Consider the following 72089-nt stretch of genomic DNA (forward strand, 5'->3'; position numbering starts at 1 on the left):
TAGAATTGGAGAAATGCATGGGTGCATTAATTGTATGGGTATATATTTATGCTTTTTGTATGAACGTTTTATTATTTTTATTGTTGTTGTTGTTGTTGTATTATAATTAATATTTTTGTCTAATGATTATGACTTGTCTGATGTTCTCAAGTGAATAATTATGATTGTGTATTAACTTAATGAAGACTGAATGAACATAATAACGTCTAAAAACGTTATTTGTTGTCTACTCCAGAATGCTCAGGTGTTGTTGTGGTATGGAGGAGAGCTATTGCATGTTATTTCTTCACATTGTTGTTGTTATTTTTACGTCAACACATGGGAATGCATAATGCCATACGGGAAGCTTGTTGGACGTGCCTCAATAACATCTTTTATGCATCAGTCCCATGACAAAAAAAAACCTCACAGACAAATAACAGAGGACAGGTGGCAGTTAACACCCCACCCTCCTTGGGCTCCTCCTCCATACTCTGAGGAAGTCGCCAGTCACTCTGCTGCTGCTCCAGTGTGCATTAGGTGTGCGGAGCAGCGACAACATGGCGTCGGCGTGTTTTCAGGAGGAAAAGTCCTTTACTTGTCCGGTGTGTCTGGACCTGTTGAGAGATCCAGTGGCGATACCCTGTGGACATAATTTCTGTATGAGGTGTATTAATGGCTGCTGGGATCAAGAGGATTTGAAAGGAAAATATAGCTGCCCTGTGTGCAAGCACAATTTCTGTCCTAGACCAATGCTGCACAGAAACCCACTGATTACTGAAATGGTGGACAAGTTCAAAAGCACCCGTCTCCAAGCTTCTGATCACTGTTATGCTGGACCTGAGCACGTGGATTGTGATGTTTGCCCAAGGAGGAAACTCAAAGCTGTCAAGTCCTGTCTGGATTGCCTCAAGTCATACTGTGAAATGCATTTAAAGTCTCACAATGAACATGTTAAAAGACCTCACACCATGATTGATCCCACAGCCCAGCTACAAGAGAGGATTTGCCCTCGTCATAACAAGGTTTTGGACATATTCTGTCGCACCGACCAAAGTTGCATCTGCTATTTTTGCGTGATGGAAGATCATAAAGGCCATGATACAGTCATAGCTGCAGCAGAGTGGAGCCTTAAAAAGGTAAGTTGGGCTTGTATAAATATATTTCAATTTCATGTTGGTAATTTATGCTATAAGATCTTTTGTGTCATTATTTTTTTAAGATGCACAAAATGTAGGCAACCGTGTGAAATATTAGTTGAGTCTGTGTAGGCAACCACTGTTTCCCAAAGGCTAGGCTAAAGCCACTTTTATTCATCTTTTTCATTTTTCTATGTGTTAAGATAGAATCCACTAGGCCTATTCTTTTCAACAAGTCAGAGATTGTGGCATTCAATTCTCTTTTTTCTGGTTTTACTTTTGGTAATGATGCACTAAGAATTTTCAAGAAAATCATTGAATTCAAGATACGGTTTGTGGATTTGATTTTGGAGTGTTTTTGAGAGTTTGATGAGTGTGAAGTTAAAGCTTCAATTGAAACAATAGGAAATCTATAGGCTCTTATCCACTGCCATTCTTTTTGCCCGATTATCATCGACTTTGAAATTTCGCACCGAGATATTGTAGCCTGATAAACCAGCCTAAATGTGAGACTGGATGTGTAATTTAGTCTGGCCCCGATGAACGATACATCCGAAGATTGTTGATGAGAACAAGCTGTTGTTTTTCAACCCGTGCCTGTGCCTATAGGCCATAGCTCTGACCAATCAGCGATCTTTCTCGTTGATGTGCTTTCCCATCGTTGCAAGCTTCATCATCACTCCCTCAAAACCCGCCCGCTTTGATTCAAAACAAATCTCTGTGTTGTGATTGGTTTTGCCCGACTCAGGGCACAGTGTTCAAAATTTTGACCGATGCGAGGCTAGACGACCACTCACAGCCGAAAAATGTCGGCGTCCAGCGGGTGGCGCTGGTTTACTAGGCTAGAGATATTGGTCTGACCAAGAAGATAACGAATAACGTTTCCCAAACAGCCTGGTTAACCCTTTAGCTACCAGAAATTTTATAGAATGGGCCAAAATTCAAACAAGAATTCTAAGGAAAAATTGAAATTTTGGTCATATTTTAAATAATGTCAAATAACTTGAAAAGAAATGAAAAGTGTCAATTACAAGTTACTTTCATATTAAAGTAGAGAAAACACTTTCAAATGGCATATCATTTATGGATAATTAATTGTTCAGTATTCCCATAGAGTGCCTTTGATGTGGATTAAATGATAAAAATGTGATAAAATCCAATATTATCTATCTATCTATCTATCTATCTATCTATCTATCTATCTATCTATCTATCTATCTATCTATCTATCTATCTATCTATCTATCTATCTATCTATCTATCTATCTATCCTTCCGCATCCATCCATCCAGGGTCAAAGTTGAACAATGAACATGTGACAACAACAAATGTCGTTCACCCAGAAGTTATGTTTTCAAGCGGTATGGATTATATGCGATAACTGTAATGGACTAGCTAATAATGTTTGAACTAAACCATGCCAAAGACGTGTAAGGATAACCGTAGAAGTGTCCGTGATAGCAGACAGGACATGAATGGAGCTCTAAGGAAGTTTCCCCCCCAATTTGGCACAGGTAAGACGCGCCAGGCATCACCTAATACGGAATTGAAGTGCTACAAACACCACGTTGGTAGGCTATTATTGAAAGTTAGCATTCAACTCAACGTCTTCACGCAGATTTTTTATGAAGGACAACGCGGAGTAGTAACAGTCCTTGACTGCTTTGCCAAAGCTGACACGCAAAATGAGAAGGCCTATTGTTGCATGCTGCGCTTCCTTCACACGATGCGCCTGTTGCGCAGAGCTGTCGCTGTTCGTTGTTTCAGGAAACTAAGATAGTTGGATACCAACATATGGTTTGACTCTGAAAACACACCGAAGACAGTTTACATTTTTAATATGTAGCGTGTAGACATCGGCTGGACAGTTGTGTTTGCTATTTAGGACCATGGCAGAACCCATCACAGTTGAACACCATGATCTAAAAATAGCCTAAATAGTCATAAACATGTGCTGTTGACCATGAAAATAGATCGAAGAGGGTTGGAAGTTTTCATATTTAGTGTATATTGGTTGTAGAAACAGAATGGTTGTGTTTGTAGCCATCCAATCTCGGACGGCCGTCATTTGAATTGACGGCAGATTGCCAAGTCGCATAAAGCGGTGCATCTTGTAATAAAATCTAAAATACTGAAAAATAAAATAATATTAACATATAGTTTTTATACTGAAAATATATCGAGGAGGGTCTGTAATATTGAGCTAAAGTGTTTGAAAGCTGGAAAAGCTGCATGATGACGGCCGTTCAGCTATGAAAATATTCCGGCCGGCCGCGGCCGTTATGGTAGAGAGGCAGCCGGGCGTTCGCGGCCGTTTAGGTTGCCAGAGGGTTAACCCTCCTCCCTCGGTTTGCTAACGGTCAAGGCCGAAAAAGGCTGTGCATTTTCTTAGTTACAATAGAACGTCTCTGCTTAGACCACGTCAGTGCCTTGAAAACGCCTCTACCCAGGTCCGTTGGAACTGCTCGAAGATTGCTTCCCAACAGAGTGGGTGGAGTTTTCCCAATTTCTCCGGAGCTCAGAAACAATGTGCTCCTGGCCTGACTTGAAGCAATGCTGAAGGTATTGCGTCCCTAGGAGGAGGTGGCCTGGCTACCTATTTTCTACCCAGTACAGCTCGACACAGCACAACTTGGCTACCATTGTTTCCATTTTGATTAGTCAGGTAGGCCTACAGCACGACCGAGATGAGCAGGTCTTTCACTGCCTATACCCAGAATCCTGTGCGTCAACTCATCCTCACCAGTGAATCAAAACAGATCTGCTCTCTTGGAGTGCTATTAAGTTTGACACTGTATTACTATGATCTTAAACTCGAAGGCAGAAATGAACATTGTAGTATCCAAATATGATGTCGTTGATTATCTGTCGGCCTTTCGTTAAGTCAACTAGCCTACGTAAAGTAATGCTACATGACAACGGGAAAAGCGTAACTCCAACCATACTGCGGCTAACGCGGTTTGAAATGGATACCCAAACCAGGCCGGTTTAATAGCACCAGCTTAACACGACACGGCACGGCAAAGGACAGTCAACAGTGATTCAGGCAGTGGTTCATTGCTAACAATTCACATAAAATATGGACACTTCTATCAAGTCAATCCTTCTAGGTTTGGATTATGTCACCACTAAAGGTAACACCTTACCACCTTATTTTTATATCAACGTGAGTCTGTTGGGGTTGCAGATTCTCCACTAGCATTGTAATAACTTTTAGCCCATCAATCCAGAATATCACAAGCATCTTCACAGCATGATGCAACGTCATCACCACAATAAACCCGCCCTCATCACCTTAGACTCCAGCTATAGAATCCAGTCTGCTCACTGTTGTCCGCATCAGTACCCCTCATCATCATAATCACCATGGTGAAGCCCCCATCACAACTCCCATCTGCATCACCATCACCAGAATAGATAAAACTAGACTATTGATAAATTGTAATTAGGGCTGGGACATTAACGCGTTAATTAGATTAATTAATCACGAGATTTGATTAATTAATTTACGCGATTTAAAAAAAAATAATTACAGTATAATATAGCTACATAGTTCAGCATTAGACCAGTGGAGGGCAGTATTACGCCTGATGGTGAACAGCCTGCTGAAATTGAGAAGAGTTCTCTCTTCTTTTAAAAATACATAATATTTTTAGATGAAGCTTATTTGTTGTAATTATTCAAATATCATGTGATTTTTTTCCTCACTGTTCTTAAGTCATATATTTAAATGCAATTAAAATGCGATTAATTCGATTCATTAATTCCTAAGCCTATGGATTAATTCTATGACAAATTTTAATCAAGTCCCAGCCCTAATTGTAATCAAACTAAATTGCTTCATCCTATTCAAGTAAAAGTAAAAGCACCCATTTAAAATTCTCCTGGAGTAAAAGTTATATAGTAAAACTATATAGTAACTTTCAGTAAGCTTGGCCATCCTCCAATGTACACTACTCTCCAAAAGAGTTGTCGCCTATCCATCTGTTTGGAATAACAGCTAATAACCTGACTTTTCAATTAATCACTTGGCTTCAGAAGTCACTCATATGAAAGCTACAATCCTCCCGAATTAAAATGTATGTACAAAAATAAAGGTCATGCACCAAAGAAAGATTGACCCTTTATTGAACACAGACAGGGCAGATTTTCACAAGACAAAAGTTTTGTCGCCTATCGAACATAATGTGAAAATGAGCAGGTAAGTCACTTCAAAACACTTCAAACACGCAGATCAGGTGTCATACTTAATCACTGATTCACTCACACCTCTCCAGAAAATCAACTTTGGCCTTAGGTGTATGTTTAGGGTCATTGTAATCATGGAAAGCAACACAGTGAAAATCAATGGAGTTCAATGAGAGATGGTGACATATTCGCTATTCGTAGAGCAATACATGTTTAACTTCATGATTTAATCAATGATAAAAGCCCTCAAACACCTGCAGCATGCATGCAGCTCCTCATAAGAGCTGTATCTGTACCATGTTTCACTTTATGCACCATTTCTCTTTTTTCATATTTTTCATCTCCAACACCATATAGTTTTGATGCTGCAGTTGGTTGATCTTGGGATCTTGACTTATGAGTATGAGTCCCATTAGCCTTCATTTTTGTCAGAATTAGGCCTGACATACTCTTGACTGGCTTTTTTGAGACAGGACAGTGGGAGAAACTTCTTCACTTTGGTGTTATAGGTGAAGAATTTAGGTGCCTAAAGTCAAACATGGTACGGATACAGCTCTTATGTGGAGCTGCATGCATGCTCCTGGTGTGTGAGGGCTTTTATCATTGATTGCATCATGAAGTTAAAAATGTATTGCTCTACGAATAGCAAATATGTCACCATCTCTCATTGAACTCCATTGATTTTCATTGTGTTGCTTTCCATGATTACAATAACCCTAAACATACACCTAAGGCCAAAGTTGATTTTCTGGAGAGGTGTGAGTGAATCAGTGATTAAGTATGACACCCGATCTGCATGTTTGAAGTGTTTTGAAGTGACTTATCTGCTCATTTTCACATTATGTTCGATAGGCGACAAAACTTTTGTCTTGTCAAAATCTGCCCTGTCTGTGTTCAATAAAGGGTCAATCTTTCTTTGGTGCATGAAATTTATTTTTGTACATACATTTTCATTCGGGAGGGTTGTAGCTTTCATATGAGTGACTTCTGAAGCCAAGTGATTAATTGAAAGTCAGGTTATTAGCTGTTATTCCAAACAGATGGATAGGCGACAACTCTTTTGGAGAGTAGTGTATTTATTCAAGATACTTGATCTACTGTAACTTACATGATGCTATTACTCATCAGGAAATAGAACGAGGGCAAGTAGGAAAAGGCACCAGAGAAGACAGAGGAAAACTAAAGGAAAGAAAAACACCCAGTCAGTTCCTTGTTATCATAAAACCTGATAAGGTGCACACCTAAGTTTGACTCCTTGGTTTCCTTTGACCAGTTAAGGGTTTTAATATCAAACCTACCTACATGTTTTCCACAGCATCCTCTAACCTTTCATGTGTTCGACTGATTTTAATGTCATGTGTGATGTGCGTGTTGTATGGGTATTTTATACTGTTATGTATGAAGTGAATCTACGTATAGGCTAGTATGTGCAGTATATGCATGTGTTTGACCTTTTTGAGGTAATTGTTCAGACCACACATATCCTTAACTGGCTCATACCATGTTATATTGTCTCTCAGTTTCAACCCGTTAAGACACAGAGTTATAAATTAGTTACCATGATGGCAATGACCTAGTCGTAGTGCATTACTAAAGACCGCTATGTCAGAGTAGTGTAGTGGTTCACTTTTCAATAACTATTACCGCGTTCCACTGGTGGAACAGTGTGAATTATTTTGGGGCTACAGTACAGATGGTTGGACCCTCAATGAATCCCTGAGAATGTTAAATAAAGGCATGAGTCAAGTCAAGCAAGTCATTCCAGGCATTGATGCTTTCACCTGCGACTGAGTGTGTGTTTGGGAGGAGTCTCTCTCTCTCTCTCTCTCTCTCTCTCTCTCTCTCTCTCTCTCTCTCTCTCTCTCTCTCTCTCTCTCTCTCTCTCTCTCTCTCCTCTCTCTCTCTCCTCTCTCTCTCTCTCTCTCTCTCTCTCTCTCTCTCTCTCTCTCTCTCTCTCTCTCTCTCTTTTGTGCCATGTTGCAGCCGGGAACGTGAACAGGTCAAACCTGCCCAATCACATAACATTGGTTTTGGCCTTGGAGATTTTATCAGGATTCTTGTTTTCTTTATTTCTTTACTTTTATTTTTGTGAAGCACATTGAACTGTTTCTGTGTATGAAATGCGCTATGCAAGTTTAATGTCCTGCTTTGCCTAGAAACAGCACATCAAAACACAGCTTGAATGTGACAGTGTTCACCCTGTGTGATATTGTGTCACTATTCATATCCTAGGTTTTATGAAATTCAATGTACATTTCACTTGTTTTCTTCCAGTTTAATTGTACTTTCTCATGTGTATCCTATTAAAGCATGTGACAAACAGCTTAACTGTTTCATGGCATTAAAAAGCACTAAGACATTTCTGAGCTGCAAGTTGTGAAGTTAACAACTTCCATAGAAGCAGGAATGAGGGAAAAAAAGAAAGTAAGGCCCTCGATAAGCATGCCGTGAGCCTTAAATTACGCACGCCACCACGAGCGACCAACTGCATATGCTTTAAAAGCAGTCAACCAACATGCACAATACTGGTGGCATCACCCAAACGGCAGAGAGAGAGAGCAGCATTACGATATAGAAATTGGAAACACAGACTGTAAGGAAAACAAAGAAAAAGACGGACGAGAAGACAATAGGCCTACTGCTACTGCTTCTACATTTGCACGCTCCTTTCAGTGTGATGGGGAAGTATGATCTCACAATTTCGGTAATGTCGGACAAGCTCAATGAGACGCTCTTGGAAAGTTGCCGCCATTGCTGTTTTCACTAGAAACACTCACGTGCAACTGTGCAGTCTTTCTTACGATTGCCCTCTGCGATTTTGAAGATATCGCACGGAGCGCATGCGTATGGACTCAGTATCTAACTTCCACAAAAATGACATGAAATACGCATGTTAACGCGTTCATGCAAGAATCCTGCCAGCACACGCATATCCTGCAGATAGGTTATTGAGGGCCTTACAAACATTGGCCCTTTGCCAGTGCTTCTTTCATGTACTAATCAGATCTTAACATGAAATGAAATATGAAAGATGGATATGAACAGTTACATTTTACAGACAATGCCCAATTCAAATGTTACTGTTCAATCTGACAGTTTGCTGCTTTGATTTGTGTTGGTAAAGGAGGGGTTGGCGCAGAAACAACACAGATGCCATCAGATAATCCAGTTGAAGGAGAAGGAGCTACTGGACCTGAGGAAGGCTGTGGAGACTCTCAAGGTGAGGACTGACCAGATTGACCAGAGACAAACATAGCTTTTCACTTACATTTAGTTGAACGAAAACCTCCTTTGAAGAACCGCCTGTCTCATGTATATGTGTTTTCCTGTTGGGTTCCCCACCCAGACGGCAGAAGAGGACAGTGACAAGTTGCTTGCTGAGATAGAGCAGGAGATTGCTGAGCTGAAGAGGACAGATGCTGAGATGAAACAGCTTGCAATGACTCAGGATCCCATCTATTTCCTTAAGGTACTGTAGACCACATAGATAGATTTAATAGTTTTCAGTATTTGAATTAATTTTGTTCAGTGTATTTTGTTTCATATGTGCTATATTAAAGAGCCAAATCAAATATGTAACATATGGGCTTAAAATCCCCAATAAATTCAATATTTTATTTAAATTGATGGTAACACGTTTGTCTTCCAACAATGGTCTCTGCAGAACATTGTGTCCATTCCAGATGACACATACAACACTGTGTGGACCAGCAAAACCTTCAGATTCTTTCAACCTATGCAGAAATCTGTCTCTGCACTGAACAGACAGCTGGAGGAGAAATTAGATTTGATTGTCAAGCAGGAAGAAGGTAAGATATCTGCAGCAGGTTGGGTAAACTTTGTTGAAAAACCTTCAAAATGTTATCTATTTCTTATGACTCACTAAATAGGCCTATGTTAAAGTAATACACAGATACATAGAATGTCAGTCGTTAACACATGCTTCTGTGGAAGGTTGTTGACCACAGAGCCAAAATGGCAGAGCCTACTGTGAATGTCTGTGTCTGTATTGGTCTACAGATCATGATCCCCCAGTCAAAAAAGCAGATAGTAAGGACTGGCTGCCACCAAAGAGTAAGTAATTACAGAGGACCTCTTACAGCTTTTACTTTCATTCAGACACCATTGAGATTTGTAGTATCACTTTAACATGATTATAAGCTCAGTGCTCATGAGAAACTTTAACTCAGGTGTTATACCACACACGCATTGTACCCTGGGGTCATTTCACGTGAAATCAGACACTTTGGGACCCGACCGACACCGATTTCAATCATACTTGCTGTGCCTGTTCAGTAGCAAGGCACCCCAGAACTAGCCTGGTTCCTACCAGACCTCCGTGTGTGTGCTCTGGAGCCCCCTGGTGGCACTCCAAACACACACATCGGTCTGGGAGCATGTGGCAGGATTCAATTTCTGGACTCAAAAAATAATGCAGAGCATTTATCACTTCAATATCACTGCCAGCTCACATTGAGGAGTCACAGGTCATATTGACGCTTTAGAGATCAACAGCAAATGGTTTTGAAAGAATGTGTTGATATTGAAGCAATAAATGCTGTGATTATTTTTTTGACTGTAGAAATGGAATCCTGCTACATGCTCCCAGACCTAGTAGTGGAGCTCACAAAGCTGTGCGGAACTACAGGTCGGGCAAGAGCCAGGCAACCCCAGAACTGCATTTGTGTGAATCTGACACCAATATTAAGGGAGAAACAGACTAGGAAAGGTTTACATATGAGGGTAGGACACTATACATTCAGCATTGATTATATCAGTCAGTGTAAGTCACAAAAAGATGTCTGTGGCAGTGTTCGAATTATCCACCGGGCTTCGGGGGGGTCGGACTTTTTGCGGACCAAATGATGACGTCACCCCCCCCCCCCCCCCCCAAAAAAAAAAAAACAGATACCTTTTTTCTTGGAGTGGTAATATAGGCCTGCTGTACAGAATGTAATACAACAACAGAACGTGATGTGACGTGATGTGCAAAACAACAACAACTATTTGCAAACTGCCCGCTAGAGCTCATCATATGAATCAAGTGACCACGTTTGCGGGAAGATCACATCAAAGCACCCGTCTCAGTAGCCTAGGTGTTTCCAGATTGAGCTGTTTTGGATGAACATCTGCGAGTAAAAGTGGATATTGGACAGGGTTTTCATGTAGATTTGTGGCCATAGAAATAGGCCTAAGTAGAAAATAGTTTAGACTGGCTTGGTTTAGATGTAATGCCACCAAGCAGAGTTTGAGCATGTTTGGAGTGGAAATCATCTGTCACTGCAGTACACTGCCTATGTGCTGCGCGCAGTGAACTCTATTCGGCAACACCGTCAGGTTCAACAATCCAGAGCGAGCACGACACCGGAGAAAACTGATGCTCTGATTCAACCACCTAGTAGCCAAAGTTTCTCTCATACACACGGGTTGCTGCAACAAAAACGTATCCAATTTACAGTTGGCAACAACAAGCACAGACGCACAACCAACTATGCTGAACAAAAAAACCCGAGCCAACTTCAAAACAGCTATAGGTGGCTTTCCAAAAGCAAACTAGCAACTAACATTATGTAGGCCTAGTGAGTGACCACGGAAACACAACCAAGAACTTCGTGTCAAACAGAAAAGTGAACCCAATGACATACAGAATCAAGCTGTAAATTATCAGAATTACAACTCCCAAATTCCACATAGAGCTAGCTTGTAGCCCAATGTGTGCGCTTTACTTGAGATTGAAAAGTGTTATCAGATGCTAGCCTAGTCATGGAAAATACTGCTAGATGCTACATGACATGGCCTCTAACACAGTCAAAATAATAATTACTCCTATATTTGTCACGGCGGACAAAATGTAAAAATCCCATTTTCCTACCTTTCTGCTGCTATCCATTTGCCTCGCTAGACAGCTTGCTTGCTATCCATTTGCCTCGCTAGACAGCTTGCTTGACACAGCTATCCTTCTTGGTTTGTGGAGTCTCACTATCCATTTGCGCCTTCTTACTTAGTAAAATTATAATATTCCAATTATGCTTTAAATACATGATGAGCCTCGTCCTTTATTTTCTGTCATCAAGTACGCTACGTGTAGATTATTAGAGCAGTCCACCTCTTTCACTGAGACCCCTTGTGCATGTTGACTTTGATGGAATTCTGATGTGGGCTATCGTTTTTTTTCTCTCGTGGGGGAAAGGGAATTGGCGGTCACCTGTGTTGAGTGTTAGTAAGTTCAGTTCTTTAAAGTTGAAATCATATTAGTTTCATGTATATTTTTTTCACAAATCACGGGGATCCTTCACCTTGACTCCCCTCGCTCGCAGCTGTAACACATGTAACACACCGCGCATCAGAACCAACCCTGCCCATCAGTGGGTGCTGCCGAATGTTTTGGAAACTCTCAAACTGCGAGGATGTGAAACGTCCGCTGGTGGTACAGTCCATTGAAGGGGTGTTCCAAAAACTCATGTTATTTTGTTATTCATAGTACACATTCAAAATTACAAGTAACAAGACATTTTTAACATCTGATTTTTAACAATACCTCAATGTTTCCAGTACCCCCCAAAAGTGTAATTTAGTCCCATTTGGGGGGTATCGAGTCCCAATCGGGAGGGTCAAACCCCCCCGGTACCCCCCGTAATTCGAACACTGGTCTGTGGTGTTATTTGAAAGGTCTTTTCTGGCTCGACAAATTACACAACAGTATGGAATATAACAACCCTCAGAATATGAATTATGATAAATTGAAATATTTAAAATTGAATATCAAAAAAATATATTTTGAAAATGGCCAGTTCCTTGTCTAAACCTAGCCTGCAATGTCATGAACAACACCTAAAATGCTGGTGTTTGGTTCTTTATTCATTTCAAAGATAATGGGACTCAAAAATATGGCATCATACAGATCACCTACTAATAATATGGTAATCCCATAGTAATATCACACGACAGCATGTCTATCGGAATATGTGAAGGATGGAGATGGTCCATGAGGATGCAGGAAGTTCAGTTTCACCTCTCCAATGCTCGGTATACATTCCTCAACACATGCTAGCCACTAGTTGACATCATATATAGCTACAACATACCTTTTGATGCTTTCAACACTGCCTTCTCTGAATACTAAAAATGGTTTAGCTTCCACTGTGTCCATTGACAATGGGCAGAAGCTGTGTAGTTTTTGAGTACCTGGAATTGGGACCGATGAGGGTGCAGGGCTCACCAGGAAAATGCCCTTATGCCAGATGGCCTGTCAAGTCCTGTCCTTGACACTACTCTATTACTTCATTACAACTAATTTCAACCTTTATGTCCCATTGTCTCTGAAATGAATAAAGAACTAAACACCCCATTTTCAGGTGTTGTTTATAACCTTACAGGCTATTTTTAGACAAGAAACCGGCCATTTAAAAATACAAGTTCTTTTGATATTCAAATTTTAATATTTCAGTGTATCATAATTCATATTCTGAAGGTTGTTGTATTCCATGCGCTTGTGTAATTTGTAGAGCCAGAAAAGAGCTTTCAAACAACACCTCAGACATCTTTTTGTGACTTACACTGACTGATATAATCAAGGCTGAATGTATAGTGTCCTACCCTAAAATGTAAACCTTTGCTAGTCTGTTTCTCCCTTAATATTGGTGTCAGATTCACACAAATGCAGTTCTGGGGTGCTGCCTTGCTACTGAACAGGCTCAGCAAGTATGATTGAAATCGGTGACTGGTGACTCGTGTAACTGTTTGATCTCCACAGTATTCATTTAACATGCAGCATATTGTGGTGTTCATGTTCTTATTTAGGCCAATGTGATGTTAATGTTTCAGTGTCTGATGGCGAGGGTCATATTGCCGAACCAGTGACCAGAGACTTGTTGCACAGTAAGTTTGGCATTTGACAGTCACACAGAAATACACTTAAATGTGCACCAATAAAGGAAACACATGTTTTTTTCTTCTTTAAAGGGCAACACTTTTTTTTTTCTATCGCATCCTTATTAATAGTGTAATAGAATAGTGTTCTGCCCATGGTAGTTTTTTTGTCATTTGTAACACCGCAAAAATATTGGGTTTGAAACATCCGGCTATGTGGAGAACATGTGGGAAGTTTTGGAGAGTTTCTTGAAAGCCGGTACATCAGTCCACGAGAGTGCTCTTCCAGTTCGCTGGCTTAGTTAACCACACAATACTGATTTTCCTCACATACCCCTGAAACATTCACTACACCTTATTATAGCTGCTGTATCATACTTAATATATTAAAAATAATGTATCAAGTGCCGGCATTTACTTGCCTGTACACTCAATCACCCACTATCACCAAACCTGTTGCAATGTAAGTTTGATATTTGACACTCACACCGACATACACATAAATATGCACCAATATGTGGGTAAAACACATTTTTCTCTTTTTATTTATTTCTTTAAGTAGACAGTGACTGAATACTTTATACTGGCAATTGAATGTCTCAAGTTGAATCTTTGGCATTTGACACTTAGGCCTATACTAACTTACCCTTAATTATCTGCCTACACAATGGAATTATCTTTTCTGATTAGCTGATGGGGTGGCCATTAATCCCTTAGGACCGGTCAGGCATCAAGCGTACGACTAAAGCCGGGCATACACTGTGCGATATTTTCGCTCGTGGGTATTAAACTCCTGCTCACACTGCACGATGGAATTTCACTATTTAAAAGTTCACGTCTCACGACTCACGTCCTCAAACTATACGAGCCGACAGTCGGATGCGAGCCAAATGCTTCCACTGCGCGACGCAACAGGCATGTTTCCCCGGTCTGCAGAGGAGGGAACATGCGCACCTGAGGTGGAGATGAGGTCGCGCTCAACAGCAAATCGCACGGCTCTATTAATTTGTGCATGTGAAGTGTCAAATCGGGTCTTAGCACTGCTTTAACTGTGCGATCTACGCTCGAGCCACGACCAGGATTTCAAACAGTTTTGATTTTCTTGCGACCCTGCGATTGCGCAATCGTGAGGCGAAATCGCTTGTCATTACCCCATGTACACTGCACGATGCGAGACTCACGATAGACCTGCGATTGAGCAAGAAATCGGCCCGACTGCCAAAAAGTCGCATGAGTGTCAAATCATGGCAAAATCGTGGCAAAAGTCGCACAGTGTAAACCCAGCTTTAGTTAGATGCGCATGGAACCTTCGTTTGGAATGCCAACGGTATCTAAGGAAACCATGCACATTGTCTATGGAAAATTAAGTAAAAACAATGTCGGCATACCAAACGAAGATTCTAGACGCGTCTAAGTTAGACGCCCGCATAGCGACACGTCTATCTTGTTCACAAGATTCTGGTGCAGTTGCAGTGGTTCCTACAACTTTACAGACAGTAAGAGATTAAAAAAGTGCCCATACCGTAACGGCAGATACGCAGGATAACGGCCTTCGAGGTCGACCGGTTACACAAAGTTAATGGCTTGGCGGAAGCAACTCAGTCTCTGTGCTACGCACGTCGCCAGAGTTCTGAGCTGCCGCCTGGCCATTAACGTCATGTAACCGGTCACCTCGCCGGCCGTTATCCCTTACATATCCACCACAATAGACACTTTCTGTCATTTAAGTTATATACAGTAGATATACTTTACTTACAGTAGACTTACTTTACTGTGGCTGGCTTCACAGTGGTTGGACTTTATTGATTGTTTAGAAAATATTGTTCAAAATGTTACTTTTCAAAAGGGGTGCACTAATTACTGGTGTGCGCTGTACAGTTATACCCAGTGCCGATTTACATAATTATTACTATGTTCACTACTACCGCCCATGGGCGTAATTTTAGGGGGGGGCGGTGGGGACGTGTCCATACCACTTTCTAGATAAATCTAGCTTGTCCCTACCATTCTTTCACAGATATAATGTAAAAACACCATATCCGGACCACATGCGATTGAAATGTCCCCACCACTTTTCGAGCCAAACCTACACCTTTGCTACCACCATACATCGAAGTTTACAAAAGTGACTACGCACGTGACATGTAATGAGCAAATACTACAACACAATGACATTGATGGAGCAATTGTATTTGTCTAATATGTGATTGTAGGAATAGGAAATTATAATTTTAAATAAATGTCAATGTCTATTGAGTGGTCAGGAGTTAGTGTGCTAAATTTACAGAATTATTACCATCACCCCTTGAACAAAACCAAAATAGGTCATATGTTCATTCATTAATTAATGTATTTATTCTTCCATGTCAACAGGTTCCAGATATGAAAGGAAACACACTGTTCTGGACAGAAACAGGTTCACTCCTCTGCCAGGTACCCCACCAGTGTATCTACTGAATATGAAACCATCAGCAGGTCATTTGAACAGGAAGGAATTTGGAGAAGCATCATGCAGTAATCGATCAAACAAAACCATCATGCTTGTTGGTGCCACTGGATCTGGCAAAACAACCCTCATCAATGGCATGATCAACTACATACTGGGAGTTGACTGGGAGGACAACTGGAGATTTAAACTGATAGATGAAGAGACCATCAAATCACAAGCACACAGTCAGACCTCAGACGTGACAGCCTATCAGATTCACCCTACTGATGAATTCCAAGTTCCATATTCACTCACAATCATTGACACACCAGGCTTTGGGGACACCAGAGGAATCGAACAAGACATGGAGATCACAGAAAAAATCAGAAAGTTCTTCACAAATAAAAATGGCATTGATTCAATTGATGCAGTGTGTTTTGTAGTGCAGTCTGCGTTATCTCGTCTGACGCACACACAGAGGTACATCTTTGAGGCCATTCTCTCCGTGTTTGGGAAGGACATTGCAAACAACATCATCACTCTGATCACCTTTGCTGATGGCAAAAGTCCTCCAGTGCTGGAAGCCATCAAAGAGGCCAACATTCCATATGCCACAAACAGAGATGGGATACCTGTCCATTTCAAGTTTAATAACTCTGTTTTTTTTGCCAACAACACATGGGGCAGTGATGATGGTGGGGAGTTTGAACAAATGTTCTGGAAAATGGGGATGGCCAGCATGAAGACATTTTTCACTCAGCTAGGCAAAATGGAAACCCAGAGTCTGACCCTGACCAAGCAAGTTCTCCAGGAGCGCAAACAGCTGGAGGATATTGTTGAGGGAGTGCAGCCACTCATCAGAAAGGGGTTGTCAACCATGGAGGAAATAAGGACCACCCAAGCTATTCTGGATAGACACAAGACCCACATTGAAGCAAACAAGGACTTTGAGTATGAGGTAGAGGTGGAGAAATCTGAGAAGATCGGTATTCCACGTGGACATTTCATCACCAACTGCTTTGTATGTAACTACACCTGCCACTACCCCTGCAGTAGATCAGATGATGCTGACAAACACAAGTGTGCTGCAATGAGAAATGGAAACTGCACAGTGTGTCCTGGAAGATGTGTATGGAGTGTTCATTTCAGCATGTCCTACAGATGGGAGATTAAACGTGTGAAAGTGAAGAGGACATATCAGGAGCTGAAGAGTAAATACGAGAAAGCAATGGGAGAGAAGATGGATACAGAGACTATTGTGGCAAAGATGGAAGAGGAATATCACCAAGTGCAGGGAAAGGTTTTAGAAATGATGACCGATGTAACATTATCTCTCACACGTCTGAAAGAGATTGCACTTCGGCCAGATCCTTTGTCTACTCCAGATTATATTGACATGCTGATAGAGACAGAGAAAACGGAGGCCAAGACTGGATGTCAGCAACGCATTAGAGAGTTACAGGAAGTCAGAGATAATGCAGTTCTAATGCAGAAGGTGGCAGAAAACATTGCACTTGGGACAGAGGCATCAAAACTCAAAATGAGGACACCAAAAGCCAAGGCAGTAGTCAATGACTTTCTGAGATATTTTAAATTATAACCTATTTTGAATGTGTGAAGTATGTGACATATTCTTTCCCAAGCCAGTTATGAAATACCACCTTCACCAGTGCCAATTTTAATATTTGACTAATAGTTACTGTGTCATACTGTTCCTTATTATGACAAAATGTATTTTCTTCTATTACTTTTCCAGATTTACAACAATTATTTGCAATGTTTTTGTTGGTTTTGTTATGTTTACGGGTATATCTATAATTTAAGTTTTCATCACTTTTTAGTATCATAGTGTGTATTATGATAACTAGCTGATTGTTATCACATGATTCCATCACTATTGATAAAGTGATGTGTAAAGTGTAATATCATTTAACTGCTGAGGGGTGTGTTCACTGTTGAGGATATTAGATATAGAAGAGACAGCGATCTTATACTGGTGTCTAATGTCTAACTTTGGATACACATGTAGACACAGAGAACTCCAGGCATGAGGATTAATCTGTGGTCTTCCCTATTATGATTTGCTGAATTAATGTAATCATGTGATTTGTGTCAAATTAAAAGTTACTTTTTATTTAATTGCTTTGGGTCAAACTCTGCTTGGTGTTTATCCTCTCTTCAAACTGTTTTGATGACTGCATCCAGGGATATAGTCAAGTCCAAGGACGGGACTAGTCAACTTCTAGACAAGTCCAAGACAGGACCAATTCCAATTGGTCCAATTTATATGTAAAGCCAAAGTTGGCAAGTCCAGTGTCCAAGTCCAAGACAAGTCTGAGTGCAACTACTAGCGAGTCCAAGGCAACTCCATAGAAAAACTGACTTCAATCCAGTCTCAAGTCCGAGTCTGGACTCAGGTACTAGAGCCCTGATTGCGTCTATTATATTACATCCTACCTCCGATTGTGTATGCATGGTTAACACTGCTGTGTCTCTGAGTTACTGGACAGAAATGGTGTGTCGTCAACTATTCAAACTTTCAAGTTAGCCTACGTATTGCCCTATTGTGGCAGAATGTGATGAAAAGTTTTTTTTTCATATTCAGAGATAGATATATTCAATTCACAGTAGCCTGTTCAAACAATGCAATATGATGGAGTAATTTTTTTTTGGGGGGCAAGAGTCACCTTAAAGATGGCCTCTCAACGTCATTTAATTAATATTGCCGTGTTCCCAATTGTTATTGAATGTGTTACGCGTTGGTCCTGTTTTAAAAAACGTTCTGGTTGCTTTGTTTCAAGACGTTTTTGCAAGCTGGCAAGGTGGCTTGTGGAGAAACGAGAGAGTGTTCCGTGTTTCTCGTGGAAATGCGTCTCTGATTGGCTCACTCCTCCTGCTCTCAAAGAAACGTGTCTCTGATTGGCTCAGTCCTCCAGTTCTTGGAGAGAATGTAATGGGAAACAGAGTCGCCACTTCCCTGGGTGGTACTGCACTATAGGGGCGCCAACGGAGGCGTGCAGGCTCCATTCAGGGCTGTGCTCTTTCGACAGCGACCCCTAGGCGAGCTGCAGGCACGGAGCAACCGGAGTGAGCAGGCTTTATGTATGAGGCTTTGTGCTGTGTGTGTACCTGAGAGTAGCAACCAGCTGATAGCTAAGCTAAGCTATGTTTCGGGCCACCAGACGTTGCTTGTTTTGAAAACAAGCAGAAAAAAATTACTCGACATGTTTTTAGATAAATGGGTCGATATAAACCTTTGTGGGCAACGCCTTCTTTCGACGTGACGAAACACAGAAAGGCTTTCGTGATTCGCTCGTTTCTCTGCATTATTGATGTAAATTGGGAAACACCGGGAAACACAGCCAGGAGAGTTGACGCACCGCTATGAGAGCCTTGCAAGTGAGTTTAACTTGGGGTGACCGTCCGATCTTCGAAAGGAGTGAGTAAAACTGAGTTTTATCGGAAGTTGGCCTTTAAGCGAAAAAACTGAATTGAATTCTGCATTTGACCATACAGTAGGGGCCTATTCATTCAGCTGTATGGATGTCAGAGTGGTTCCCAAACTTTACCACGACACTATATACCTGTATACCGATACATTCAAGCCAAGGCCCCCCTTATGGGTCGTGCCACGCTATTTTTCTCTGTGTAACACCTTCCATAACCAAAACCATAGTCTTGGTCTGTGAGGCAGTGTCCCACTAAGGTATATAAAACATTAACAATAATAGTAGTTAAGAGATGCAGTAGATTATGCTGTTGAGAATATTGTTTAGCACACATGCACGTACGCACTTACGCACGCACGCACGTACGCACACACACAGACACACAGAACATCTATACTAAACCAAGGCTAGATAGATGTGATAGATAGATGTGTGTGTGTTTGTGTGTCTGCATGCGCGCGCACGCGCGTGTGTGTGTGTGTGTGTGTGTGTGTGTGTGTGTGTGTGTGTGTGTGTGTGTGTGTGTGTGTGTGTTTGTGTGTCTATGTCTGCAGTGGTTAAATTGGCACTAATTTTTATGTGTACAATTTACCACTAGAGGGGACCCTTTTAAAGTAATAAATGTCGTAGGCCACTCTGATGGTGGTAAAACACCGGTCTGCTATGAGAGCTACTGTTAGGTTGGCATTGTCATACACCGTAGGCTACATTAGCAACAAGGAGCAGGAGGATGAATGTTGCTTTGTTCCTCAAATATCACCTGATCATGGACTTCACACTTCATGTGAACACTGCTGCACACACAATCTCTACTAAACCAAAAGCAATTTTGCTTGTGTGTGTGTGTGTGTGTGTGTGTGTGTGTGTGTGTGTGTGTGTGTGTGTGTGTGTGTGTGTGTGTGTGTGTGTGTGTGTGTGTGTGTGTGTGTGTGTGTCTGTGTGTGTGTGTGTGTGTGTCTGTGTGTGTGTGTGTGTGTGTGTGTGTGTGTGTTTGTGTGTGTGTGTGTGTGTGTGGCTATGTCTGCAGTGGTTAAACAGACACTCATTGTATGTCTACATGAGGCACTCTTTAAAAAGACAGTTTGGTAACTTTACCACTAGAGGGAGCCCTTTTAAAGTTATCGATGACATGGGCCTACGTCTTAACTCTGATGGTGGTAAAACATCAGTCTGCTCCAAGAGCTGCATTGCCACACCGTACAAAAACAAAATAGAACAGGAGGATGACCTTGGCTTTGTTCCTGAAATAACACCTGATCAAGTACTTCACATCTCATTCATCTGAGCACTGCTGCATTTCACTGAACTGCAACATGCAGTGCTGATCGACCAGAGGTATACACGGATAAACTTCCTGCTCTTACCTCTCCCTACACCTCCATCCATGGCTGAAGTGTCCTTCAGCAAGGCACCAAACCCCACATTGCAGGGACTGTACCAATAGCCTGTAATATCGGTAAGTCACTTTGGTTAAAAAAAAGTGTCAATCAAGTGTAATGTAATAACAAAAAACATAATAAAACTATCACAGGTAAACATCACAGGTATGCACATGTAAACATCACAGGTATGCAAGGCGAGCACACTTCAGGGGTAAGTGAGGGGGAAAGCATAGTGATATTGGGATGTACACTCACCAGTCACTTTAATAGGTTCACCTTTCCAACTGTTTCTTGATATGAATTTCTGATCAGCCATCAGCTCAGTGCATTTAGGCATGCAGACATGATCGAGACAATCTGATGCAGTTCAAACCGCATCAAAGCATCAGAATGGGGAAAACAGTTATTTAAATGACTGAATATTTTAGAAAATACTGATCTAATGGAATATTCACACAACCACCTCTAGGGTTTACAGAGAATTTCTGATCAGCCAATCAGCTCAGTGCATTTAGGAATATTCACACAACCACCTCTAGGGTTTACAGAGAATATATACAGTGAGCAGCAGAGGACATGGAAGAGGTCAGAGGAGAATGCCCAGACTGGTTCGAACAGATACAAGGACTTTTTTGAATAAACACCCTGGACTTCATCATAAGCCTCCCAATGCCCTCTGGACCTCGTCATAAGCCTGCCAACACCACCTTAGTATTGAAATAAAAATAAAACAGTCTAATGCCCCCCAAATGGCAACTAAGCAGTAAGCATCACCTCCACCCAGCTGTATCCTTTCTTAATGTTCAAGTCCCAAGGTCACCTCCCGAGCCTCTCCCAGCTCTCTCTCCCACTCGTTTCCTGTCCCCCTCTTCACTGTACTATCCTAATAATAAAGATGAAAATGCCCCCCGCCCCGTTACAAAAAACCTTGAACTAGATGCTTATTCTGCATCCTCTCTTGCAATGCTGTCTTAATGTTATCATGGGGATGACTTTAAATAAAAACTCTGATGAAGTTTCGTCTAATGGAAGACCAAGTTCCCTTTCCCAAGTATCCTTAAGTCCTGGAAGGGGAGACTGCTGGGATGAGAGGAGGATATTATGTATTACTCTGATGAAGTTTAATATGTACCAAATATATTGGACATACTTCTTGTAAATGTTTTTTTTTCTATCTGTATTGGCCATGATATAGCCATAGCTGCTGAAATGGCAATAAATGTAATCAATCAATCAATCAATCAATCAATCAATTAATCAGACTTCTTGTAAATTCACGTCATTTTCTCTTATGTTCAGGTAGCCTATTTTAAGTTGTGTGTAGAGTCAGGGCCACTGGCAGCTTTGGCTGGGCCCTGGACAGTCATCTTAATGGGCCCTCACCTCAATTCTGGGCCTCCTCTCACCTGGGCCCAATGCATCTGTCACATTTGCTTCTGGTTGAGGCCAGAAAAGGCTGTGCCGAAGATTTAACCAAACATTTCCTATAAAGTATCTGCTTAAGCATATCACTGCCTTGAGCACGCCTCTACCCAGGGGCTCAAAGTGCATTGCCTCCCAACAAAGTGGGTGGAGTTTCTGATTTCTCTGGAGCTCAGAAACAATAGGTGAATACGACTTCGTTGCTGTCGATCAACATTGACGAAGCACGTGAGCGAGAACTTGTTGTCACGATGTGGGTGTTATTTACAGTCGGCCACAAATATGAACGAGACGATGAGCTCGCACCGGTTTGCTCTACTAACACACCACGTGTGAGGAGTGGGGGGACAGGCAGTGAGGAGGAGCTGAAGTGGGGACCTGCGCAAACTTGTGTAGAGGTGTGAGACAAGACCCATATACACACGTGAGTGAGTTGTTGACCAACCAGTTCATGGGCGCGTGACCTCAGAGGCAGTCCGCAGACGAGCGTTGAAGGGGATAAGCAACTGCAGAGGTTGCAAGATCTGACTGCAGTCGCATTCATCCCGCGATAGTTTGACACCATGTGACATGTCACCTCGTCAACGCAACATCACCGAAATTTTGAAGTTTGACAGGAAATCTAACAAGCTCCTGGCTTGACTAGAAGCTATGCCGAAGATGTTGCGTCACTAGGAGGGCGTGGCCTGGCGAAGTGGGTCCCAAGTTGGAGAGGGTTGGGAACCCCTGGCCCACAGTATTACTCACCTGTCACACACACACACACACACACACACACACACACACACACACACACACACACACACACACACACACACACACACACACACACACACACACACACACAGCTGACCAAGTTGGACAGGGTTGGGAACCCCTGGCCCACAGCATTACTCACCCATTATGCTGCACTTAGCAACTGACAACAGCAGGCATGCATGTGGGGAGACATCACACACACACACACACACACACACTCTCTCTCTCTCTCTCTCTCTCTCTCTCTCTCTCTCTCTCTCTCTCTCTCTCTCTCTCTCTCTCTCTCTCTCTCTCTCTCTGTCTCTCTCTTCCCCTCTCTCTCTCTCTCTCTCTCTCTCTCTCTCTCTCACAGAGACACAGACACACACACACACACACACACTCTATGTACAACGCGGGTATACGGAGTATACATTTCAGGGATTTCAGTATACCCACTTAAAATTGATTGATCCATTGTTTTGAATAGCACAAATATACAGTATACCCACTTCAAAAAATGCTCAAATATACAGTATACCCACCATAAAAAGTAGACTACACCACTGTGTATGCTACTTGTGTTTAAATCATTGAATGGGACCCTCATATCTACTGCATATGTTTCAGCTGTATGCACCAACCAGGTCACTAAGGTCAACGGAGAAGAATTTGCTGGTGATTCCAAAAGTCAAAACAAGGTGTGGAGAGGCAGCCTTTAGCTTCTATGCTTCAAAGCTTTGGAACCAGCTTCCAGATGACGTAAAAAATGCACCCACTATTGATAGCTTTAAATCTAGACTCAAGACAAAGCTGTTCTCAGATGCTTTCCCCTAACTTAAATTATATATCATTCTTATTTATTTGATTTTCATGTTTATGTTTATTTTTTATTTTATTATTATTATTTTTACCTTACGTTTTATCTTAATGTTTTAAATGTTCTTTGACTCTAATTTATTTCCTTCTTTCTTCCCTGTTTCCTTCCTTTTTGCATTTGTTAGTTTTGTGAAGCACATTGAGTTGTACCTGTGTATGAAATGCGCTATACAAATAAACTTGCCTTGCCTTGCCTTGTATGCGTCAGTGCGTGTATGTGTGTGTCTTTATTTCTATCCAACTATACCACATCTGGACACTGTAATGGCTATGTGTGCAGTGGATAAACACTGCATTGTATGTTTACATGAGGCACTCTTAAAAACTGCAGTTCAGTAAATTTACCACTAGAGAGAGCCCTTTCAAGGTTATAAATGACATACAGTAGGCCCACGACATAGGCCCCAAGGAGCGTACCCCACCCTTCGACACAATATGCACGTCATACAAGGAAATTGAAATTCTGGTTCACTCTGTCCCATGCAGAGATATAGACACACATACAGGACTGGTATTACATAACACAAGATACAGGACCAAGGCAGAGTGTAACAAGTAATAAAGGAATAAGACAAGTAATAGTGTTCCCACCAAAAAAGACATAGAGAGACAGGCCATAGACTGCATCTGCTTCCGCTGCATATATTGACATACCTATAACAGCATGTGGAGACATTTATCACACAGAAAAGGCTGCAACCAGTCGGCCAATTAAGAGAAGCTGAGAGGATATTGGGTATCCCTGTGAGATTTAATGCACTCTATTCCCACTGATGTTGTTTACTCAAGTCAAATCAAGTCAAGTCAAGTGTACTTTATTGTCACAAATCTATGTAACAGGGTTACAGGGTTAGCACAGAAGTTTGAAATTGTGTTTGACCACTCTCCAATGTGCAGTTTAAATAACATACAAGACATTGACAAAAGTCACACACGTAAACAATGTCCAGGAAAAACGACCGTACATTTAATGCGCTGCATCAATGAGTGAAGAACACGTGATGTCTATAATGTTTGTTCTCTTTCTCATGCTCTCGCACAGGAGGTCATGCATCCGGATTGGTGGAGCGGGTGGCGGGGTGGGGGTTGGATTCTGTTTTTAATTTACGTTGTGTACTGAGGAACTGTACTGCTTGTATGATAGGCCTAGTTATCATTGCACCAGTAGGTCGTATTTGGTAAGACAAAGTAAACTTTCAATAAAAAGCAAACATTTAATTCCATATGAATAGTCTTTTATTGGGGCAGCGCTTATTAAAAATTAAAGGCCATATAATACAAATAAAAAACCCCTGTCCTCTTATAGTATTCATGTCTTTGACAAAGACCCTAATTTGCCACTTGTGCCTCCAACTCGTGACGTACTAGTCAATGCTCCAGTTCGGGCATCGGAGGCACACCGCAATACCAGCTCAGTGCTACAGATACTGTAGGGCAGGGGTTCCCAACCTTTTTCAACTTGGGGCCCACTCAAAATTGTCAAAAATGTTCGGGGCCCACCTCTGACCCAATTAAGAATAAAACTCAAATAAATCAACAGCAACACTCCAAAATATGATTATTAATTTTGGATATTGATTTCAAGGCCCACTTGGAATACCTTCAGGGCCCACCAGTAGGCCCCGGCCCATAGGTTGGGAACCACTGCTGTAGGGGGCTTTGGGAGGAAGGTGCACCTACTAATGTTCTATGTCGAACTCTGCTAGTTGGCATCTGTTAAACTTTCTTGAACTGTTTCATAACATGAAAAAGATGATGAAACTTCCAAGTGCTAACAAGCAGGAAGAAGGAAGTTTTTAAAAGTCAAAGCCAAAAACTAGGCTCACTGCCAGTCCTTCTGGCATGCAAGTCAATCATCAAGCTGACATGAAATATGAATGGCACTCTTTGATTCCCTTTATGCTATGATGGGATTAGTCTCAGAAACCACACAGTAATGAATACATTCCTGCATGACAATAACAGAATGTTCCTCTGAGAGTTTGAGAAGACAATGCATCATGATCAGATTCAGGTTTCCTCATATGGAAATGAGCTGCAGGCCCAGTGCCGTCAACACCAGCCCCCACCTGACAAGCACCTGCACAAGGAAGCATGTTCACTCTTTCAGCATCTAAAAAAACATCTTTGTCATTGAAGTGAACAAGGCAGTGTGTTCTATCTGATGTTCAATAACAACATTAACAACAATAGCAATAATAATAATAATACAAAGCGGATTCCAAAAAAGTTGGGACACTTTGTATGTTGTGAATAAAATAAAAATGCTGGCATTTTCAAAACACCCAACATGTTAATAAGGTAGAGCATTATGTACCGACAACATATCAGTTGTTAAAGTCAAGCAGAATTATTGTTTTGAGGTAATTATGTTATCATTTCAAATTTGACCCATGCAACAAATCTCAAAAAAGTTGGGACAGGGCCAACACATGTTGTAGTAGTTGGACTATTTCGGTAATATAGAGTTCTGTGTAATCATTGCAGGAGTTATGAGATCATGACATACTCATCGTCAATAAGCAAACTATGACACTCCAACAATGACAGCTCTCGAAAAAATGACCATAAACACAACACTTGATTAATGCACATTATGCAGACATTAAACAGTGTTGCATGCGGAAAGCTCATTCTAGATGGACCTAGGAGACATGTGAAACTGTCCTCTGATTACAGAATGGAAAATATTTCATCCTTTTTTAAAATCTAGGAGTCATGCACCCTCCAGGTTATATAGAAAGTGAATACTTCAGCTTGATTTAGTTTTCAGTCTTAAAGAGAGCATATATGATGGTAAATGGGGGCAGAGGTGCCTTGGTTATGGTCATGTAGAGCATTAAAATGAATGTTGAATGATAAATACAGACTTTAAACAGCATGCATAGCTACCAAGGCATTATATTTTGGAGCACCGCCTTTAGATATTGCCCCATAACGGTGGCAAATGTCAATCTCTTCTATGTTCCAACAGTGTGGTTCCATCATAAGAGTAAACAGGTCACAAAATTGTTTTCCTGCAGTCAGGATATGCCACATATTAAGCATAACAAAAAGGTAAACAAGTTGAAGAACACACCTATCAGTTGAGCTGCTGAAATCATGTCTCGCACATCAAAAGATTTAATTTTTTAATACAATTATGCCATCAGTCAAAGTATTTAACTGTTCAGTCTCATCCCTTGCGTTGTGTTTAGTCTTATCCAATATAAAAAGCATTTTATTGGCCCTGTCCCAACTTTTTTGGGATTTGTTGCAAGGGTGAAAATTTAAATGACCACATAATTACCTCAAAACAATAATTCTGTTTGACTTTAACAACTGATATGTTGTCTGTATATGATGTTCTACCTTATTAACATATTGAATGTTTTGAAAATGCCACAATTTTGATTTTATTCACAAAATACAAAGTGTCCCAACTTTTTTGGAATCCGCTTTGTAAAAAAATAATAATAATAATTAAAAAAAATAAAAAACACAGTTTATCTTCACTTTTCATTAAGGTTCACACTGAATACTGTCAGACGAAGACTCCAAATATGATAGGTATAATTTTCTTTGAGAGCTTTGAGTTTTCTATGAGATTAATATTCTCTATGACTGAGAGTCATTTCGTTAGGGGGACTGAATCGACTGTTAAGAGTGTGGGGGTGACCCCTTCCATAATAAGTAAGAGTGAAGTGAAATGGTAATGTGGTGGAAGAATTCAGGTCAGGACTGTACTCACACCCGAGAGAAACAAGAGGGACATAATTGTCCTAATCATAGATGGATTTTACAGTGTAGAAAATACATGTGATATCTCTGTAGCTTTGCAAATATTTGTTCTTCTTCTGCTGATGTTCACAATAATTATTTAACCTTTGGGTGTGTTGTCTGGCTTTAACTGAATGATTGTTATTGATACTTATTATTAATTATTAATTTTACAGTTATACATGACATTATAATGTGTTATTATTCATAAAAATCAAGGTCGGCCGTGACCTAATGGGTAGGGAGGTGGTTTAAATTCCACTCTCACCTCTACACTTCTCTCTACATCTTTTCAAGTCAAGTCGGTTTTACTGTCAATTTCTTTAAATGTGAAGTGAAAGCCCCATTGGGAAACTCCAACTCCCATTGTCATTGTGACACAGCACACAAGTGAACACTGCACACTGCAAAATTGCATTCATGCATCACCCACGCAAGGGGCAGCCCTCAATGGCCCCCAAGGGAGTAGTGCGGCGGGACTGTACCATGCTCAGGGTACCTCAGTCATGGAGGAGTATGGGGGAGAGAGCAGGTTAGTAGTCTCCCCACCAACCTGGCAGGTCGGGAGTCGCACCGGCAACCTTTGGGCTACAAGTCTAATGCACTAACCGCTTACCCATGATAGGTCGTACAAAGAATTTGAAATTACGCTTCTTACATAGAAACGACATAGACATGGGTAGATGACGTGACGTGTAAATTTAGCTGTCGCAGGCTCTTAAAATTAAGTAAATTCATGCTTNCAAAATTGTCAATGCTTTAAATGATTAAACTAATGTCGTTGTGAAAAAGTAATGTGTTGTAGTGCTTTCTCAACTGACATAATTCACTTAATCATTTGTGTATTTGGTTATATGTTATGCTGTTCGTCATCTCCACTGTTCTGTTCACTTTATAGTCGCGGTCCCTTTAAGAGTTCCGATGACGTTTAATGTTGCCGGCTTTTCTGTCATGCGCGGCGCCATGTTTTCAGTCAGTTACAATAACTTAATAAACGCGACTCACAGAGTCTTAATGTGAGAAGTTGTACGGCTCGTTTCTTCGCCTTAAGGCAACTTCCACACTGGTGACCCCCGACGTTTGCTTACTGGACGTATCCAGATCGATAGACCGCCAACGCTGTGTCTCTCAAGCTCCCTGAGTTCTGGGAATCATCTCCTTCAGCCTGGTTCGCTCAAACTGAGGCACAGTTTGCCTTGCGTCAGATAACCGCCGACGAAACGCAATACTACTACGGACTCATGGACTCAGTGTTACGGGATCTGCCTTTCCTGTTTGTGTACCTGGACGACAAGTAGGCTTTTCTCTCTTCAAGGGCTCGGCGATAGCAAGCCATCGGAGCTAATGGACCGAATGCTCGATCTGCTTGGCGACAACAAGCCAGATTTCCTTTTTCTCCACCTTTTCCTGCGCCAGCTGCCTGCTCATGTGAGAGCTGCTTTGGCCAACACTGCCAGCACGGATTGCAGAGAACTGGCTGCTGAGGCTGACAAGTGTTTCCTGGCTAGTCAACAACCCTAAGCAGCCGCTCTCCTCCCTGCTGGTGCTGTATCTGAGGTTCTGGAGGATGATCACAATCTTATCGCAGCAGCGGCCCCGCGTCGGCAGCAGTCTTCAGGTTTGTGCTACTACCATGCCAGGTTTGGCTCCAAGGCCAAGCAATGGCGTTCTCCATGCAGCTTCAGTGGAACGGGAAACGCCAAGGCCGGCGCTCACTAGTGGCCGTGAGCGTCGGCCATGCCGGCAGGCTGCTCTTCATCCACGACTCCGTCTCCGGCCGGCGATTCCTCTGCGACACAGGGGCACAGCGGAGTCTACTGCCTGCTTCACAGGTGGACGTGGTAGCGGACACCCACGGCCCCCCCATGGTGGCCGCCAATGGCAGCCCCATCCGTACTTATGGCACAAGGCATGTTGAACTGTGTTTTGGAGGGCAACGCTTTAGCTGGGACTTTGTGACTGCCAAAGTTGCTGTTCCCCTCTTGGGGTCAGATTTTTTGTGTGCATATGGACTTTTGGGCGACGTTAAAAATCAGCGCTTGATCGACGCCGTCACTTTCTGTTCTTACGCATGCATGCTCAGTGACTCTGATACAGTACACCTCTCCAGCCTGCTCTCTGTCACAGACGGTTTCCAGCGTCTGCTCACCGAGTTCCCCACACTCACCCAGCCCACTTTCTCCTCGTCCACAGCCAAGCACGGTGTCGAGCACCACATTGACACCACTGGCCCGCCGGTTTACGCCCGTGCTCGACGCCTCGAGCCGAACAAGCTGGCCGTGGCCAAGACGGAGTTCGAGGCCATGGAGCGCCTGGGGATTGTTAGACGCTCCAACAGTCCTTGGGCCTCACCTCTCCACCTTGTCCCCAAACCGGGGGGGGGCTGGCGTCCCTGCGGTGACTACAGACGGCTCAACGATGCAACAACGCCCGACCGCTACCCAGTGCCACACATCCAGGATTTTTCAGCGCACCTGGCGGGTAAGGTCATTTTTTCGAAGGTGGACCTCATCAGAGGATACCATCAAGTGCCCGTACATCCTCTCGATGTCCCAAAAACAGCTGTGATCACGCCGTTTGGTTTGTTTGAGTTCCTGCGCACACCATTTGGGCTCAAGAACGCTGCTCAAACGTTCCAGCGGCTCATGGACTCAGTGTTACGGGATCTGCCTTTCCTGATTGTGTACCTGGACGACATCCTGGTGGCCAGTTCATCGCCTGCGGAGCACCTTTCGCACCTTCGCACTCTGTTCGAGCGCCTCACCGAACACGGGCTCATCATCAATCCAGCCAAGTGCGAGTTCGGCCTGTCCACCATAGACTTTCTGGGGCACAGAGTCACGAAGGACGGGGTCGTTCCTCTTCCGTCGAAAGTGGAGGCCATCACCACTTTTCCACGCCCTGTCACCGTCAAAGCCTTACAGGAGTTTCTTGGCATGGTGAATTTCTACCACCGTTTTCTACCCAAGGCCGCCCAAACCATGCAACCCTGTACGAGGCTCTGAAAGGCGGCAAGCCTAAACACACAGTGAACTGGAGCCCGGACAGGGAAAAGGCTTTTGTGGACGCTAAAGCAGCCCTGGCTAAGGCCGCCATGTTGGCCCACCCCGTCTCCTCTGCCCCTATCGCACTGACCACAGACGCCTCAGACTACGCGGTTGGTGTGGTTTACGAGCAGTGGGTGGGCAATGCTTGGCAGCCTCTCGCCTTTTTCACAGTTACGTCCCAGTGAACGGAAGTATAGCACCTTCGACCGAGAGCTACTCGGGGTGTACCTCGCCATCCGTCACTTTCGTTCACTGCTGGAAGGACGCCAGTTCACTGTTTTTGTGGACCACAAGCTTCTGACCTTCGCAATGTCCAAAGTCGCTCAACCATGGTCTGGCAGGCAACAGCGGCAGCTGACTTACATCTCGGAGTTCACGACGGACATTGCACACCTTTCTGGAAAACACAACCAGGTTTCAGACTGCCTCTCCCGTGCTCTTGTGGGGGCGGTCCACCTTGGCTTGGACTACGGCAGCATAGCAGCAGATCAAGCCACTGACCCGGACGTGCAGGCTTGCCGTTCATCCACTACTGGACTGCAGTTGCGGGAGGTGGCATTCGACGACGCTGGCACCACTCTGCTTTGCGACATCTCGATGGGCTATCCTAGACCTGTTGTGCCTCTGAAGTGGAGGCGGCCTGTTTTTGACGCCATCCATGGCCTCTCACACCCCGGCACCAAGGCCTCACGACGGCTGGTGTCAGCAAAGTTTGTGTGGCACGGACTTAAAAAGAATGTGAGGGAATGGGCGAAAGCTTGTATGGGATGCCAACGTGGCAAGGTACACCGCCACACCAAAGCGCCACTGGAACAGTTTCAAGTGCCTGAGCGACGTTTCGACCATGTCAACATCGACCTAGTTGGCCCACTTCCACCCTCGCAGGGTTACACTCACGTTCTCACTATGGTCGACAGGACCACACGGTGGGCTGAGGCCGTTCCTCTGTCGTCCATAACATCAGCTGATGTGGCAAGGGCTTTTATTGGCAACCGGGTGTCCCGTTTTGGCGCCCCATCGGACATTTCCTCAGACCGTGGTGCTCAGTTCACTTCTGAACTTTGGAACGCTGTCGCAGGGAGCCTGGGAGTTAAACTCCACCGCACCACGGCCTACCACCCCCAGAGCAATGGCCTCTGTGAACGTTTTCACAGGTCAATGAAAGCCTCCCTACGTTCCAGCCTGAAGGACAGTGCCTGGGCTGACAAACTCCCATGGGTCATGCTGGGCATCAGGACTGCACCAAAGGAGGACCTCCAGGCCTCCTCCGCGGAGCTTGTCTATGGTCAGCCATTACGGGTCCCCGGGGAGTTCGTCCCCAGCACAACGACCCCGTGGTCCGCCACACTCCAGCGCTCCAGCCTGTTGGACAATGCCAGACTGTTTGCTCCGCTTCCTACCTCCTGCCATGGTTTACCGACCTCTCACGTCCCCAGTGGTCTTCAGTCCGCCGGCTATGTTTTCATTCGAGTCGACTGCCACCGCGGACCTCTCCGTCCGCCTTATGACGGCCCTTTCCGCGTCTTGGAGGCGGGGGACAAGCACTTTGTGGTAGACATTGGGGGCAAGCCGGAGTGTATTTCTGTAGACCGCCTTAAGCCAGCTCACCTAGATCTGGCCAGGCCTGTCGAGTTGGCGCAACCCCCGAGACGGGGACGGCCTCCGACTAGGCCCCCTCTTCCCATCCCTCCTGCCCCTCGGCCATGCCGCAGGGGTGGCCTACTGACAGACACAGAGGGGGCAGTTCCGCCTTCTCTCATTCAGCGGAGCCGCACTGGGCGTTTGATTCGCCCCCCACGCCGTTGATGAACTAATTTATTATTCTTTTTTTCAGGTTCTCTCTTAATGTGAATTCTGGGGGGGCATGTGTAGTGCTTTCTCAACTGACATAATTCACTTAATCATTTGTGTATTTGGTTATATGTTATGCTGTTCGTCATCTCCACTGTTCTGTTGCCGGCTTTTCTGTCATGCGTGGCGCCATGTTTTTAGTCAGTTACAATAACTTAATAAACGCGACTCACAGAGTCTTAATGTGAGAAGTTGTACGGCTCGTTTCTTCGCCTTAAGGCAACTTCCACAGTGTAATAAATCCAGAGCTTAAATAAGTATACTTAATTTTGAGTCAAATGTCACATTTGTCCTATGGTGTGACTGAGGCAAGCCTGGTTCTCCATATTAAAACATTTTTAAATAAATAATCAAAGCTCAGTCATTTGTCTAAACAACCCTGGCATGTTTTTCAAGGTGTCTATTTTAGCAAGTGGCAATGCTTAATTTTTTTCCTGTTTTTCTGAGACCGTATGGACTTATGAAACTTTGTCGCAGAAACAATGTCCTGTGGTGTGGCATCATATTTTTGGTTAATTCTGTGGATAAATATCTATTGTTGAAGCTCCAGCGGTACATAAATTGTGACTTTAGACCCTTAAGAAGCCAATGGCAAGGGTGGATTTTAGGTTTTTCTCTCAGAGTTCTTCAATCAATCATGTTTTGCTACCACAAGATGTATTAGTTTTGTAGTCCTTTGGTGTGACAGCCATAAAATACATTTTGACAATAGTGTATATTTTTCACATTTTTTTCTTATGTAGATGTATGAAAATGCATCTTACTAAAGGTGAAATTGTATTTCAGTTGGCAACGACATGGCTTTAAATTAACTCAAAAGCTCAAAAGTCCTATGGTGTGATGGTAAAAGTCCTATGGTGTGATGGTAAAAGTCCTATGGTGTGACACTTTGAAGTATCACACCAAAGGACAAACAGGTCACACCAAAGGACTAGATATCTGAGAAATAGGTTTTAAAACAACTGGTTGTACATTTTTTGTTTATTTTGTTGTTTGACTAGATAAATATTGTGTATTCAAATTACTTATTCCTTTATTGGCCATTGGAATTTATACTTTGATGCATTGTTGATGAATATTTGCTGTTGATTCTAGATACTGTCAAAGGATATAAAATGTCATTAATGGTGCTTTGAAACCATAAAATACAACGGTAACAGTGAAGGAAAGATGAGTGAGAGAGTATAGAGAAGTATAGATGAATAAAGTATGCTGTGGAGAGCTCAATATAGCATAAATGTGCTGTCCATCTTGAGATACCAAACAGGAACTGGCACTAAACACTACAGGTTCAATGGTGTGACAGTCATAGCATACCTACAAAGAGGGTGAGGTGTAATGTTCATGGCAACGTCACACTTCAGTATGAGTCTTATGAGCTCTGCAGGTTAAATTTAATGACCGCATGGCTGTCATTAAGTGTTACGATAGGCTGATAATCTATGACTTAAAGACTTATAAGCATAAAGTGTAGGTCAATATTGACTACAACATTACATTATGATCAAAAGACAAAATAATCATGTTGATACATTTGTTTCTGGCTCAGTTTTGCATTTCTGTCCTTTAGCGTGACATGAATGTCCTACGGTGTGACATTTTTAAAACGCTCAAATATTTGTTTGAGCTTAACAATAAATTTAATAAACACTGAATATTGCATTAGGGAAGAAAAAAAATATCATCCCTGAAATGTTAGTAAAAAAATTGACAATTTTGAACATTTAAAAAGAAAGATATCCCTGTATTTCCTCGAAGGTTTCTAATAAGCTCACCTCTAATGGGAAAAAAAATCCTTAAATGGTTATTTCTCATTAAATTAAAACTTGCAAAAATGCAATGAATATGAATAGAATAGAATAGAATAGAATAGAAAGCCTTTATTGTCAGTATACAAAGTATACTGAGATTTTAGCTTCCCTACGAAGTGCACAGTCCTTTATAGATGATCATTGTCCAGTAAGTGTGTGTTCATTGTTGTAACAGCTTTGGGGAAGAAGCTGTTCTTCATCCTATTGGTTCTGGCTGGCAATGCCTTGTAGCGCCTGCCAGAGGGCAACAGTGTGAAGAGATGAAAGCCAGGATGTGTGGGATCTTTAATGATACTCCTGGCTCTACTTACGCAGCGTGAGTTGTAGATGGTGGGTATGGGAGGCAGGGGGCAGCCTATGATTTTTTGTGCTGTTTTGATCACCCTCTGCAGTCTCTTCCTGTCAGCCTCAGTGCAACTTGAGTGCCACACTGACACTGCGTAGGTCAGCAGGCTCTCTATGGTGGAACGGTAAAAGGTCACCAGCAAGCTTGAGTCTAACTGTTCTTTCTTAAGTACTCTGAGGAAGTGCAATCGCTGCTGGGCCTTTTTTACCAGAGCCGAGGTGTTAGTCGACCAGGAGAGATCAGCAGAGATGTGTACACCTAGGAATTTAAAGTTCCCATGGCATGAAATTTCCATGGTCTTTTGGGGCTTTGTATGTGTTTGCGGGGGTGTCAGGATGCTATATCCGCAATCTTTCTCAAAATAAAGCTGAAACGCGCCATTTAGGCCTCTTTGTTGAAAAGTCTCCTCTCCCTGTGCGTCGATCTGTTAATTATATGCAACAGGAGGAGGAGGGGGGCAGGAGGGGGAGTGTCGTTGATGAGCAGGGGCGGAGCCGCGGGCTAACGCTGTGTTGTGGTGGTGGTACGGCAGGCTAGCTGTTACCTAGAGTTCGCAATTTGCCCTAGTTAGCAATGGGACGTCCAGCACCTGATGGAACTTACTCTCGCTTGTTTTGACCGAAAGATGACACAATCTATTGCCTACCTGCTCATGGGCTTCAGTGCAGGACGCCTCAGAAGGGTGAGTTTGAAATGTTATGTCTGCAATTTTCGTTGAATGGGCAGTTATGAAGCACTGTTACTTGCCAGTAACTTTGTAATTACAGCAGCAATCATTCACCATGCAAGGACCTGGCAAGCACCGTCATAAATTACAATATTCTTTTTTTACATATGAGCAAACAACCCCATTTGATGTGTGTGATGCACGTTACTGGCATCGCAACTGTCTCTAAACCCAGCAACTTTCTCCGTGTGGTTAGCATGCAATTGCAAGTCCTTCCCCTTTGTAATGTTATGCCATGCAACACAAACGTGGTAAAAATGTTATAAATGAACGAGGGGGTAAGTTAGTTGTCAGGTTATAGTAGACTTCTACACCTTTGTTTACAGCATTGTTCTGTTTCACCACTGCAATGCTTATCATGCATCACAAGTCTGTTTGAGGAGGGCGGTGATGACATGACAAAAGGCTACACTAGTTATGATGTACGCACTTCCTCACCGGCTCATCATAAAATGTGTCTACATACAACTAATCTGCATTTGAACAGCTCCCCTGTGCACTGCCTGTGCTGGAGAATAGCCAGCTTTCCTTTGTCCAATAAATGGCATTAAATGCATCTATTATGCCTTGTATTCCAGTGATTCCCAACCTTCTTTGCCCTGTGTACCCCCTAATTAATTTTGTCACATCATGAGTACCCCCTCCTTCATGCTCTGTATGATCCTCTATACCAATATGAGTACACTCCATATATTTGTTAGCATCACATTTTCCACGTACCCCTACTGGTACACAACGTACCCCTGGTTGGGAGACACTGTTGTATACAGTGGTGTAGTCTTGTCTATGTAGAACGCGGGTATACCCACTTCTAAATTTCAGGGATTTCAGTATACCCACTTAAAATTGATTGATCCATTGTTTGAATAGCACAAATATATACAGTATACCCACTTAAGAAAATGCTCAAATATACAGTATACCCACCATAAAAAAGTAGACTACACCACTGGTTGTATACAATGGTGAAATATTCCATGCTCTGTTGACATCACATAGTTGCCAGTTAAGTTTCCATTGCGAAAATAGCATCATCTCATGTTTACCTGAGAGCAGGGGCGAGTTTAGGCTATTTTTAGTGGGGCCACGGCCCCACCGTGACTTGGCTCGGCCCCACTAGCTCAGGAGCCTTTTAAAATATTATTTGAGAATTGGAAATGAATGCAATTGCGCAGTCGCTTTGCCCCTGCGCAATATTCTGCTGCTACTGCCCCGTCTGGCAACCCTGTGTATGAGCTTCAAGAAAGGTCTTGTGACGAGTCTGCTACACCTCTTCTGATTGGTTTGCATCTTCATGCAACTGCCTGCCGCCAGAGTTGTGTTCAGTTATGAATTTTGCGAAAGTAGTTTCTGGATTTATCATGCAGCCGAGGCAGAACCCAAATCGGCGCATATTCTTGTGATGAGAAGGTATGGAGCACACACTACACACAATAAGGTGGTGTAGGCTACAGTGCTATGTGCGGACTATGATAACATTGATTGTCATCATAACTGACATAATTTTGTAAGCGTTGGTTAAAAAAAAGTGTTGCCATGAAAGACCATTAAAAACGTCCACTATTAGGTTGTGGATATCCGTGAAATATGCGGTAGGTAGCGTTGAGATCTTGTGAGGTGGTGCCTTGCGACGCACAATTTTACTTTCGCCGGTGTTATGGGGCACTCTGTTGACCACTTCATGCAAGACAAGGTGAGTCAGTCAGAATCACAAAAGCTTGAGGTAGCAAGATAACGGAAAGGGGAGTCAAAATACGGATGGAATACAATGCGCATCAACCTACTGTGGAAACCATGCCATTTCTTTTGCAAACGTATCAGAAAAAAATCAGAGGACAAATGATGAGGACATAGTGCTAAATATGGGTTGTTACTAATAGCCTACGCTACAATCAGTCAACATTAGGCCTATATATCTGCCTGGCAGCGTTTAGCTAGAAGTTGTGACTCGAGGGAATGAAACATGCTTCAGCAATTGCGTTGGACTAGCGAACCGCGGGCAAATCTCGGCTGAAAATTATACTGCGAGTCACCATTACATTGATAGTCGAGGTTCGCCCAAATGAGGTTTATCCATATTTTGGTGATGCTGGAGGCCTAATTATGATGTGAGAATGCGGGCTCTCCAACTTCTCACTTAGCCTACTGATTTTAATGATTGGGAAGTGTGAAGGTTGGACCTTACTTTGCTCTTATTGGAACATACTGGCTCGGAATGAGCAGGAGTGACTTTGGTGCCCGTTTCTACTGTCCATTTAGTGACAGGGAGCGCGCACCTTGTTGCGAGATTCCCATAATCGCATGACTTTGGGCAGGGATGTTTTCATTGTTATTTTTATGTTTGCTTGAGAAGGAGATGTCAGATTTTAAAAAAACACGATGTAGGCTATTTATATATTGAGCTACCGATGGGAACTGTGATTTGCGGTGCAAGGAGCGCACATGAGAGGGAAAACTCTTCTGATTATTTTTAAGTCACTCAATGGCCTAGCCCTAAATATATCGCAGATATAGTACAGTAATATCATCCAATTAGGAGTCTTAGTTCTTCAGTATCTTTTCTACTTGTTGTGCCAAGGGTAAAATCCATACAAGGTGAAATGGCATTTAGCCATTATGCTGCCAAATGATGAAACAAGCTTCCTGTTCAAATTACTGTACCTGTAGAGCTCTAACTAGCTGCCTAGGCTATCATGTTTTGAAAAAAAAGCTTAATTGTCATCTGGCTTTGTATCTACTCTGTATAATACTTTATACTTTATAATATTTTCCTCTCTCCTTTTCTTTCCTCCGAATCACATAAGAACTATGCCAACCATTAGAGTGCATATATGACACACAGTAGGCTACCAATCACAAGGATTACCTATGTAGATAATGTAAGTTAGATTTCGTGTGGGGAAATGTAATGCCATGACTTGTGGGTAGTCCTTCATTGAGTGAACTGTTATTTAAAATTGAAAGCCTTTTGAAAACAAAATCTCAAATCTGAAATATAAATGAAACGCTGTCAGGTACCACTGTCAGCACCAGGGGCCCGGCCCACCTAAAGATCATAAGCTAAAATCGCCCCTGCCTGAGAGTAACCTGGCTAACAGTATCAGAAAACTGCCTTTTTTGTAATAAGGTTAGCTGCTAGTGTGGAAACTGAGACAATGCCCACAGAAAGAGATAACATTATGCTGCCTACCTCAGGTAGCATTACTTTCATTTGACGCCATCTGTGCATATAAGAGCAAACTTGCCATGTCTTATCTTTATCTGATCACTAAAACTTGGAGAGAAGGCAGGAGAGCCACAACGCATGCTGGAACTTTTTGTACAGAGTTCAAGATCACTATAAGCGGCTAATTCAATTATGCAGACAGTGTGAAGACAGTGTACACATTTATTTACAACAGCATCAAGAATATTAAATTGGAACATGGGAATATTTTATGGAAGGCAAATATTGTATTGAAAGAAGAACAGCAATAACAGTCTCTGTAACCATCTTTTCTATTTTTCCAGCCGTTTCAGGCATTTGTCCAACAGTGATTCGAGTGTTGTCTTGCATATCCATGCCGAGTTCCCCGATGAAGGACGTTGGGACCTCGATACAAGGCTGGCGGTGACCTCCTCTGGCTGGCTCGTCTGAACTGCGCTGACTTGTCTTCTAGGGCACCAACATTGCATTAGTCACGGGGTTTCCGAAGACCTTTCCACACAAAGCACACAGGAAAAGAAGAATATTGTTTAGAATGCCATGTCATTTTTGAATTATTGAAGTAACACTATTAAAATGTTATGTCAGAATTAGTTGAACTGAATTCTTTTCAAATCTTACCAAAGGTTGGATTAGCTTTTGATGTTTGCCGGTGGTTGGTGTGCATTTTCATTCTAGAGGACAGCCATCTGTAAGAAGTGTCTGCAGGTACAAAAGACAATGTGTGAACAGAGTGTCCCTCTTATTTTTCATTTGGTCAAGAGGGTGAGGGTTAGCCAGTTTCAAAGACAAACCTTGTTATTGTCATTGGAAAGGATATGAAGGGTTCCTTCCTAAAACACTGCAAGAGCCATTTTATACTAATGCCATGAATTGTATTGTGTAGTTATAATTACTTACATCAAGTCAAGTATCACCTGAAACCGTGTGTGTGTGTGTGTGTGTGTGTGTGTTGCATTGCCTTGTAAATCAAATATAGACATCTCAACAGAAGAGTGTTTTCAGGGGGCATAGTGCATTATCCCAGCTCATGTCTTCTACTTGCGCTTGTGGCCCAACAACCTAGCATCCATGGAGAAAATAAGTTTCCCTGCTATGCACAACAACTAATAAAAAAAAAGACATTTGAATGTATCTTCTACGAGTTGTTGAATTGCCCATCTATCAGCATACCACATCATATTTTGCAAGGTCATCACAAGGCCACAAGCACAAAGGAGGATGAGAGTTTGGATAGTGGAAAGGAAACAAGGTAGGCCTACATGTTTTGCACTTTAGTGTAATCCTGCTTTTAAAAAGAAAAAGAAAAACAAAAAAAATCAGGCGCTAGAACAAGATCCATCTTCTCACCTGCACAGCATATAAGGAAAGACAACATTCTTTGGAGCAACTTGTTCCAGTTAGACAGATGCATTTTTTTTAACTTTTTTATTTGGCTACAATGCTTACGCTTTTCGGCCCTTGTGGCCTTCTTCAGGGCGTATAAATTGCAACCTTTAGTGCCTCTGCATCTGTCTACCTGGACCAAGTTTGAGAGCCCCTACACTGATGAGCACCACGGAAAAAAGGTGAAGACACAGAAGCACTCAAATTACTGGTACCTGCTTGTGTTTGGAGCAAATTGGATGATGACTGAATGGGAAGACTCCAACGTAGTGGTGAGGGTGGAGTTTTGCTTCATCATGTTGCTTTCTTCGGGAACTTCTGTAGATGAGAATTGCGGACATTAGGAAGAAATACAGAATATATCTTTCAATGATCTACAATAAGCCTCTCGAATTCTATACAAGAAAATGGTCTGAGTCAGAACAGAGACAGAAATGTCAAGGAAACATAAACCTAATATTCGACTGCATCTGGCTTTCCAAGCTATTCACGGATATGAATGAAAATGTGACAGACAGTGGGAGCAGGTTGCATAGCAACTCGTAACTCCACAGCTGCCTGCCCTGGAGCAATGCAAGATGGACAAGTGATCCGACTGCTGTATTCTGTGTACCTACCAGAGGTTATGCCAAATGTGTTATATGATGAAAACAAAAACGCAACCAAATGACGTCACAACCACTAAATAGCAGCCTGTAACAACTGCTTGATGTCTGTGTTGTATGTGTCAGCTGAGCTCGTGCATTCACGCACATCTCGCTGAGTAATTACTGCAGCCAGCTACGTTTCAATGCAGTGGCCAGTAGCTCTACACTCGGTATAGTTAGGTGACCACATCTAGTCAAAGGCTTGCCTGGTCAAATGCCAATTTATGAGTTCGGTGTGTATCGCTAGTCACAACTGATCTTTCCGAACATACGGTTAGTTCTAACACTCAAGTTATAACATCCCTAGGTGAAACTACGAACACAAGTCTCCATAGGAATGAATATGTACAGCACCATGCACCACAGCCAACAAAAAGGGTTTCCTAAATAAATCGTGTTTTCACCAGCAACATTTTAAAATGCCTTGTTTTCAACCACAGGACCCTCCTTGGTCAACCAACGAAATGTTGAGAAATGTTGGTCTTGTTGAATCGGTGTTTAATAGAATAATTGTCAACATCACATTCCTTGTTAGCTAGCTAGCTGGATGCCCGTGTTATTTGACAGGGCAGGTGGGCTAACATAGCCGCTAGCCCGGTCGTCAAGGTTTCATTTCCATCGAAACTATTTAGTTAATTGTGCTCATGCTTGATGTACATGTAAGTTCAAAAGACCATGGTCATATTTTACAGTCGATTTCCCAAGAAAAACAAGACAGAGTATGGCTATTGATTTTGTAGCAGTGTAGCTTTCATGGCTAATGTATGGGGGTTTCCCCCCACAGCTAATACTGCAGGCTAGTTAGCCATGACACTGTTATACAGACTGGAAGCTTTTCATGACTTACTTGTTCAGGAGGCTAGGTGGTATTGATCCAGACTTCAGCGTCAGGTGTTGGCCATAACTTGCTCTGTATTGTCCCAGATTGTGAAAGCATTAATCCGGAAAATGTTCCCTCAGACATTGAACAGGCACGTATGTGGTGTTCTGCTGGTATTTATAGAGTTTTCAAATGAATGGGCGTGCTAGTGGGTGGAGAGAGGGCGTGGACGAGTTGAGAGCGAACAAGGCCATGACGTCATCTCGGGCACACACGAGCTTTGCGTCAATTGGATGCTGTGTCAGAGTTTGTTTACAAACTGGGAGGAACCTCCAGCACAGCTCCGTGTACACAGTAACACATTGCAAACCACTGGGATGGCTTCAGGAGGTCAGAGTAACTCATTTTAAGGCCCCAAAACATCTTAAGGTCAAAATTTTACGCCATGGGCACTTTAAATGAGCTCACTTGCTCTACACGTTCTCCATTGATGTACAGGGGGGCAGGAGCATCTTTGTTCCGCCGGAAGTCCAGGATGAGCTCCTTCGTCTTGGAGATGTTCAGGGCCAGGTTGTTGGATGCACACCACTCTCCAAGTTTCAGGACCTCATCCCTGTAGGCCTCCTCCTTTCCCTCGGTTATCAGCCCCACCACTGTTGTGTCATCTGCAAATTTGACAATGATGTTCTCTGGGTGGATGGGGCTACAGTCAAACGTGTAGAGGTAGTAGAGAAGTGGGCTCAACACACATTCTTGGGGCGAGCCGGTGCTGAGGGTGCGGGTGGTTCAGAGATGGTGACCTAGTTTCACCTGTTGGGGACGATTAACAAGGAAGTCTTTGATCCAGGAGCATGTGGATGATGGAAGTCCTAGATGTCTCAGCTTGGGGATTAGGATGTCAGGAATGATGGTGTTAAAAGCTGAGCTATAATCGATGAAGAGCATCCTGACGTAGCTCCCTTGTCTTTCCAGGTGACTCAGTGCAGAGTGGAGAGCAATGGCTATTGCATCCTCAGTGGATCTATTTGCCCGGTATGCAAACTGATGAGGGTCTAGGGTTGGGGGGAGACAGGCTTTTATATGCCTCAGCACCAGTTTTTCAAAGCACTTGGTGATGACTGGAGTGAGTGCAACAGGGCGAAAGTCATTGAGGGTGGTAGTAGATGCCTTCTTTGGAACAGGTATGATGGTGGCAGATTTCAAGCAGGCTGGGATGGTGGCTTGTTTCAGTGACAGGTTGAAAATGTCAGTGAAGACTGGTGCTAGTTGGGCTGCACATGCCTTGAGCACCTTTCCTGGTACGCCATCCGGGCCTGTTGCTTTCCTCGGGTTCACAGCACGAAGCACTCGCTTCACGTCATCAGCCGCAACCTCCAGAGTGGGTGGGGGGGTTTAAGGTGTGGAGTGGGTTGTTGCAGGGGCTGGAGTGGTACGCCTGAATGCTGCGCCTGACCTGCAAAGCGGGCAAAGAAGCTGTTCAGCTCCTCCGCTATTGCTGCATCTCCATCTCCATGAGACACAGAATGTCCCCTACTGTATAATTAGTGATGGACTGAATACTCTGCCACATCTGCCGGGGGTTGTTCAGCTGCTCCTCAATCCGCCTTTTGTGGTCAGCTTTGGCTGCCTTGATGCCTCTTCTTAGGTCGCAGTGTTTCCCACAGAAATTCTGGAAACTATGGGGGCAGCAGGGATTTTTTCCCGGGGGGGGGTCGTCTTCTCACGCGGGCCTTGGGGTTGTATTCACACAGCGTAAATGCAAAACGGCAAAACAATGAGTACAGTATGACATTGGCGCATGGAGAAACTATAGGCCTGGGCCTACATTTCAGCCATTTATATTTTGAGAAATAAGGCTACCCATTTTACCCATGACATGTATAATAGTAGTACATTGTCATTGTCAAAAAATGCAGTACAGTGAATCATTTCTGTTTACAACACAGTTTCATTCGTCCCTCATGCAGGGGTCTATATAATGAAAACAATAATAAAACAAAATAGGAGCAGAGATAAGAATTTAAGATCACTGTGTGTAACGCATAGACAAAAAGGGTCTAAGAGGGTAGGCTATGCCTTTTCCCCCACACACATAGGCGTACACATTCTACATGAGGGGTGCTTGTCACAGGGCCAGTTTTTCAAAATTCCTTCCATTAAAAGGGCTGAACAACATATTACACATTTATGTCTATATTATTCACATTCATTTCTATAACTTATGCAGCCCGTGAAGGCCTGTCACCTAACTCATTACAACTGTAAAACAAAGCCTGGGGAGTGTTAGTAAACTCATCCCAACTGTCCCTCTGAAGTTTTTTTTTATATTGCTCCCAAACCCAAGTTAACTATAACAACTTGACTAGGCTTTTGATCCCTCTGTCTTTCAAGCACTTGTGGTTTTCTCTATAGGATGTATTTACTCCAGGAGGAAAATGCGAAGGAAATCGTAATTTAAATCGTTTTTAACAAAAACGGAAATCGTTAAAAAAAAAAAAAAAAGTAAAAAAAAAAAAAAATTTTTTTTTTTTTTTTTTTTTTTTTACATTTTCGTAAACTATGGCGGACAAATTTAAACTATGGCGGGCCGCCATAGTTTCCTCAATGTATGGGAAACACTGGGTTGGCGCGAGCACTGCTGTATAGCACTGTCACCAGACCTGAAAGCTACATCACGGGCCCTAAGGAGTGTGCGCACTTGGCTGGTCATCCATGGTTTTTGGTTTGGGTAAACCTGGATAGTCTTTTCCACAGTGACCATGCCAATACAGTACTTGATGTAAGACAGTACAGTGTCGGTATATGTGCTCAGATCCTCATGATGGAAGGCTTCCCAGTGTGTCTGCTCAAAGCAGTCCTGCAGACGGGGGAGAGCATCATCAGGCCAGGTGGTAATTGTACGGCGTGTGGGCCTTGATTGGCGGCTGAGGGGGGTGTATGCGGGGGTTAGGAATAGGGAGAGATGATCAGACTGGCCGAGGTGGGGTAGGGGTGTGGCTTTGTATGCATGCTTGATGTTAGAGTATACATGGTCCAAAGTTTTTTCTCCTCTTGTTGGGCATTTAACATGCTGATGGAATTTAGGCAATACCGTTTTTAAATTGGCCTTATTAAAGTCGCCAGCCAGTAGATGTACTGCGTTTGGGTAGGTTCTCTGATGGTCATTAATGATGTTAAGGAGCAGAGAGAGCGCTATTTTAACATTAGCGTCTGGGGGAATGTAAACAGCAGTGATCACAACAGCGGCTATCTCTCTTGGCAGATAGAATGGTCTACATCTCACTGACATGCACTCTAGGTCGGGAGAACAATGGCTATCCAAAACAGCACTGCTATTGCACCAACCTTCATGCACGTAGATGCAGAGCCCTCCTCCTCTTTTTTTTCCAGAGTTGTTATTCCGGTCCCACCTGTGTAGCGTGCGTCCTTCAAGCTGCACCGAAGCGTCTGGGATTTCTGCGTGAAGCCACGTCTCTGTGATGATAAGTGCACAACTATCTCGAACGCAGCGATTCCCAGCGAGCAGTAATTCCAACTCATCCGTTTTGTGTACCATGGACCTGACATTTGAGAGATAAAGGCTTGGTAGCGGAGGTTTGAGTGGCCGTTTCCTTAGTTTAGTCAAGAGTCCAGCCCTGCACCCCCTCTTTTGCTTCCTCTCTCTTCTCCGCCTGCGACGCTTGAAAGATGCGCAAACAATCCACGGTGATCCAAGCGGTCTCGCTATTTCGTCCGGAATGTTATGGAAGTTTTGAAACTCACGGCAGATCATCCTCTTTTGTTGAAAACCAATGTCAATTAATTCCACACGATTGTAGGTCATATTACTGTCCGATGTCAACAAACAAAACAAAAAAATACATATAAAAAACATTTAGAAAGTGCGAAAGTAGGGAGAGCTGTAAGCCGCTGCATCTGAATGCGCCGCCATGGCAACCAAAAAAAAAAAAAAAAAAAAAAATGAAATATGAAGAGTGTAACAATGTTCATAAAACTCCATCAAGCCATTTCTACATTACTTGATATATTTATTTCTTAATGTCACACCAAAGGACATATTTTCAGCAAATTGCTTTATCAACGTAAATAAATAATCAATTAATAGACCAACATTGTGACCACTTGGATTTTTTGACAGATTAATTGCTGCACTATGTAGACATACCTGTATACTTTTTCCCCTCATCAACAATGTTTTGTAAAAAAATTGCTTTTTCTGCCTAACTGTCATCTACCCACATACTTAAGGTATGGACATAGACAGTATAGACAGACAGTACACATAGGCCTACAGACATTTGAAGTCAAAGTTGCGTCCGTTTCCCCACTCTTATTTGACAAACATCTTGGTTGCGTCCGCTTCCCCACTCTTATTTGACAAACATCTTGGTTGAACGGTTTCATAGCATGCAAAATATGTCGAGACGTCGGAAAGTTAGTGACCTCCTGAGAATCAGGAAGATATTTTAAAAGTAAAAAAACAAGGCCAACTGCCAGTCCTTCTAGTGAGTAAATCAATTGTCAATACGAAATGAAATATGAGTGGTACCCTTGGATTCCCTTAAAGCGATGAGGCGATAAGCTTGACAGGGAGGTGTGAACCACACAGAATTCAAGACATTTCCGCATGACAATAGCAGAATGTGCCTTTGAGGGGTTGAGAGGAATGACTGCAGGTTGCGTTCCTCATGGGGCAATGGCTCTACAAATTACACAATCAACTTGGAATACAACAACCCTCAGAATATGAATTATGATAAATTGAAAAATTNAAAATTTAATATTTAAAAAAACGTATATTTTTAAAGGGACACTGTGTGAGATTTTTAGTTAATTATTTCCAGAATTCATGCTACCCATTCACTAATGTTACCTTTTTCATGAATATTTACCACCACCATGTTATTCTAAGTATTCATTATGACTGGAAAAATTGCCCTTTTCATGCATGAAAAGGGGGATCTTCTCCATGGTCCGCCATTTTGAATTTCCAGAAATAGCCATTTTTAGCTGCAAAAATGACTGTACTTGGGCCATACTAGAAAATATTAGTTTATTACTTAGTAAACTATCATGAAAAGGTCAAATTTGGCAATAGGCGACACAGTTTCAATGAGCAGCATAGTTGCAGTACATTTTTTGACCATTTCCTGCACAGTGTCCCTTTAAATGGCCAATTCCTTGTCTAAATGTAGCCTGCAATGTCATGAACAACACCTGAAATGCTGGTGTTTGGTTCTTTATTCATTTCAGAGATAATGGGACTCAAAAATATGGCATCATACAAATCACTTAGTAATAATATGGTAATGCCATAGTAATATCACATGACAGCATGTCTATCAGAATATGTGAAGGATGGAGATGGTCCATGAGGATGCAGGAAGTTCAGTTTCACCTCTCCAGTGCTCCACATACATTCCTGCACATGCTAGCCACTAGTTGCCATCATATACAGCTACAACATACTCTTTCATGCTTGAACATTTTGAAAATTCCCTTACTGAGCTTATTCTTTCAACCCTGCCTTCTCTGAATGCTGAAAATTGTCTAGCTGTCACACTGTTGAACATTACCCCCAACCGCCACCAGGTGTCCAGCTACGCCAACGTCCCAGGTCAGGACCTCCACCACACTGGTCTCCAAACAACGGCCCGCGGGCCAACTGCGGCCCGCGGGCAGCAAATTTCTGGCCCGCCATGAGGTCCTTAAAAATGAAACCATAAATGCGCCTATTTGTGGCCATGCGCGATTTTCGATCACAAAAACGTCAGTTATCTCTCCTAAGCATTCACAAACAGTTAAATCTTATAATAACAGTCTCATGACAGACATTGACAATGAGGGAAAATGGTGAAGTGCAATCTGTTGTCTCCTAGACATCTAGAGAAGCCGTTATTCATCATTGCGTTTACCTCGGTCATCAGACCATTCGCAATTGTGCGGTATCGAAGCACTCTCCTCTCTTCTGGTTGAAAATGAGGACAATTCTCTCCTTCCCTATTTTTATGTATTTAGCAGGCCAGATACATTTTGTCTTTTGTTTACTCACATTTATGTGAAGTTTGGATGACAATTATCCCGTATTTTGGAAGTATAATTTATGCAAGGTAGTAGCCTACATGTAGAGACGTTAACGCAATTCAAGCTCCAGAGAACAGTCGTTACCAAAAGAAGGGAGGACAAAAACGAAACCAGTTCCTTTAAAATGTCTTGGAAATATAGAGCCAGGTAGAAGATTAGCTGAGTATTCCTGAAGGTCAACGTTGCTGGGTGCAGCCTGCGCGCCGCGGTGAGCCGCACCCTTTCTATTAAACCTGGAGAGTCAGGCGCGAAGCGCACAGTTATTTAAGCCAAGTCTCTTCTGTTTGCAAATGTAAACGATTCTCCTTTGCTTCTATTGTATGTTTTTGTTATATCAGTTTTGCTTTGTCTTGCACTCGTAATATTCAAGGTCTGGCTGACCGTATCTGTATTTCTGTATCGCACGTGTATAACTGTATCGCATTCCTAATTTAGCCTATCTGAAGGCGCCACGGGAGCATCTGAGAACAGTAGGCTACCTTGCTCCACCCTACCCCTAACCCGAATTTCAGAAATGTCCAGGAAACATACGTAGGCTAGTAGTTAGGCAGAATAGGGTTTAATATTCCTGATGGCCCACCTCATCTCCCCGACAGCCCCGACGGTGCACGGTGCTCATGAGCGTGTTTCCCTTTGTTCAACCAGAAGAGTCTTGAGCGCTCAGTTATGCAGTTAGAGCACTCACTCTGCCCTCTGTTAAATCTGGACGATTCTCCTCCCCTGCACTATTTTTATGTATTTGTGATATCACCCTCTTTGCATTTTAGCTGGCGTACTGTAGTAGCCCATTCTAAATGTGGAGGATATTTTTCCCCCGTAGTTTGGTAGGGGCGCGTTATGCGAGATCAGTTGAGCAGAGAATGCATGATACATCGGGAATGCGTTGGAGGAAAACTAATATGATTTTCGAAAACGACCGCAATAAAGAAATATATAGACGAGCATTCCTGGAAACTAACTATTTCATCTGCCTGGGTGCCACCTGTTGCATGGGCTTGCGTCTTTTCTGTTCAGGCAGAGGTGAGATGCAGCGCACAAGTTCAATGAGATTTAATCGCTATGGAAATGACTTTTGTTCCTCGATCGACTTGGGATTTTGGCGCACATTGACCTATAGGCTATTTGTTTTAGGTCTTGTCATGTAGCCTAAATCTCTCTCCCCCTCCCTCCCTCCGTGACTGAAGTGGCTCTGCTGGAGAGCACGTTCAGCAGTTGAACATGCATTCAGCAGCTGAACGTTCTCTCTCTCTCTCTCTCTCTCTCTCTCTCTCTCTCTCTCTCTCTCTCTCTTCTCTCTCTCTCTCTCTCTCTCTCTCTCTCTCTCTCTCTCTCTCTCTCTCTCTCTTCTCTCTCTCTCTCTCTCTCTCCTCCTCTCTCTCTCTCTCTCTCTCTCTCTCTCGTTAACCTGTCCACAGTTGGTCTTTATTTACATTCCTCCCTGGCACTATATTGCAACAGCTAATACTAATATTTTAATATTTCAACAGTGTTTCTATTATTTATTTTTATTATTATTATTATTTATTTATTTTTATTTATTTTTTGGGGGGGTGGGGGGTCTGGCCCGCGGCCTCGCTTGCTCTACATTATTTGGCCCTTGGGAAAAGTTAATTGGAGACCACTGCTCTAAACCCTAAGGCTAGAGATCCATTATAGCGTTACGTTATAGCAGCTCGACGTACTGGATGTCCCAGTGTCGACGCACTGGTACTACAGCTCGCATGGCCCGGGAGTTATATACAGGAAGTATATCAATCTACATTTCTAGCCGTTTTTATCCATATAGCAAACCAACTGCCCCTAAATTACAGTTCAAAATGCTCTTACCGAACTCGGCACATGTGTTTTTTTCACACACAGCTTGGCCTCGTGTTGTTATGCTTATGGTCGAAATCGAACATAATCATTTGAACCCAGGCATCATAAGCACATGCAACATACATGCTTGTAGTCTATATTTTGTACATCCAAAAGTTCGACAGATGTCAAAAATCTACCTTTACCGAGGGAAATTCACCTTCGTGATGACCACAGGTATCATGGGACATCTTCATGTAATCAACAGTCATTGGGTAACGCAGTCCGTCAGCCGCTGCTAATTTGCATAACTTTCAGGAGAGCTCAACTTTTTGACGTGCCACCGGAGCCACGCTCGCCGTGCCGGAATCCCAACATGCATTGCGAGTCCGGTAACGACGATATGCCGCATTTCATTGAAAATGAATTGAATGCGTTGGTACGGCTTGCGTCAAACTGACTAGTGGATGGGCACCGTAAGAGAAGAGATAGTCAGATTAGAGAATCACACAAATCACTGTTATTCCTCCACATAAGAGCGGGACAACGCGTCTGCAACCACATTGTCCACACCCTTAATATGAAAAATCTCCAAGTGGTATGGCTGCAAGTACAAAGCCCAACACATAAGGCGCTGGTTTGGGTTGTGAAGCGTCTGCAGAAATGTGAGGGGGTTGTGATCTGAATACCGTTAATCCTCTAATATTGGCCGGGGCCTGTATTTACTCAAGTGAATCTTGGACCAGGCCATGATTGGAAGGAGGCCAGAATTAGAGACATCCTGGGCTACGATTCTCGAAACCTTCGTTGCTAACTAACGTAGCAACTAACGACTCAGGTGCGACAAAACTGTTTCTGGAACACTTCGTTCGGACTTACAAAGTCCCAATGTTTACAAGTAATGTAGTTAGTCGTTCGTCCGGTGCTGAAGCGAACGACTCAGGTGTTGCTGCAAAACGAAGTAGGGACTGTTCGTCAGTACTACTGTCGGAATTGGAACGAATAGCATGGTTAGCTAGTTCACCTTTGTTTTGGGAAGCACGTCACTCTTGCTCGTGGTTTGGGGCGGGTTCAGGCAGAGTTCAAGCAACATCGATCGATTACTGCCACCAAGTGCACAAGCCTCTGACCCATACTACACCAAATGTCTAGTCATGTTACGAACAGGGCTGAAAAAACCCACCAACACAGTGTTCAAAAATGGAATATTGTCCGAATATAGTAGGAAATTCTATGTTCCACAATCGTGTTTCACGAGCTCCGATCAATCAAAGCTGTGCCAAAAAAAGAACCTTCTTTTATTCCAATCGGGATTTGAACCCACACCAAAAGCAGCATCTCGCAAAAATGCAGAGTATTTAATCGCTCACCTATCTCCTCACATAACAAAACTAATAGCATATTTGGATTAAACTCCCAACAAGCATAGGTTACATGGAATTACATGTAGCCTATAAGTTGCCATTGCGGAATGCGCTGTTCACTATTTTTTTTAAAAAGGCACCAGTGTGCGGTGATCCTTCTTGTTTTCCTTGCATTGTAGGCTATGCCTTAGTCCACAAGAACTCCAAACTACATCGTAGGCTACAACAAGTTCAAAAATGGACATTATGCAACTGCCCTTGTCTGTTGAAATAGGCCTAGTGCGTAATGGAAAGGCACTCGGAAAGGCGAGCGTGATGACAAGAAATTGACACTTCTTCACGTTACTAGTTCTTATGTCATGGTATTCATATTCTTCATTTCATTCCAATTCTACTATTTTACCACAAGTCTGTCACAAGCAGCCGGTCAATCGGCTACTGTTAAAGCAAATGTTGTTTCAGCAGTGAGCACACTCCAAATAGCGCCAGGGCCCATGGCACACAAAGTAGTCAGTAGTGCAGTCAGGGGGATCAGAAAACAACACAGCGCATGTCCTTATTTCTCTATCTGTGTGAATTGGGCCATCGTTTTGTGTTTTTGTAAAATACAGGTGAAAAGCCGTTAGTTACTTGGCCTTAATGTGACTAAGTGCGTGGCTGCAAGGCAAAGATTCTCGGATGCCAGAGCTCCACACGCGCGCCCAACAGTACGCGTGGATCGGCCACTTTACACACATACACAGAGGGTGGATGAACAGTTGCGCAGAGGAATAGGCACCTGCGCTTAATGTAGGCCTATCTTACTGAGGGAATCGAAATCTTCACACTGAAAATGCCTTCGCGCTTACCATTCACCGCCCATTGCTCTTCAGTCATTGATGGCGATAGTGATGTGTAGACCGACATTTGGTTACTGCATTTAATGGGGTGGATTTTGGGGATATGATTGTGTTAACAGGTCTTTTCCGACGTTGAAGGACTTTGAATGTGCCATGTTTACAGACATTAACGGCCCCTTCCATAGGACTACATCCATCCCTTCCTGCGCGTCTTTATGTACAACGGCAATAATGGCAGTTCCACCAGCTTACGTTGCGCGTAAAGACGTGCAGACTGGAAAATTAAATAAACATTCTGATATGTTTTATTTATTCTTGAGCGTAATTTCAGTCATCATTTCAAGCAGCATTTACTGCACTCTGCCTGGCCATGACCTGTTGAAAGTGTCGCGTTGCCCATGAGCGTGAGAATGACTTCGCTTGCCGTTCTGGAAAAAAGGTGTGATTGTTGGTTATTATAGGCTACTTTATTCACCGGGGATTGAACTCACGCCTCCGATAACGTAACGGCAAACGTGTGTGGAATTCTGACATTCTAACCATTCACCCACCAACCGTGCTTCCAAATTAGTGGTAGGCTATAGCGCACATTAATCCAAACATTATATGCAAAACCTAAGTAAAAGTAATACATGGTGGATTTTAATGTTGCATTTGGTAACTGCAGTTGAAGGGGTGAATTCGGGGACATGATTGTGTTGACGAAGATTTGTGGACTTTTGACAGGGATGTAGGCTAATTAGGCCTACTGCATTTGATAGACATTGTGGTAGCGTCACTGCTTTGCGATAAATGCACCCGAGCTGGGGCGAGACACTCCGAGCATTTCCGACAACTTCATCGTGCGTCTGAACTTACTTGGTTGGAATTTCATCGGACTTACTTCGTACCTACATCGGACTTTGTTGGTTCGAGGCTTTCGAGAAATCATAGCTGTTGGTTAGTTGTTGTGTCGGACTTCGTTCGGACTTACTTGGTCCGAAGGCTAATTTTGGTCGGATTCCAGAAATCCACCCCTGTATTCCTATTTGAGCAAAACAGACTACCAGTGGAATGAATAAAACCATGTATCTACCATATTTTGAACCAATAAAATACTTGGTTCATTTAATGAAAAGGTAGGCTACAGTTACCATAACAGTTACGGTATGGTGTGAGGGACTAGGAGATCATCGGTCCATTTACTCACGAGGCGTGTGTCCCTCCCTCCTCTGTTTGTCGTTCCTCTCGTTCTCGCCTTGAGCTTATGGACACGAGATGCGGAAGCGTCATTGACATTGACGGTCGTATTTCCAAAATCTGCGGCTGTTTCACTCCCTATTTTATTCCAGACTTCGAAAGGCAAACAGTTTCTTGCTGCAGCCAAATGTCGGGGAAATATACATGGGTGGGAGACGTGACGCCTTGTTTTTTCGTAACATTGGTTAAAAACCTACAAAACTGTTATTTTCCTTTAAAAAACAAATGTCAATGAAAAAAGATGTGGTACATTATGTTTCATATTAGTCTTAGATGAGAAGAAACATTTTTGTTAAGATTTATGTAAAGGTTTATATGTCAAATTTCCTGCGGTGTGACTGTAACATTAATGAAACAATATATAATAATATATATATAAATTAACCAACAACATTTTAATAATGTATGAAGTATTTGGCATGATTGCATAAATCTTAACTTTAGATTAAGATATGTGAATGTGGAAAAAACTCAAGACAGTAATATTAACTACAAGTTCAATTTCGTAACACAAATTGCGTCCTGTGGGGTGACATGTATGTCAATGTTTGTGAATGGGCAGCTGCAAGGCCAACTACAAGGGTCTTAAAGACTGGCTCCTAACCAGTCAGTACCTCAGTTATTGGAGAGTGCTGTGGAAGTTTAAGGTGACTCTTAACCTCTTAACATGTCTTCATATTGCAATCTTTCTGTCACGCAACGCTTAGGTTCATTTTATGGTGTCCTGTGGTGTGACTGCTCTTATAGGAGGAAAAAAAACTTTTTTTATTAATGAAAACACATATTAAGATTAAACACAATATCATTATCAAGTTAGCATGAGCTCAGATGTCAGTCATGTATACAAAAGGATTAAAATGGCCATAATGCAGTGAATTCCCTGTGGTGTGACTCCATTTTCCTGCGGTGTGACATGCCTATGTTATGTGTTGATGCAGGACACATTTTCCCAAAAATGGCAAAAATAAGGTGAAATTCCACAGACCACTAAGTGCTTTATTTTTTTCTATTTTTTTTCAATTTTTATCCATCATTTTTTTCAGGAATTTGAAAAACTTTTTTTTTTTTTTGCGTTACGCCCTTAAACGTCAACCACCCACATGCAATTTCTGTTATTTCCTGTCCGTAGCCTGATGTGAAGCACGTTACTGAAATGAATGTTAAGCGAGGTAGCCATATTATTGTCTAATACTGTAGCGTGCCCCCTATTTTTCCTCCACTGGTAACGCATAGTAAAAGTTTGACCTCCAAATGTATTTACGACGAGGGCTCTCACAACTTTGCAACCCCATACCTGCAAACTCAGGAGGGTTGAAAAAGGTGAGAAACTATCGTGAGCCCCAACGCCCCCCCAACAAAAAAAAAGAAAGAAAAAAAGACAATATTTTATTTATTTACTAAATTTAATTATTATTAACATTTTATTTTATTTGCAATTTTTACATGTGCCCCTTTCTGCCCATGCCCTCCGCCACCCTCCTTTCCCTCAGTACTGCCAAATTAGCCTGTCTCTGTGCTCTATCCCTATTTCCAGCTCCACTGACATGAGCACACAACCTCCTTCCTGTCTAGTGTCTACCTCTCAACATTTCACATCATCCATTTTAAACATTTCCACCCAGTTCTATTTATTCCATTTCATTTTCAGCACTTTCCTTTGGATATTGCAAGGTGGCCAACTTTATTTTCATTTACTTTAGTTTAGTCAACCTTTGTAAACATGTATGTAAGGAAATAGGACAGAATAGTGCTGAAAGTAGTTCATCGTTCATGAATATCACCTTATAGTACAGTGAAATGATGCATGAAAACAAGTCATTTTGGAAAATGGCGGCCATATTGAATTCTGAGCAAAAATTGACGTGGCCCCATGTTTCAATTTCTTCCAATAGGGCTTCTGGTCAGTAATCCACAGAGAAAAGTGCGGTAGGACGAAAGGCCTAATTTTCCCAGCTGATGACCTGTCTAATAGCAAAATACTGAGAAACCGGAGAGTGCCATACAGCAAAGTTGCACTGCTCAAATACTTTCACTATACCCTAGCCTACACAATGGTGCACAACAACCTACAGTACATCCGATTGGTTGACGAAATCAAACTTCATCTACCAAATCCTTAATGATTAATTGTCGAGAAATCGATAAATTATAGTAGAGTAACTTTATTGATCCCGGGGGGAAATTAAGGAATTATCCCTAATTGTTATTATTATTATTATTTGTGTGTGTCTCACCTGTGGTGGTCGAATGAGCAGCAGCTTGTGGTTGACTTGCCCACACAGCAGAGGACTCCGATGCGGAGCCGCGTTCAAGTCACCACATCCGTGTCACTGTCACATTCCTTTGGGTTCCACTTGGTGGATCAGGGTTGCCACCGTGCGCCGCCCCAAATTCTACCGTCAAAACGCGGACCATAATCGCATCCATATCTGATTCACAAACGCGGACGCGCTGTAAAATCTAACGGACGTTGGTACAGTTTTTGTTGGGGCAGACACGACCGAACAGCGCTCTCCAGTAAGTATTGATTTATTTATATTAGGTGATACACAAAGGTACAAAAAGTATATCTGAAGCTTTTATACTATCAATGCTTATTGATATTTCGTAGGATTTTGTTTTAAGCTTTAAAAGTGTAAGTTAACCCTAGTTGTTTTCAAAACGAGACAGCTAGTTCATTCATTCAAAGACATGGAGAACTACATTGGCTATTGTAGTATTTCCTAAATGCTGTTAAAATATGATGCCATCCGATACATGGAGGATGAATAAAATTGAATAAATTGTTGAATAAAAATGATCAACATTGTGCCCATTTTAACAGCCTTTACGTTAGCTTGCTAGCCAGTTACTAGCAAACCGGTTGACTGAAGCAAACTTGTGTAAAGTTAAACGTAGGTCTAAGTGTTCAAATACTCTTATGAAACGGCTATATTGGTCTGAATTTGGCTCGTGGTACACTTTTACACGGATTGGTGATGCTCTCAACAGGTTTGGCACCAACTGTGTTTTTAACAGTACAAATCCTAAAGCGGTGGCATCATGTTCTCATCACGTTAACGAAATGCAGGCTAATTATTTATTAGCAATTAATGGATGGCCATGAACTGCGCCCTCGTCCCATATGCTGTCCATCATTGGTGAATGAATGAAGTAGCTGGGCTCATAGTTTGATACAGGTGTCCGTGGTTGGGCTACAAATATCTGAATTTGTCCTTAATCTTGTGCAACAGTAAACAGGTGGAATTACCTCTGGGTCGGACAGGGCTAGCCAGCTGTAATCCACCCTGCTACGGTGATGCCCGCCTGCCTCCCGGCTTTTACGACTAACGGTAGGGACACATAGGAGGCGAAGCAAGGCAAAGCGAAGAGAGGCGAAATCCAACTGTCATCAGGTCGTCGCGGCGAATCAAATGGAATGGAACAGTTATGTTGTTGATTTGATTGGGCCGTGGCAGGCGAATTCGCTCCTCATTTGCATAACGTTAAACTTTCTTCAATAATTTCGCTTCACTTCGCTCCTGTTCGCTTGCTGTCGCTTGCCTTCGCCTCGCCATCGCTTGCCTTCGCCTCTCTCATAGGAATGAATGGCAAAGTTCGCAAATTCGCGTGTATGTGTCCCTACCGCAAGAGTAAGTAGGACATTGTACATCTTATAATATTCAACATCATTACTGTCTGTCACGGGATAGAGATGTGAAAGAGCGTTGTCCATTCCATATGCAATGCAATGTCTGATTGTCATCTTACGAAATTTAAATGAAAGCTCTAAGTTTAGCTCTGTTGCCTTTTCAGATCGGAGCGCTGATGTGATGTTTCCCCGTCGACTGATGAGGGAAGGAAGAGAAGGCAGCCACGACACGCGATTGTTCAACATGACAGTGAGACAGAAAAATAATGTCAAGATAAATAAAAAATCATGATGAGTGAAGTTCTTCGTCAGGTTGTGTAGGCCAGGTTTGTGTTATCTGTAGAATTAAATCTAAATGCTGTTTGAAACGGTTAACTGTAGTGTTCGTTTATTGTGATTATATAGTAATAAGAAAGTAACTTTATGAGCACGGATCCAAAATGGTCCTGGCCCGGAACATCTATGAGTCCGGAATGGGTCCATTTTTAACTGATAAAAATTGTGGAACCGTGACGGATGCAATAAGTGGACACGGAATGAGTCCGCATCGGATGTCGCGCCTCCGAACCGGGCTCACTGCGGAGGTACGCTTCTGCACGCGGATCCGTTGCGGGTGACAAACGGGTCCCTTTTGAGTCCGCACCACGCCTCCGCGTCGGATGATAGGCGGCGTGCAAGTGGACGCCGATACGGCCCCGTTTACCGGATCCGTTCCGGAGGATGACCTCCGGATGGTGGACTCCGGGGCGGATCCATTACGGTGTACTTTTGCTGTGTGGGTTGGTGTCCCTCTGGTGAGCGATTGCTGCTGTTCATGTCTGTGTGCTTCGACACGGTCCCCTTGTCCTAATAGAGGGAAATAATTTGCTGTAACTGTAACAGGGCGGTGGACTGCCTACATGACATTAGAATACTTTATAATATATAAAATCAAGATATGAAGTGTGATCCTTGAGTAATTTCAGAGATGTGATGTTTACAAGTAAGTTGTAGGTAACGTGCAATGTCTGTAAGATAGAGCATGTCTGTAAACTTCGCCGACAATTCCACCACCTGTGAAGTGGTCCGGATAAAATACCCTAGGTTAGTTTTTCTCAACAGGGGCAGTACAACCTCCCAGTGGGCGTTGGGGAACCCTAAAGCCGGGCATACACTGTGCGATATTTTCGCTCCTGGGTCTTAAGCTTCTGCTCACACTGCACGATGGTATTTCACTGTTTAAAAGTTCACAACTCACGACTCACGTCCTCACACTACACGAGCCGACAGTCGGATGCGAGCAAAATGCTTCCACCTACGACAAGACAGGCATGTTTCCCCGGTCTGCAGAGGAGGGAACATGCGCACCTTAGGTGGAGATGAGGTCGCGCTCAACAGCGAATCGCACGGCCCTATTAATTTGTGCATGTGAACTGTCAAATCGGGTCGTAGCACTGCTTTAACTGTGCGATTTACGCAAGAGCCACGACCAGAATTTCAAACCGTTTTGATTTTCTTGCGACCCTGCAATTGCACGATCGGGAGGCGAAATCGCTTGTCTTTACCCCATGCACACTGCACGATGCGAGACTCACGATTGACCTGCGATTTAGCAAGAAATCTCTCAAAAAGTCGTGCGAGTGCCAAATCGGGGCAAAAGTCGCACAGTGTAAGCCCAGCTTTAGGAGGTGTTGAGATCAGGCGGTCGGGATGTGGCTGGTTAGCTTCTCCGATTAGCAAGACACTTCCTCGTCGCCATTTTCACAAATTCACATCATATCCGGGACCACTTTGCACATGATGATTGGTGGGTGCGCCATTGCTCTCAGCACATGCACGAGTTTAGGGTTGGGCACACATAGGGTTGGGCACACTATATAGGTCTGTGGTTGGGCACCTTATAATACATAGCCGTGGGAACTAGGGGTGCGGCCGCACCCCCTGCTGTGGGAACGAGGGGTGCAGGCAGGAGCGGCCGGTTCATTAAGGGCAGATAGGCACTGCCCCTCCAAAGATTCTTCCTCTGAGAAAAGTAGATCCATTCAGAAATTATAGATAAAAAATGTATTGCAACCTCAATCACACTGGGAATCATATTACATCAATGTTGTGGTTTGTGACGATCTTTGCGATTGGAATCAGGTTTTATTTTTGCTGAGAAGTCTAGTTAACATCCAGTGTTTCTGTTTACATTAGGTCTATGGCCACAGGCCAGGGCAGATTTCTCGCTGCTTCAGCTTAGCCTGGCCCCCTCGCCCCTATCGCATTCTACAAAATTAGCAATGTAGCCTACATACCATAATATCACAACATAAGCGCGCCTGAATGGCTGACTTACTAGGCCTACATAGTTTAAACAAAGTGTGAGGGCTTGTGAACAAAGCCTTTGTAAAAAAGGGAAACTGGAAGTTATTTAATGAAATATCTGAGTTTATTGAGCTTCATTTATGCTCAGTATTGTCTGCTGTGTCCCCGAAAACAAGCTAAAAAAATACACCTGCACAAGGTCCTGCCTAGCAGTGCAGAACATGGGCGAGTCTGTCGGATAGTGAGCTTCAGTGGCTGAATGCACAATACCCCAGTTAAGTTTTAACCATGGCTACTAGTTTCAAAAATAGGCACGTCCTTTCCAGGTATTGATAGCATTTGGTTCTGTGGGGCATTTGAACCGGCCGCAAGGGGATAACTGACTGAATTGAATAGTGTTGCAGGTCTTGTTGATTTGGTTGCATCATTTGTCACTGTAATGTACGAACGGTGAAGGCAAGACCACTCGCCTATTGTCAGCTTGTACTGTAGTGGCCTACTTGAGGAGAGTTTGTTTCGCAGGTTGGTTTACAAAATGCTTCTTCATTTCAAACGAGTATGTTTGCACACAAAGAGTTTTGCTCTGCTTTGGCAAAGGCTATGATGCTGTGCTAGCCTTTTCCATATTGTTTGTGCTGTCCGGTTGCGTGGAGATGTCGTGTTGCTTGTCACAAACTCCAACTCCGCCAGCAGACAAAGCATTTTTCTTGTAATTTCTTAACATGTGTGCAATCGCTGTGCTTAAATGAGCAAGAGAACTAGCTGCGTGGAGAGGGAACTGTCAAAAACAGCTTTCTTCAGAACAGAAGTTGAACAGATTACGCATGCCTGATAAGCGCGGTGTATCACTGGAGATGGAGTTTTACTAAAACACCAAACACTGTGGGTAAACGCGGTCCTGGCTTGCCTACACACACAATGCTACTCGTAAATGATACCGTATTGATTTAATTATTATGGACTTGATCGCCAAAAATGTCTGCCCTGCCTGTTTTCCCAGCCACCGGCCGCTACTGGGTGCAGGGGGTGCTGAAAAATGTGCATTGCGAGATGCGAGGAAGCCGTAGTATCTCTTAATAATAATAAAGTTAACAATAAAAATGGCGCAGTTAAGCAGCTGAACTGCACAGGGGCCAAAAAAAGTTGCACGCTGCTGTATCTTGTTCTAATTGACAACGCACGGGTGGGAGACGTGACGCCTTGTTTTTTCGTAACATTGGTTAAAAACCTACAAAACTGTTATTTCCCTTTAAAAAACAAATGTCAATGAAAGAAGATGTGGTACATTATGTTTCATATTAGTCTTAGATGAGAAGAAACATTTTTGTTAAGATTTATGTAAAGGTTTATATGTCAAATTTCCTGCGGTGTGACTGTAACATTAATGAAACAATATATAATAATATATATATAAATTAACCAACAACATTTTGAATAATGTATGAAGCATTTGGCATGATTGCATAAATCTTAACTTTAGATTAAGATATGTGAATGTAGAAAAAACTCAAGACAGTAATGTTAACTACAAGTTCAATTTCGTAACACAAATTGCGTCCTGTGGGGTGACATGTATGTCAATGTTTGTGAATGGGCAGCTGCAAGGCCAACTACAAGGGTCTTAAAGACTGGCTCCTAACCAGTCAGTACCTCAGTTATTGGAGAGTGCTGTGGAAGTTTAAGGTGACTCTTAACCTCTTAATATGTCTTCATATTGCAATCTTTCTGTCACGCAATGCTTAGGTTCATTTTATGGTGTCCTGTGGTGTGACTGCTCTTATAGGAGGAAAAAAAAGTTTTTATTAATGAAAACACATATTAAGATTAAACACAATATCATTATCAAGTTAGCATGAGCTCAGATGTCAGTCATGTATACAAAAGGATTAAAATGGCCATAATGCAGTGAATTCCCTGTGGTGTGACTCCATTTTCCTGCGGTGTGACATGCCTGTGCTATGTGTTGATGCAGGACACATTTTCCCAAAAATGGCAAAAATAAGGTGAAATTCCACAGACCACTAAGTGCTTTATTTTTTTCTATTTTTTTTTCAATTTTTATCCATCATTTTTTTCAGGAATTTGAAAAACTTTTTTTTTTTTTTGCGTTACGGCCTTAAGTGTCAACCACCCGCACTCAGTTCAATCCATTTTTTAAACTGTTGAGCAAAATGCACATGTGCGTAAAATGTTGCAAATGTTCTCAGCACAGCGCGCCATGAAGTTGTGATCCGGTCTGGTTGAGGAGATGGAGCATTAAACCTCCAAGCAAAGAAAGCAAAACCGAAGGATCATACCACTCGCTATTTCTGAAACTTCGGATCAAAGCAACAGAGAAGAAAGTTGAGGAGAAAAGGTTAAACTTAAATTCAACCAGACCTAGCTGAGGCTAACTGACCACCTCAACTTAGCTGACTGGTCTTCAGCGAGTTGAGTTGTTCAAAGAGCTGCAGTGACAGTAGCCTATTTTGAGGTCTTGGATTTTATTGACAACTAATTGGATAGGCGTTTTGATCAGTGTAACTTTGGAGTTGTGGATATCGAGAGAAGCATCCTTTGGGTAAGTCCGCAGCACCCACTCGACGTTGAATGGTTCTACAAAACCAAATATGTTTTGCTGCTTGTTGAGGTGCTTTTTTTGTGCATTATATTTCGCACAGATCTGCTCAAGACCTGCCCAATAACGAAAGAGAAATGTTAGGTTAGGTTAGGTTTCTTTATTAGTCTCCAGGGTCATTTCACGTGAAATCAGACACTTTGAGACCCGACCGACCCGGATTTCAATCATACTTGGTGTGCCTTTTTAGTAGCAAGGTAGCACCCCAGAACTGCATTGGTTTGAATCTGACACTAATATTAAGGGAGAAACAGACTAGGAAAGGTTCACATGTGAGGGTAGGACACTATACATTCAGCCTTGAATATATCAGTCAGTGTTAGTCACAAAAAGATGCCTGTGGTGTTATTTGAAAGCTCTTTTCTGGCTCTACATATTATACAATCAGCTTGGAATACAACAACTCTCAGAATATGAATTATGATAAATTGAAAAATTAAAAATTGAATATCTAAAAAAAATATATTTTAAAATGGCCAGTTCCTTGTCCAAACGTAGCCGGCAATGTCATTAGCAACACCTCAAATGCTGGTGTTTGGTTCTTTATTCATTTCAGAGAGAATTTGACTCACAAATATGGCATCATACAGACCACTTACTAATAATATGGTAATACCATAGTAGCATCACATGACAAAACAAAAACAAAACAAAAATGGCCAGTTTCCATGGTCCCAACGGGTAGGGAATAACACCTCAAGCACCCTGACCCTGAGCACAGGGGCTCCGCAAGGTTGTGTTCTCAGCCCCCTGCTGTTCACGCTGCTGACACATGACTGCACAACGACCCACAGCACTAACCATCTAGTGAAGTTTGCCGATGATACAACACTGGTGGGCCTCATCACTAAGGGCGATGAGACCCACTACAGAGAAGAAGTAGACCTGCTGGCCAGATGGTGCAAAGACAACAACCTCCTGCTGAATGTCAACAAGACCAAGGAGATTGTTGTCAACTTTCAGAGGGTCCAAAAACAACTGCCACCACTGACCATCGACGGTGATGCTGTGGAGAGAGTGAGCAGCACCAAGTTCCTTGGAGTGCACATCAGAGTGCACACACACACACACACACACACACACACACACACACACACACACACACACACACACACACACACAAGCACACTGCACTTTCTGCACTAAACCCAAACATACACACACTGACACACAACTCATACTCACACACATACACACACACACACACACACATACACAGGTACACACACACAGACGCACACCGCACTTTCTACCTGCACTAAACACACACACACACACACACACACACACACACACACACACACACACACACACACACACACACACACACACACACACACACACACACATACTGCTGCTGGTGTATTTAATAAAAACCTTTTTTTTAATTATTTATTTCTTCAAATGCTACTATTACTATGTCAGAACGCTATAAAGGACTTTTAGAAAAAGAACAACAAAATACCTCCTCTTAATGTATGTTCTCTACAAGTCTTCTGTTGTCCAGTCTTGCACTTTAAATGTCTGTATGAGCAATGTCTATGTCCATACTGTCTATGTCCATGTATGAGTACTGTCTATGTCTATACTGTCTATGTCCTTACCTAGATTAGTCTATGTCTGCATGGGAGAGCAAGAAACGCAATTTCAAATTCTTTGTATGACCAGTGCATGTAAAGAAATTGACAATAAACTTGACTTGACTTGACTTGACTTGACTTGATTGCACTATCGTGAGGCGAAATCGCTTGTCGTTACACCATGTACACTGCACGATGCGAGACTCACGATTGACCTGCGATTGAGCAAGAAATCGGCCCGACTCTCAAAAAGTCGTGCGAGTGCCAAATCGGGGCAAAATCGGGGCAAAAGTCGCATAGTGTAAGCCCAGCTTAAGTAGAGCAAACTAGTGCGAGCTCATCGTCTCGTTCATATTTGTGGCCGACTTTAAATGCGCTGTATTTAATAACACCCACATCGTGACAACAAGTTCTCGCTCACGTGCTTCGTCAATGTTGGTCGACAGCAACAAAGTCGTATGGGGCTACCAGGGTGTGTTCACTCACGGAACTAGCTACTAGCCACAACTGGCTAACCCTAATCCTACTTAAGTGCAAAATGAATGGGTGGCAATGGAGTTTTCTACCATTATAATTTTTGTGATTTTTAAAAAAAAATTGTCCTGAAATATTTTTATTCAGTTCGAAGCTAGAAATAATAAGACCCCATTTGAGTAGCGTTTTGATTATTTTGCGCCACTAGATTATTATATAAAGTTCATTTTTTACGTGGCCAAACCCATAAACATTAGCGGGATGCTAGCGAGTACAGGTCGAAATCTTCTAACCTGCTTAGTTTAGTTTAGTTTAGTTTATTTTGTTTAGTTCAGCAGGGACCATGCACAATAGACATTGTTTACAGAAGTAAAAAGATGGCTTGTGCCAGATTATAGCTATATAGCTAATTTCCATCTGCAGTCCCTGGACAGGTAAAACAAAAATTCAAATACAGTACATTAACAAATAAGCACATCCATAGGCCATGGGTGCATAGCCCCAAACAACACATGCACACACACACACACACACACACGGTAGCATGTCATTTTTCCGACACCCCTTTGGTCCGATTTGTCAATATTCCGAAAATTTCCCATTAATCCTACAGCCCACTAACTCGAAATAATTAAATGAAACCCTTTGCTCCGACAGCTCAATGTTCCGACCAATGGCTGTTTGGGGTTGGTCATCATCCCAGGTCGTATGTCCTGCTTTTCCCGGTGCCAAGTAGACTTCAGCTGCATGCGCTGCGACGAGCACTAGATGCCGTCTGAGTCGGTCTTGCTGTGCTCTTACCAAAACCACCCCTAAACATAACCTGTCATTAATGCAATGTTGCCAAGTTTTACAATTGTGCCCTACCCAAAACCATTCCTAACCCTAACCTGTCAGTAGGCTATTGCAATGTTTCTGAGTTTTAAATTTGTGCCTTGACCAAAACTTTCCCTAAACCTAACCTGTCACAGACGGCAGCATGACCACTGCATAGGCTTCAGACTGTGATCTAAAGCGGCTTTTGGTCGGAACATTGGACTGTCGGGACAAAGGGCTTCATTTAATAGGTAAAAAGTTATCTGAGTAAGTGCTATTGGATCAATGGGAAATGTTCGGAACATTGGCGCATCGGACCAATGGTGCGTTGGAAAAATGAGCGGACACACACACACACCCACACACACATTAAATGGCATACAGTTACGAGACATATGTTGAATTAAAAACCATATGATTAGTGTTGACAAGACTGGTTGGTTAATATCCATTTTTTCCACACCCCTTGAGAAGGCCTGGTAATCAGTAATACTTTTTAGGTCACTGGGTAGGCTATTCCATGTTTTAGATGCCATGAAAGAGAAGGCTGATTGAGCAAAAGCAGTTTGTCGGATTGGGAGACTACAATCACCCCTAAGGGGTCTGACACACCAAGGCGGTAAAGCGTCGCGGAACGGCCGCGTTTTTTACCGGCGTCGGTGAAAATACATTGAAACCTATCTGTCCTTACACACCAACCGGCGGTAGTCGGGCGTCAGCGGCGCGGGAGCCGGCTCCGCGCCGCGCTGCATTTGGAAAATAGAACTCGAGCGTATTTTTCACGCCGGCGACCGGCGGTGTCTCATTCAAATGAATGGCAAATTAGCATGCTAGCTTTGGCTGTGGCTAGGGTTTTGAATAGGACTGGCCGCGCATGCCGACGCTGTCAGTGTGCAAGGCAGAGAAAAGCACGCCGGCCAAAACTAAGCAGAAAGACCGCGTCCGTCCTGCGACAGTTCCGTTCCGCCTTGGTATGTTTTGGCCCTAATGGTGGATCTTGACGTTCTGCTCATCTGCTCAGAGCAGGGTTGAACAAATGTTCTTAGAGGTGGGGGTGCTGCATTGTGAATGATTTTATGAATTAGCCGCAGATCAGCAAATGGTATGATATTTTCAAAGCTGAGCATATTGTACTTGCCCAGTATGGGACAATGGTGGTACTGAAAAGTTATTCTATCTAAGACCTTCAGGGCCTGCTTGTACAGTGAGTGAATGGATTTTAAGACAGTCTTGTTGGCCTGGGACCAGCTTGATAAACAATAATGCAAGTGGGACATAATCATAGCATTGACATAGGTCACAGCAGCATCGATACTCAGTGAATTACGAATATGTCTAAAATTGGATATCGTCGCTGTCCAGCAAAAACCACTTATCTCCACTATTATTTTTAGTTTTTTATGTTCGTTCTTTATTTATTATAAAATAAAAGACAGTACTACTGGTCAGTCTCCATGGGTATATGTGTATGATAAATAATTTAGTAGCCAACTTTAATGTTGCAATGATTATTTTAGAAAATGTGGTTTTATAAATCAATACATAAAAAACAATGAGAAGTGGAGATAAGTGGTTTTTGCTGGACCGTGACGATATGCTATACTTTATAGTATTACCTAGCTTTTTAATGTGTTTCTTAAAATTAAGAGTGGAGTCTAAGGTCACACCTAAATATTTAAATTCATCAACATTTTGCAGCTTTGTTCCATCAACATATATGTCTGGGAGAACATTTAGTTTAAATCTATCGTGAAAATACATTGTGACAGTTTTGTTGGTGTTTAGAGTGAAACAGGAGTTTTTTAACCACGTTGAGACCTTAGTTAGTATTTGGGTCAGTTTATTGGCCACCTGTACAGGATCTTTGCCGTGTGCAGTGTTAATTTTGACAGGAATTTTTAATTTAGCTTTAGTTTTAGTCTCTTGACAAAAATGTAATTTTAGTTTTAGTCACAATTTAGTCACTCCGGTGAAGTTGGGACGTTTGGTAAACTGAGAATAAAATCAAAATGCTATAATTTTCAAAACATTCAATTCATTCCTTAGATGGAGAATAGTGAAAAGACAACATATCAAGTGTTAAAACCGAGAAAAAATACTGTTTTAGGGGACATATGTACTCATTTCTAATTTGATAACTGCAACACGTCTCAAATAAGTTGGGACGGGGATCAGTGAAATGTTATAAACATCCAAATAAGATACAACAACAAGGGAGAACATTTCAAAATGAATTGTGATGAACAATTTGAAAGTCCAGGTATAAGACAATCACATGAGGCTGAGTCACTCAGAATTAAAGATGCAGAGGGAACAATTACCATAGTTATTACATAAAGTTATGAATTCCCTTGATTTACCATGCTTGAGTGTATATAAGATATAGTTGTGTCATTAAAATCATTGTATAGGTTCATGACATCATGAAATATATATTGGCCGTAGTCTCACTCTAGCACTCCGAGAATTACAGCTAGTTAAAACTTGACCATATTAAGGACGCTTCATGTGTGCAAATGATAGAGGGGTTTAACATTGCACTATCCACCCGAGCTCACTTGAAATAGACCCAGAAGACATGGGAAACTGTCCTTTGCTTACAGAAGTTGCAGAAGTCAATTATTTTTTAAAATAATAGTCTTGCACATCCTGTGCTACAGTGAAAATTGTAAATATCATGCAATCGTGTTAGTGCTAACTTCAAAAGTCAGCCTCCATGATGGCATGGGGGTGCAGTAGTACATTGGTTAAGCTGTTCTAACTCAACTGTAGAATTGAATACAGTACTGCCCACACAGCAAAAGTACACCGTAATGGATCCGCCCCGGAGTCCACCGTCCGGAGGCCATCCTCCGGAACGGATCCGGTAAACGGGGCCGTATCGGCGTCCACTTGCACGCCGCCTATCATCCGACGCGGAGGCGTGGTGCGGACTCAAAAGGGACCCGTTTGTCACCCGCAACGGATCCGCGTGCAGAAGCGTACCTCCGCAGTGAGCCCGGTTCGGAGGCGCGACATCCGATGCGGACTCATTCCGTGTCCACTTATTGCATCCGTCACGGTTCCACTACTTTTTATCAGTTACGGACCCATTCCGGACTCATAGATGTTCCGGGCCGGGACCATTTTGGATCCGTGCTCATAAAGTTACTTTCTTATTATGCTATAATCCCAATAAACGAACACTAAATCAGTAACCGTTTCAAACAGCATTTAGATTTAATTCTACAGATAACACAGACCTGGCCTAGACACCGTTTAAATAAGAACCCGAAAAAAACACAACCTGACTAAGAACTTCACTCATCATGATTTTTTATTTATCTTGACATTATTTTTCTGTCTCACTGTCATGTTGAACAATCGCGTGTCGTGGCTGCCTTCTCTTCCTTCCCCGATGCCTCATCAGTCGACGGGGAAACATCACATCAGCGCTCCGATCTGAAAAGGCAACAGAGCTAAACTTAGAGCTTTCATTTAAATTTCGTAAGATGACAATCAGACATTGCATTGCATAGGAATGGACAACGCTCTTTCACATCTCTATCCCGTGACAGTAATGATGTTGAATATTATAAGATGTACTTACTCTTGGTCGTAAAAGCCGGGAGGCAGGCGGGCATCACCGTAGCAGGGTGGATTACAGCTGGCTAGCCCTGTCCGACCCAGAGGTAATTCCACCTGTTTACTGATACACAAGATTAAGGACAAATTCAGATATTTGTAGCCCAACCACGGACACCTGTATCAAACTATGAGCCCAGCTACTTCATTCATTCACCAATGATGGACAGCATATGGGACGAGGGCGCAGTTCATGGCCATCCATTAATTGCTAATAAATAATTAGCCTGGATTTCGTTAACGTGAGGAGAACATGATGCCACCGCTTTAGGATTTGTACCGTTAAAACACAGTTGGTGCCAAACCTGTTGAGAGCATCACCAATCCGTGTAAAAGTGTACCATGAGCCAAATTCAGACCAATATAGCCGTTTCATAGGAGTATTTGAACACTTAGACCTACGTTTAACTTTACACAAGTTTGCTTCAGTCAACCGGTTTGCTAGTAACTGGCTAGCAAGCTAACGTAAACAAGGCTGTTAAAATGGGCACAATGTTGATATTTTTTATTCAACTGCACTTCCTCCATGTATCGGATGGCATCATATTTTAACAGTATTTAGGAAATACTACAATAGCCAATGTAGTTCTCCATGTCTTTGAATGAATGAACTAGCTGTCTCGTTTTGAAAACAACTAGGGTTAACTTACACTTTTAAAGTCATAAAACAAAATCCTACGAAATATCAATAAGCATTGATAGTATAAAAGCTTCAGATATACTTTTTGTACCTTTGTACTCACCTAATATAAATAAATCAATACTTACTGGAGAGCGCTGTTCGGTCGTGTCTGCCCCAACAAAAACTGTACCAACGTCCGTCACGCCTGTGATAGATGGGCGCTTCCAAAGCGGTAGAAGCGTGGCGTTCCATTATTTTCCGTTGGGACGCGGCAGCGAGGCGAGGGGTGGTGACGTAGGGAAGCGAGGGTGGCGGGCGGTGGGCGAGCGAGGCGAGAAAGTTGAGCTTGGCTGAAAAATGTAGCGGCACCGCGAAGCGTTAACCAATGGGAGAGCTTTCAACGCCGTGACGTCATGTGCGTCACCAGCAGTACTGGGATATTTAAAAATGGAGGCTGTTTTGATTTCAGTGGTGTCAAATCTGCCGATCGTTTTTCACTGATGGTTTTAAAATAAATGACATTTGGGTTAAGGTGACCAATGTATTCGCTCCCGTTTCATTATTTTAATTTGTACATACAGTGTTTGTGATTGAAGAGAGATGGTTGTTTGACCACAGCATTTGCTAAGCTAAGCTAATTTGACCGGGAAACGATGCTACGTCACCACGCGAGGCGAGCGAGCAGGTTGAAAGCGGGTGGAATTCGCTTGCATGTATCACAGCCGTTNGATTTACAGCGCGTCCGCGTTTGTGAATCAGATATGGATGCGATTATGGTCCGCGTTTTGACGGTAGAATTTGGGGCGGCGCACGGTGGCGACCCTGATCCACCAAGTGGAACCCAAAGGAATGTGACAGTGACACGGATGTGGTGACTTGAACGCGGCTCCGCATCGGAGTCCTCTGCTGTGTGGGAAATGAAATAAATAGGTTTTAAACAGCATGAAAAGCCACTCGTGCATTATAGTTTAAAGGGAGATCTTCGATTACTGCCACATAGTAAGGACAAATTGCATTCTCTACTTCTATGGGGTTTGTAGAAATATATTGATTAAGCTTAACTTTATTTCAACCTTCCACAACAATATTAACTATATGCCATATTAATTAAGCTCAAGAGAGAGGAACAGACCAAGGATAGGGATCACTGGAACCATGTCTTATGATCTGAAGAGACCAAGATAAACAAATTTACTTTAGATGGTGTCAAGCATGTGAGGTGGTAAACAAGTGAGTTTTCAAAAAAAAACAAGTGTATCCTCTCAATAGCCAAGCATGGTAGCCTATGTGACAGAGTGCTCTGTCTAGCTCCTCCGTACAGCACCTAGTTAATTGTCTCTGGTCACTGGAACAGGGGTGCACACCTGTATTTAGCTGACTAGCGGCTGACACCATCCTTTTAACAAGCGTCAGTACATGAGAAGCACACACACACAGTCACTAACGTTAACATTCATCCACAATGGTAAACACAGACGCGACATCAAACATTAGTATTTACAAACATTTTTGCGCACTACACGCGACTTCAAACAAACATCGATTCACGCGAACACAAACACTGAAACTTTTTCCCCGACTTCGGCTACACTCACGCAATAATAGTAAAAAAAAGCACTCACCGAGTAGCGCAGGTTAAATCCCCCTTTCTTTGTGTTTTGTTAAGTTCTCCATTTTTTGCCCAGTAGCTTTAACTCCAGCAGCATTTGTTTGGGGAAGGTTTGTATGGTGTGCGCGCCGCCATGACAGGCAAACTCGAGCAGTGGGGCTGAGGGCTTGTTCAAGCGCCTCAGCTCGGCGCAATGCAGCGTGGGTACGGGGCAAACTACTTTTTACGGGGTTTTTGATGAAATGTTGAAATATTGTGCTGTACATGGGAAACTGTGCAATGATTATGATGCATATGAAGTGTATTATTTTGCAACTAATTGCTGAATGTAGTAGTAATGTGTAAAAGTGCCTATTAGTGGTTATTGAGTTTAAATGTGAAGATAGTATGACCTGTGGGAGGGGTTGAGCATTTGAAATACTGGGCTGTGATCATTTGTATGAGAGAGAGAGAGAGAGAGAGAGAGAGAGAGAGAGAGAGAGAGAGAGAGGAGAGAGAGCGCGAGAGGGATGAGAGAGGAGAGAGAGAGAGGGATAAGAGAGGAGAGAGAGAGAGGAGGCGAGAGAGAGAGAGAGAGAGAGAGACAGAGAGAGAGAGAGAGAGAGTGAGAGTGAGTGAGTGAGTGCGAGCGAGCAGAAGCACCGAGTACCAGCTCAGGTAAACAGTTGTGCTGCAGGTTGTGGCTGTAAGTTGAATTTACCTTTTTGAGACTGAATTACTTTGGACATTATTTTTGCTTATTTTTGATGGACTTGAATAATTATTTTGGACTTTCGAATTCGCTATTTTCTTTATTGAATTTTTATTTTTATTGGCCAACTTTGTTTACAAGCCACGATTTCACATTTTTGTCACTTTTTTGGATTTTGGGTGCACTTCAACAATAAACACCCTGCACTTAAGTGCTGCTGTGGCGGAGCCAGTCTGTTTTTTCTAAAGGAACCCAACCTGAGCCGTGGTACTTTGTGACATGGTAGTAGGACTGACATGGTTTGGGGATGCATGGATGCTATCAACATTGGCAATCTGAAATACACCTAAAAGAAACATGCATGTCAACATGCACTGTGACTACTGAAGCAGATCATGATATTCTCCATAGGATTGCATTAAAATCTCACACCAATCTATTTACGCCAGGTGCACACTCACAATGTAAAAGTTCAATGCAAAGAAAGGTTGAAATGCACACTGATGACCTCCCTTTTAATCCCATTTCATTTTGAGACGACTCAAGCCAACTCAGCCCCTTCTCTACCGGATTTTAATCTGGGGTGTACTCTCTTTTGTGAGTACATGTTCAAACATTATAGACCGGGCCGAGCCGGGAAATAATCGCAACGTTTTCCTGTCAAGGTTTTCTCAATGGATTCTTGTACTTTGAACCATAACGATCAAAATAAGCTTTTGCGCCGTCAAAAAAGTTGTCCGGAATCCAAGATGGCCGCCAGAAATTAAATATGGCCACCAGAATACCTAAAACCAGTCCTATGTTGGAGGAAATTGTTCAAATATCACTTTCTTTAAGAGGCGTTTTGAATCTGACAGGCATTTAAAAATGTAACAAATTAATTCAGCATCCCCCAAAACCCCCAAAACCACATCAAGATTGTGTAGATTGGTCAAACTGATCCTGTAATAAGGCCATAAAGGTGATTATGCTAATTTATGCTAATTATGCTAATAAAAAAATTGCTCAACATTTACAAAGTAGCATCCGGCAGTTTCTATGTACTGGGGACCTATACTATAAGTTTCCATCAAAAAACATTTCCGGGTTCACTATAGGGCCCTATGGGCTGGCAAGTAGACTACATGTAGACATGGTTGACACAATCTGATGCAGTTCCTACCGCATCAATTCAATTCAATTCAATTCTTTTATTAAGGGATAGCCCCTTGAGATGTTCCATCTCTTTTTCGAGGGGGTCCCTATAAACATCAAAAACATACATTACACACATCCACATCAGAGCTCTTCATCACTACAGGCTAAGCAGTCCAACGTCTCTACCTCAAATAGATTTATGGGAAAAAAAAACACAAAAAAATGACATTTGTATAACACTAAAGAGAAATTATAAATAAAAGACAAATAAATGACTCAGGAGAAAACCACAGTTGAACCCAGGTACTAGAGCAGGCGTATAGACTTTTTTTGTTGTTGTAAGTCAACGACCAAGAAAGCAAGTGCACTGGTCACATGAATGCAGAAAACTTAGTAAGGATGATTTAAAGAGAGGAAAATATGAAATAGATCTCAATGAGCTGGGTAATCTATTCCAGTCAGAAGGGGCTTTAAATTTGAAGGCACGCCTTCCTATTTCTTTAGATATGCTTGGCACAGAAAAAAACAAATGATCAAGATGTCTAAGTCCATGAGTGGACCTATATGGATTTAAATAGTTTTGTAAATAAGATGGATAATTAAAGAA

The 72089-nt window shown here is 42.6% G+C and overlaps 1 protein-coding gene and 2 long non-coding RNA genes across 4 annotated transcripts; 1 reads left to right on the forward strand and 2 right to left on the reverse strand.

Annotated features, from left to right (window-relative positions):
- Positions 1–539: 539 nt before the first annotated feature.
- On the forward strand, positions 540–28530 carry LOC134444284 (uncharacterized). The gene is made up of 8 exons (XM_063193636.1): positions 540–1118; positions 8431–8526; positions 8653–8775; positions 8971–9115; positions 9327–9380; positions 13131–13184; positions 15549–17098; positions 28342–28530. Exons 1-8 carry the CDS (start codon positions 540–542, stop codon positions 28528–28530), a joined length of 2790 nt encoding a protein of 929 aa, XP_063049706.1.
- Positions 28531–38431: 9901 nt separating this feature from the next.
- LOC134444277 (uncharacterized) lies at positions 38432–41476 on the reverse strand. Of its 2 annotated transcripts, XR_010033909.1 has the most exons (4): positions 41100–41476; positions 39821–39923; positions 38841–38921; positions 38432–38711 (listed from the first exon to the last, which is right to left on the reverse strand). It is a non-coding gene; the product is annotated as an uncharacterized LOC134444277 (long non-coding RNA). The 2 variants fall into 2 exon arrangements; XR_010033908.1 differs by lacking the exon at positions 41100–41476 and having other exon boundaries at positions 39821–40225.
- A 25124-nt stretch (positions 41477–66600) lies between these two features.
- Positions 66601–68244, reverse strand: LOC134444295 (uncharacterized). The gene is made up of 3 exons (XR_010033916.1): positions 68192–68244; positions 67389–67487; positions 66601–67240 (listed from the first exon to the last, which is right to left on the reverse strand). It is a non-coding gene; the product is annotated as an uncharacterized LOC134444295 (long non-coding RNA).
- Positions 68245–72089: the final 3845 nt, after the last annotated feature.

The sequence above is a fragment of the Engraulis encrasicolus genome, unplaced genomic scaffold (assembly GCF_034702125.1).
Source record: "Engraulis encrasicolus isolate BLACKSEA-1 unplaced genomic scaffold, IST_EnEncr_1.0 scaffold_49_np1212, whole genome shotgun sequence".
NCBI lineage: Eukaryota > Metazoa > Chordata > Actinopteri > Clupeiformes > Engraulidae > Engraulis > Engraulis encrasicolus.

Excerpts from the sequence above, each read along its gene's own strand:
- LOC134444284 (XM_063193636.1), top strand. The coding sequence starts at position 540 with ATGGCGTCGGCGTGTTTTCAGGAGGAAAAGTCCTTTACTTGTCCGGTG. Across the intron at positions 13,185-15,548 it reads GACCAGAGACTTGTTGCACA|GTTCCAGATATGAAAGGAAA; the intron begins GTAAGTTTGGCA and ends CCATGTCAACAG. Across the intron at positions 17,099-28,341 it reads ATGCAGTTCTAATGCAGAAG|ACCGCCAACGCTGTGTCTCT; the intron begins GTGGCAGAAAAC and ends CCAGATCGATAG.